Here is a 72,089-nt window from a genome sequence, read left to right on the forward strand (position 1 = left end):
ACTATTAATTGATTATTTCAATTATAGTCATTTAATGGATAATTTACAGAATAAATCACAATTAAATACTTAATTAATTATGGTAAACTCTAATAAATTGGTTAAACAAAAATTGAGGGGTTAAATGATTAATTTATTTAATTAACCAGATTCCTTTCATTGAACAGAGTAAAATACTTGCAAATTGACATTTTAGCAATTTAGACAATTAAGTAAATAATTGTGGTGAATTTATGAAATGTGTAAATCAATTTATAAATTATTTAGAATATTTATAGAAATTATCTTACCAATTAAGAATGGTAAAATATTGTCTGAACAATTTTATAAAATTATTTTGGCTTCTAAAAATACATATTTCACTCTGTTTGATATCCAAGGACTCTAAGTGACTAAAATAAATTACGGGAGGTCAAAAATTAGGTGTCAACAGCTGTGCTAGTCCAAAGGACGATTAGCCTCCATGGGAAAATAACCCTGGTGTATCTATTACTGTGCTAGTCCAGAGAACGATTAGCCTCCGAGGGATGGTAACCCTGGTGCATCGATTGATTGTTCGCCCGTGAGTTGGCATGTGTTGATTATTTGGTTGACCATAAGTTGACTTGTTGATAATTCTGGATTCATAAGTGAACACTTAATATAGTAAAGGGTAAATGAGCTAAGCTTGTTGTATTCTTTTTTATTGGTTTCTTCCTAGATGACTTTCACTAAGTTCTTGGCTTACTCTATCTTTGAATTTCAAACTATTTTTGAAAGAACTTAAGGTAATGAGAACGACTTAAGGATTTAAAGTGATTACTTCTTCATCATTGACTTATATTGTATATTCATGAGATATTGTTATTTGTTTTGAACTGTTTTTCAGTATTGTTTTCAATTACACTTACGACTTATATATTTTGCTATTAAATATTGCCCCTTAGACACTCACTGAGTACTCAGTACTCAGGCATACCATTGTTATTTTTTATGGTATGTTAGGTAACGAAGAAGAACAGGTTCGTGATATACGTACGGAGTAGGAGAACTTGCTGCTTTCCGGACTTATTGGCGAGCCCAAATATTTGTTCGTGGGACACCCTCTATTTAAATTTATTGCTTTTAGTTTCCGAACAACGTCCGAAGTTAGTTCATTCATTTATTTATCTTAGAAGCTCCATAGATAGTTGTCAGATTGTGGGTAGTTGTTAAAGTCTCGTTCGACTTATGGAGGCATTTGCCACATTTCATAATTGATTATTCATATTAGATTTCCGGTGATTTTTATAAGTATGAGTATGCTTTCAGTTAGCCGTAAATGACTATTTTGAATAAATATTAAAAGACTACTAAAACAGAATAGATATTTATTAATTTTATAAGGTGTTTCCGGTGTTGTTCATAGTATCGGATGCCTGTTGCGCCTAGAGTGGGTTTTGAGGCATGACACCTTTTTGGATGTGAGCTTTGTCCCACATAGGTGGTGGGAAGGAAAATAAGTGTGCTTAAATAGAGAAGCACTTCTTCTAGCTCTTAAAGAGTTGAGAAGAGAGATTCCCCTCGCGCCATCATCGTCGCTCGACTCGAATTTGGATTTGATTTGTCAAATGATCTGATTGATAATCTTTTTAGACCAAATTTATTTTGTTCATTTTTTCGCGCTAAAATTAATTTAGAAATTCGCGGAATATTTTCATTTTCCCAACTGACATTTCTGTTTTCTGAAAAGGCCTGGCCTTTTCCGAACAGACACCCTACCTGTTCTGAACAGGTATTTTGCTCAAAACAGTGGCTATATTACAGAGGCAATGCCTCATTTTCTGCATTCCGAATTATCGAAAAATCTCTGCTTACCATCTGCATTCTGCATACTTTTACAAAATAAAAACTGAGTTAGCGTCTTGTGTGATTCGTTGCCATCTTTGAGTTCGCGTGAAGTCATAGGCGTTTGAAGTACCACTACTCCTTTGACAGGTTTATCCGTTCTATTCTGAGAGGAAGTAATCCATAACCTCGGGTACTTGAGGGGATTAAATTTCTTAAGGAAACACAGTGAATTTTGTGGTCTCGAATACTCTTTTTGTCGTTCTGTTTTCTCGGTTTATTAAAAATAGTTTCGTTGTTTGAACATTCTTTTATTAACGACGTTTATTGTTTTTTTTTTTGCACAGTTTGGATAACAGGAACGACCCTTATCGGCCTCACATAATCATTAACGAAACATAATTAAATGAGTCGTTCATAAATGTCATATGAGTATCCATACCCAAAAATACAGCTCGATATACTAGTATCCAATCCCAAATCCGCCAAAAAACAGGGTCTCAATACTATCCTTATGGAGCCTCTACAACACTAAGAAGAATAAATAACACACATATATGGTTCACCCTACTACGTCCACTTATTAAAGAAGAAATATTACAAGTGTTTACAACACTAAAAATGGAAGCTAGAATTTTACCACAAAATTCTCTCACAACATGCTCCTCTTTGGGATGTGTTGTCTTCAAATTGGGTGTTTAGCAAATGAGAAAGCTTCCTATTTATAGGTGTGAGATGAACCTATTGATGTCATTGGTGAGAAGCACTTGATTTGCCTAAGATGTTTTCTTCGTAAGGTGGTTTTCTTCCACTCCAAGGGAAGTGTTTTCTTCCTAAAATAAGGGATGGACCCAACAAATCTCCCACTTTTGTCTTCACACTTTGATCGATGAACAATACCTAAAATATGACAACACTATCCATCTTCCAAATGGAGTGAGTATTGAAATGAATGGCTTTGGCTATCATCATAGTGATATGCATTCCCTAGTCAAACCATCTTCCGAGCGCAAAACATCATGTATTAATGAAAATAAGTTGTTTTGTGTCAAAGATATCCACTATGTAAAGATATCGTCTGTCCGGCCTTGTACATATCATTGCATTAATACAAATATTTCTCAAATAAATCAACCGAAAGTGTCCGACCAACGGGGCGGAGTACTGATGGCTTGTAAATACTCCCGGAATAAATTCTTTTAATTGAGTTTGATTCCTTGCTAACCACAATCCCAGGGTGAATCAATCCTTCATTGCAACTCTCTTCCGAAAACAACTCATTCGCAGAAATGTATCTGCCTCGCACCTTGAAAAATCTTTCTTCATAAAGATTTAAATACCACTTGTCTTGGAGCCCGTTTTATCCGTACGGTCTTTTCGAAGTTTGCAGAATCCCTCCGCCGTCGCACCAGGGTCCAGATGACAATCGATCAATATGAGATAACTCTCCGTATAGTCGATGCCTGGAAATTAAACGCTCTTACTTATCATTCAATGCCTTCTATCCTTTGGCAGAATATGATTTGATTGAATCCATCTTCTTTCAATTTCGATTCATAGTTTATCCCCTCTATATCTTAGGGATTAAGTATCTTCTTTGGAGATCTCATCCTCTTAGTTCCTCTCCGCCTCGGTACCGTATATGATGGTATGCAAGTATAGTAAAAACGTGGTTTGAAAATCGATATTTCCGATTCCTTGTCCCGACATTCCGAATTTTTTTTGCAACTTGTCTTTGCATTGAAGACAACATTCCTCGTCGGATGATCTTCCGATTTTGTTCATCCCAAAATCGTAACCAAGTTTGAAAAGTAACACTGTTTTGGAATCCTTCTTTTAACACTTTCGTAAATGAAAGATTTACTTCTTACAAATATTTTTTAAGAAAACTTAAACCGTTAATTTCCGAGTCTTTTCTTTTACCATTTTGTTTGCGGCGTTCCGGAATTAAGAATAACCATCAATAAGAAACACTTCATCATCAATCTTTTGATATATTTTATTTTTCATATAAACCTTCCTGGTCAATCATCAATGAAGGTCACGTAGTAGTTCATCATCATCTTCTTTTCGCTTTTGTTTTCCGTGAAATGAAGGTACACCGTGTTCATTTGTAAAATAAATTGATGAATATGTAGCATGCAAAAGAGCGTTAATACCAAAATAATCAACAATCGACATATTGTCTCAACATGTCAATTTCTATGAGAAACTATTCCATCAAGGAGTAGAGTTACATCACAAGAAGAATAAAAATCAAGAAGACATTAGAACAACAACGCATTCTTCAATCCAAACTTTCGTTATTGAGCTAAAATTGCTCAAATTCCTCGACTTCGATCCGCCCCTATTTCGGTTGTAGTTCGATCTGTTGCGTTCTTCTTCTCAAAGCTTTCTAAAATTCGAAGGATACGATCCTCAACATCGTTGAACTTTAGTTTGTTCTTTTACTATCTAACCGCTCGCTCTCATTAGCTATTTGGTACAACAAAATTAGAGCTTGCACTTCATCATCAAAATCAATTTTTACCGGAGATTTAAGCAAACGAATTTCATTCTTTAGATGAAATGGATTAAAATTTCTCATCATATCGTCACAAAGCAATGTAATTAGTTATTCTCCTGCCATATAAATAATCTTCAATTTGCATTCTCGAATATTTTGGTAATTCACTACTCCATCAATTAATATTAAAAAAGGACCCGAATCATCAACTAATTCACTCCTTATCAACACGATTAATATTGAAGGTCACTATTAAAGAAGAAATCAACATCAATTCCCAATGACACTCAATATTAAAAATCTCCATACTTCTCTCTTTGGGATGTTGTCCGAATTATCAGAAAGCTTCCCTAATACATTGTCAATGTCATTGGTGGCTCAAGCAAGCACTCAACAAAATCACTGTTTTCTTCCTTAAAACAAGGCTTCCTCAAAACAAATTTTGTTTTCTTCCCTAAAATAAGGGATGGACCCAACAGTATCCATAGCCAAAAAAACATCTCAATACTATTTATGGAGCCTCTACAACACTGAAGAATGAATAAGAATAATGCTACAGACTTAGCTCAACATAAAAATGGAAGCTAGACAACATGCTCCATGCTTCAAATTGGGTTCACCAAAATGGCACTGGGCTCGTATGTGGACATCTGAACAATATTATGACAACATAGAAAATGGACTTTATGCATCATAGTCAAACCACTTCCGGAGCGCAAAATGTATTAATGAAAATAAGTTGTTTTGTGTCAAAGATAGTATGTAAAGATATCGTCTCCCTAAAAATTAATACAAATATTTCTCAAATAAATCTTGTAAATACTCCCGGAATAAATTCTTTTAATTGAGAGTTTACCAAATCAAGAAAATGTAGAAGCTTAAAGATATAAGGTTTTATCGATGAGAGGAACCAGGGAGATGACAATCGATCAATATGAGATAACTAATTGGAAATTAAACTCTTACTTATCATTCACTCTAAAGAATAATTGATTCTTTTGAATTTAATAGTTTATCGTCATATCTTAATTAAGTATCTTCTTTGGAGATCTCATCCTCTTAGATATGATGGTATGCAAGTATAGTAAAAACGTGGTTTGAAAAATGTTAATCCTTCTTTTAAGAAGAACTTCTTACAAATATTTTTTAAGAAAACTTAAACCGTTAATTTCCGAGTCTTTTTTGATTACCTTAAGAATAAAAATAAGAAACTCAAATATATTATATGAACTTATTCATCATCATCTTCTTTTGAATGAGTAAGTTCTTCTAAAATAAATTGATGAATATGTAGCATGCAAAAGAGCGTTAATACCTAATCAACAATCGACATATTGTCTCATGTCAATTTCTATGAGAAACTATTCCATCAAGGAGTAGAGTTACATCACAAGAAGAATAAAAATCAAGAAGACATTAGAACCAAATTCTCAATCCAAACTTTCGTTATTGAGCTAAAATTGATCAAATCCTCCGAGTGCTAGTGGTTCGATCTGTTGCGTTCTTCTTCTCAAAGCTTTTCTAAAATTCGAAGACACCTCACTTAGGAGGAGCCCAAGCCTTACATAGGTCAAGGAGTAAGCAAACGAATTTCATTGAGCATGGATTAAAATTCCCATCAGTCACAAAGCAATGTAATTAGTTATTCTCCAAGTAATATTTTGGTAATTCACTACTCCATCAATTAATATTAAAAAAGGACCCGAATTATCAACTAATATTCGATTTATCAAATATCTCCATACTTGAGATTTTGCACGTCCCGAGAAAACAAAACAAGCATAACAAAATCACTGGGCATTTAAGCAACGCATGAGACTTGTAGGCAAGTTTGAATTAACTAAGCTTACCATATAAGGTAAACACTCTTCAACTATTTGTTGGACTTTTCACTGTCCGTGGACTAACATTAACTTAATTATTGCGGTTTACAAAAAATGGGCTAAATAAATATAGTTGATGGACATGACTGGGCCGTCTATATATTGGATTCCTTATTGGGCTTAGATCGCTTCATATATTGGTGTGGATCGATAATTAGGTCAAGGCTTGATGCCTATAAATATATGGTCAGGTCCCCTGATCTCCTCAACCCAAAAGGCAACCGCCGCATTCGACCGCCTGTAGGAGAAGCAATGAGATGCATCTTATATCTCTGAGCGTGCTTCCGCATTGATAGACAAGATGACTAAGCAGGTATGCATCTTAATCTACATGGTGTTCGCGATCTATGCAATAATCCTAGGGCTATTATAAATTAAATTCCATTTGGCATCAGAGCCTAATTGCATAGATTTAGAACCCACTGTGTAAGATTCATGTAATTTCTTGAAAGTTTAAGTTGCATGACTTGCTTTGATTTAATCTTTTGACCGGAATATATGGGTTAGTCTTGTTTCTGTTCATACCGGACTTTCATGAAATAAAAAGAAAAGTATGTACGTATATTTATATTCTGGTTGCTAGGGTTGCAACTCAAGTGGTCTATATTGGTAAAGAATGATGTGCTCTATGTTGGAAATCTTACGGAAAATACTCCATCACGAACGTTGTCGGAAAATACTTGATCACGAATCTTTGTATAGAAAATCTTGAAAGCTTGAGGCATGTCAATTAAAACACTGTCCTTAAGGATATTTCACCCAAAAGATGCGTGTATCCCCCAGGATTCAACAAGCTCTTCTAGTTCAAAATTAGGAGTCAGAGTCTAACAAAGATTTCATAATATAAAACCCAGCAGAAGAAAATATGAGGAGAAGAAGAAGAATGTTTTTTTTTTTTTTTTTTCATCTCGTCCATACCAAATGAAAGGACTTTGATTATATAGATGAAGAAATGGACATGTAATAGTAAGTAACCTAACGTCCAGCTATAATGACATTGGTGAAAGTCATTCAATTGTATTGAAGGCTATTAAGAATTATTCAATCGATCAGTTATCATTTGCCAAAGATAATGATTTGAAACCATCAATATATTCTCATAATGAAGGTCATTAAGGCTAGAGGTGTACAAAGTAAACCGATAAACCGCACCAAACCGATAAACCGAGTCAAACCGAGAAAAAAACCCGACTAGTGATTTGGTTTGACTTGGTTTGGTGTTGAGAAAAAAAACCCGATCATAATTGGTTTGGTTTGGTTTTAACTAAAAAAAGTCAAACCGAACCAAACCAACCCGATATTACATGTATTCAATTTTTAAAATATTTTATACATAAAAATATTTATTTGTAATGGAATTTATAAATATTTCTTTTATTTTTTCGTAGTTTTTTTTATCTATTATCATATTATTCAAGCTTGAACTTAGAATTTTGAATGTCAATAAGTTTTATATCCTATGGATATTTGTAACGCAAATAAAGTTCAAACCAAAACCAGCTCAACACTAATGCTAACAAAAGAAATTCAATTTACCACTATGAATGACAATAATGTTGGATATCTATTCTTTAGTTTTACATAATTAGTTTAGAGAGTGAAAATACATAACTTAAGTTTTTTTTTTCTCTCGTCATGTAATTAATACTTATTAGCCGTGCTTATTTTAGCATGACTTAGTATTTTTAGATTATGGTCATTTTCTTTATGGCTTGTTAATTAGCAATATTTATTTTAATCGATTTTATTAGTTTTTGTTGAATATTTTAATACAATGTCATCACTCTTCTCACATGTTGTGTTATTTTCTTAAGAAACACCTTAATTATATAGTTGTATCTTACTAGGACAAATATTTGAAGTAAAAGTTATATGTATTGTATCAAGACTATTCCGAAAAAAAAAAACCCGAAAAACCCGAGAAAACCGAATAACCCGAGAAAACTCGAGGTTGAAAAACTCGAATTTTATTGGTTTGGTTTGGTATATAAATTTAAAAACCTGACGCGATTGGTTTGGTTTGGTATTTAAAAAATCCGAACCAACCCGGTCCATGTACACCCCTAATTAAAACTAATCAAAGGTTACATCAATTGTCTGTTACAATTGAGCATGAAAAGAAATACTTCTTTTTGAGGTATAACCATTATTTTTCCAACAATCCCCCACTTATCTCAAAAAGAATACTAACGAATAGACTGAACAAGAAGCTTTGGAATAGAATAAAATGAGAAGTTTTGATGGGTTTTCATATATCTTAAAAGGAAAGAAGGAGAAAGAACATTTTGCTGGATTTCCACATATGAGTACAATGCATCGAATCTGATGTCGCGTAGACTATGAACCAGACCTAAATAAAATAAGATTATACTTACACAACAATTGGTGAAGTTTAGAACTTCTATGAACCAAGAACTCTTTTGTAGGCCCATGATCTTATTCAATCACATTGTACTCGCACAATCTTTGTCGTTATCGCAGTTTTGCGCTAAGAGGCCATGCACGTGTCCTGGTATTCATGAGTGCTCTAGAAATCCGTCACAATTTCATAGGAGCGGCACCACTCCACACTCATATAGGTCCACCCATCAAGTGTACTCTGCAGAGCAATACACCACCTATAAAGGATATGATAATGGATTAAAAGTTTTAACTCAGTCTCACTTTGCCTTGAAGAACTGCACTATATATTCACACACCATAGGAAGGGATATAATTTTATAGTGCACACTTGATCAACTACTGACTCGTTATTACCCATATGAACCTAATTCATGGGATCTCCAATTATATAGGTTGGGTTACCATCATTGTTGATCTTCTCAAGTTGACTTAAAAATCCCATTCCCCTCGATGTTTCTTATAGTCCGTGAATTGATTAAGTTCACCTTCTGACTTCGCATAATTAATGAAAATAATTTCATCTTACAGCAGCTGCTTTATCACATCATGTCTCAGATGAATGTATTTTATTTCCATTCAAAAATTTAATTTTCTACTACAACTAATGTTGTTTGGTAACCACAATATATAGACACGTTGATTTTTATCTCAACCTCAATACTCACTAAGAAGTATCTTAGCCTCATTACTAGCCAGCTTCAAACAACAAACGTAAATTTCATTATGGTCTATTTGGCTGATTTTCATATTATTACATCCCACAAAGGGTAAACACATAATCACTAATGAATTTTGAGATTCACTTGGCATCATTGTACCCTTCTAGTACAATTACAAAATACTCTATGTAGTACCATATTTGTGGTACCTCTCAAGTATTATTACTTTTTCATAAAATCAAGTAGCATATATAACATTAGTTGGACACCCCCACACTTTCAAACATTTTAGCATATAAGTAAATAGAGATGAAAAACACAAATGATTGCACTTATAATATTTCCTTTCTCATTGCCAATAACAACAATAGATATAGCAATTGATTTCAATGATTTTAATGAATGAAGTGATTGAAACTCACTTAAGACAAGTAACAATTTTCAAAGTGATAGCAGACAATAAGCCAACGTTTTGTAACTATTATATGAAAGTCATTCGTTTGGTCAGATACAACCTTTTAAAAATCTAACATCAGTATAATCTCAAATTAATTAATTTTTCTCCTCAACATAAGAAAACCTTAAACATGCATATTTTTAATATAAGAAGAAACTAACATATCTAAATCTAACATGTCATAAATCATATGAATTAGTCAAGTAAACAAAAAATTAACATTTTCAACTTGAAAATTATCAAGTACAGATAAATCATGATTACAGTACTCATCAGCCACAAAACGTTATTTTTGTTAACACCTTATCAAACTCAAATAAAATTTGTACCCAACTCTTTCTAATAATCACATAAAACCAAATTGGATCACCTATTAGGAACATGTACCACCTCAGTTAACGCTAATGCTTTTAAGATGTAATTTTAAGTAGAAGATTTTTTCCATTCCAAGAACTTGAGTAGTTCTAGAATTACCAACATAAATAAATCATTTTTCTTCTTCAACTTGGGTGTAAAACACAAAATTATGTTAGCATAAATATGCTTAGTAGCACCAAAGTCTAATACCCAATTTCTCACTTCAGCCACAAGATTCGCTTGAGAAATGACCACAATATTTATATCATCCGCTTAGTCAATTTTTTTTTTTTTTACCGGGATTATCGTTTCTCTGAATCTTCTTCCACATTGATGTGTATCATTGTTTGCCACACTCAAAAGATCTTTTCAATAATCTTATCACAATAGCTATATATTTAAAACATATGCATCTACATTCATGCTTAACACCTCAAATATAAATTATTCACAAATACTCAAACGATGTGAAAATTATTAGGAGCTGCCTAAAAAAATATTACAATAACACAAATTCATACCAAAAGGAGGTCAAAATAAACACTTTTTGCAAGAATCAAATATATCCTCAAAAGGGTCTTTAAGAATTTTCTCACTCAAAAAGTTATTTTTTTTTTTTTTCAATTTTTTAGACTGCACTATTTTTTTTCCTCTTTCCAAACAAAGAAGGCAGTCATCTATTAGATGGTTCAAATTAACATTTTTGCACTAGTTACAATGTCACTGATAGTTATAAGACAAATTCAAATTCTTAATAGTTATCATATCTCCATGATTGTTACTTTTCCTACATTCTTAATATAGAAGTACTTTTGGAAAATCTTCACTCGACATTTAATTACTTAAACAATACTACAATATATATGAACAGGTAGAGTCTGAGCCAAATATATGCACGTATGTGTATCTCACCAGAAAATTTTAATTTTGAACCACTAGACATTATAATTATTCTGTCAATATATTCAATACATAGGTATGGAAATTGCGTACCCTTAATTTTCTTAGAGAAGAAAATTAACCTTCACTTACAAGTGATTATGGGATTGGTTAAAGCTTAGTGTTGACAACGTGTTGCAAAATCAACCAGCCATTCTGGCCTTCTTTGTAATTGGTATTTTCCATAAGAACATAGTATGAAATATGCTTAAGATTGTTGAAAATCTTACGGAAAATATTCCATCACGAATGTTGTCGGAAAATACTTGATCACGAATCCTTGTATAGAAAATCTTGAAAAGTTGAGGCATGTCAATTAAGACACTTTCCTTAAGGATATTTCACCCAGTGTGGGTGTATCCTCTAGGATTCAACAAGCTCTTCTAGTACAAAATTAGGAGCCAGAATCTAACAAAGATTTCATAATATAAAACCCATGAGAAGAAGAAGAAGAAGAAGAAGAATGTTTTTTTCATCTCGTCCATACCAAATGAAAGGACTTTGATTATATAGATGAAGAAATGGACATGTAATGATAAGTAACCTAACGTCCAGCTATAATGACATTGGTAAAAGTCATTCAATTGTATTGAAGGCTATTAAGAATTATTCAATTGATCAGTTATCATTTGCCAAAGATAATGATTTGAAACCATCAATATATTCTCATAATGAAGGTCATTAAGGCTAATCAAAGGCTACATCAATCGTCTGTTACAATTGTGCATGAGAAGAAATACTTCTTTTTGAGATATAACCATTATTTTTACAACACTCTATTTGGGTCTTCCGTCAAAATCATTGAAGGAAGATATAACAGTAATGGTAATTAATAAAATAAACTAGGGATGAAGGTTGAACTCATGTCAAAGAAAGACACCAGATTCTTGCAACGAATTTCTTTAAACTTCCACATTGTGAATAAAATTGCTACCTTATGGCTTAGTCTCCATATAATCATTATAGTGCACTCTTCCTACCAAGCATAATGACTTTATGCAAATCGTTGCTAAATCACAAGAATTTTAAATATGTGCTGTTGCTCACATTGATAGCTGACATCAATTTTTCCTACCTGGATTTGGGTTTCTAATAAGAGTTCTTATGAAATACAAATTGTTTAGATTTGATTGATCTCAAACACGTATTGAACGGATAAGACTAAATTCCAAAATATATGGTTTTATCAAATTCATTCTCAACGTGACATAGGCCAAATTCTATTATGATATCACGGGATCTTATTAAAATATATCACATAGAACCTTATTAAAATGTAATTTTTAGTTGGACTTGGAGACGAATTGGTACTGGATTCATCCATCTATAATTTATAAGTTGTCAATCCAAGACAAAGTTAGCCTTGACTAACTTAATGATTCAAAATTATTTGTACTTTTTATTTTATATAATGGAAAGTATCTGCTTTATTGAACCCTTTTATGAGTTTAATATGAAGGATTTTATTCAAGTACAAATTAGTTGGGATTGGTCAATGCAACCATTATTGTGTGTATTTGGTTGGCAATCGGTTTTCTGTTCGAAAATTCATATCTTAAGGCCATGAATTCCATTTGGATGAAAATTACCACAATTTTATTCTGATATCCCAAAATCATGTATTATATATGTCGTGTTCTCCCAAAACTGTGTTCGTTCGTAATTTTGGAGGTGCATGTTGCTTAATACCTCGTTTTGTATCAGTTGTGTGCATATCATTATGTCTTTTTCGTATCGCTACGACAAAATTTGTTTTTTCGGGCTGATTTCATTATTTAAAATTATTGTTTTGACAATGACTTGTAAATGAACTGTCAAGATACTCTGAAGCTCGTAACATTTTGAATTATTTACACAAGTTTATAACTTGTATTGTGGGTAAAATGTATTTTCCTCAATCAGTTACAGATTAGGGATTCACGTTGAGATTATGACACTCATTTGCCAAAGAGTACAAAATTCCTAATTATATTGAATTAATAAAATTCAATAAATATTTTGGAGGAATCAGATTTCATCTTTAGTAGTGGTCTATTAAAATCGATCCTGGTGGGCACTAGTCACGAGTTATTGTTATAATCATTACTAACTTATGTACATTCATAAGAAATGTGATAATTTCTTTGAACATGACTTTATTATAATTAGATCGATTTAATTGATTCACAAATTCTCGAGATATTTATTTGTCTTGGAAGCTAACTTAATTTGCAGTGATACTTTACATAACGAAGTGTCTTGGTTGGACATTCTCCATAATATGGTACACATGGATTTGCTCTAGCTTCCTAATTCCTTTTCGAAAATATATGTGACATATTTCAAATCTAGTTTTAGAATTGTGAGTTTGAGCATTAATCTCGAGTTATGCGCCTCTAATCTGATGCTTAAAATAAATAGAATTTCTAAATTCTAATATTTAAGAGACTGGTTATATGTGGTTATATTGTGAGCATGTGTTAGAGAGTTATATTATTAATAACTTGTAGTAGTCATTTTATGTGGCTTTATCCTATATATACTCTCGTGAAGCTAAAATCTTGGTAACAAGATAAGTTCCTATACATACTCTAGTGATGCTAAAATCTTGGTAACAAGATAAGTTGATTGTGGAATGTTTTATTGAAATATTATTAAGGATTGAGCAAATATAATTTGGGCTGAATATAGGAGGAATGTGATAATTTATTTGATCCTAGAGATGCATATTTCATGTTGTAAATTTATTAGCATACACGTTGTTTCATATGTCTGGGAAAATTTATGATTTTCCGAGGAGCGAATTAGTTTTGTGAATTAATGTGAACAGTGTGCACCAAAGTGATATTCGTTCCACTATTTGGGATTTTATTGAATTACTTCATACAATAGCCTGCCCAAAGGGGATTTATTGTGTGTTTTAATTTTTTGATGAAGTGTGAAGTTTGAAAAGAGAATATCTTAGTTTATCAAATCATCTATCCAAAGGTGATGAGTTTTATAAAACTGGAATATTTTCTCGTTACCTGCCCAAAGGGGGTAATATTGTGAAGGGCTCACATTAGTTGCCCATAATTTTCTTATATCGCATTCATCATATTTGCCCAACATTATTGTGAGGCCTTAAAAGAGAATATTTTACTTTAGTAAATCTGTCACTCCAAAGAGGATGGATTTTCCATTACTAGAATATTTTCTCATTACCTACCCGAATGGGGTAATACTGTTAAGGCTCATATTATTTTCGAGGAAAGTAGTTGCATTATACTCGTAGACTTTCTTAATCGTAGCATCTTGTTGTGTTGGCATAATTAAATTGTCTCTAATCGGATAATTGTCACCAATAAAGATTTTGACTATCCAGAGATGGAACTCAGTCTTGAATTAGCCTGAAACTTAGTGGTATAAACTGTGCAATGTTAGACAACTCTTTGAAAATCTACTTGTGTTGAAAGATTTATATTGATGGGAGAAATATATCATATTCTTAACTGTTTCTCATTAAGATAATATTTGTTGAACTTATGTGATATCTTTGGTCTTTGAACTTGTGTGATATCTTTGGTCTTCTCTTTAATTGTTAAAGATGATTTAATTTCGTAATCCTTAATTTTTGACCGCGTTGAAAAGGTCAATCATGGTAGGTAATAAAACATTAAACATCATATAGGTAATACGAATTACCATGATGTATGACATTCCTTTTTAGAATTATATGAAAAACTATTCTTCTACATAATTGTTGATTATACGTAAGTATTTCTTATAGCATGCTCTTAAGGGACGGATTAAATGTGATTTATAATCCTTATAATGAGAAATAGCGAGGTTGTCAAACAGAAAGAATGTGTATAACGCTTTGTATGAATTTTGACACTCAAGAATAAGATAATTTTGATATTAAGGAATCAGTAATAATGAAATCATTAGTTGATTTGTTTTTTGTGACTTCATTTATGCTTTTGTAAAGCTCTCAATCATGTTGAAGTTTGATGAACTCTGACCACAAGATGTCAATGTATACCTGATTTTGTAATGTTATATGTTGTCGAGTCTTGTTTTTATGCTCTCTCTCTCTCTCTCTCTCTCTTTTAAAAAAAAAAAAATTGGGGTGGAAGCATATATGAGCTCCATTATTTGGTTATAACATCCACTTTTCATTTAATTTGGAGAATCTCATTGACTTTGGAAATGAAGCTAATGACTTGTTAAAATAAGAAAATGAAGCAAGCAGTTTCGTGGTTTGTAAAGTTGTAAATTCTAGTATATTGTTGATGACTGAATGGCCTTTTTACACGAGTCAACTAATTGAATTGGTTGATGTGTTTATATAAAATAAGATCCTATATATACTACTTGTGTATCTATGTGATATTGGTCTTGAAATTACTTGTGCAGTACTTCAAAAGTTTATAAGAAGTCGTGCTTAAACTATAAATAAATCTGTTGATTAGTGGGAGTGAATTTTGTGCCAGTTACTCCATTATTTAGGTTATAATGTTGTAGCATAATATTTATAAAGCATGACATTATATTCATATTTTTGTGGTTGAGATCTAAGAGAAATTAGCATTTACTAATGGTTGATTCACTATGAACTCTTTTTAGAGATCAACAAAAGTATATAGACTCATTTTGAAAGATGATGAGAATGTGCATGATGTTGTTTAGATAATCCACTACAAAAAAATGGGTAACTTGTGGAGGTTGAAAGTTGCAATTCGTGGGGGTTTTAACCTCCGCTATTTGCTAAAGGAGACTAAAACCTCCGCGAATTACAACTTTCAACCTCCGCAAATTACCCATTTTTTTGTAGTGATCAAATCTTCGTATAATATCTTGTTTCCTTTTGGGGAACTTACTTGAGTCCGTGAACATATATTAGAATTAATGTTGTCGAGAGTATTGACATATATTGGTTGAATCACATTTCTTGTTGTCTCTTTGATTTGATTTGATCATCTCGTGATATTTATTAAATAACAAAATGATCAATTTGTTTGATTCGTAATAGAGACTATTTTTTATATGTCTATGTATGAAAACTTCCTTAATGTTGTTGATAAGTTTTGCGTTTAGTAAATGGCAAGTTGGCAATCATTAATAAGGTTTCATTTAAAGGGCATATGACTAATATTTGCATCTATTGTCATTGAGTATATGATAACACTTAATTGAATACGCTTACATGTCCTAATTCTCCTATGTGACATGACAAAATCAATCAGAAATCTGAGAATTGCCGGAGAGTTAGTGAAACATCGTGTTTTATGATTTTATTTGTTTGATGAAGTATTTGGACTCATGTCAGAAACTTCATTATGACTAGTGATGTTAGGGTCTTATGCATACACTTGATTAGTGAAAGTCTCTTACTCGATATATTTGATTTCATCAAATGATTTGTTCAACCTATTTAATAAATGGCATCATCGATTTTTCTTATTGGTACATAATAATCATCGATTATACATATTTATGTGACTATACTTGCAGTGACAGACTGAATGTCTATAAAATCTTAAGCCTTCTTGTCTTTTGTGTGGGTATGTCTCATGTTGAAAAGATCATGTTGTTGCCTTTATTGGATCTTTATAGAGACATACAAGTATATTTTATGCCTTGAGGATTTTCTTAGCTGTTGCACATTATGACCCGTTGCACTTGTTGGGCTTAGAAAATCATGATTTTCGAGTGGTGCATCCGTTGCTCACATTTTGTTATAGAAAATCGTAGTGATGATTTTTTGGTAGTGCGCATGTTGATTAGAAGTGCATATGTTGTTATGAAAAATCATTGAGGACCGACAATGCAATAACCTTGATATGGAATTCATGTTGGTTATTTCTTGCTACACTACCACATCATTAGATCTATGTTGACAAGACTTCAGCGGTTGTGATTGTGGATTAGTCTTGTATCGTTGATTAATGCAAGTGTTGCTGCAATTTGACATTGATAGTCTTGTTTGACAGGATCGTGTTCAAAGTGACGTTCTACTACTATATGTACTTGTGGCCACTGTTCGTTTAGCCCGAGAGTCATTTATAAAATAACATTTCCTTTAAACTTTAGAAAAAAATTCAAGATTAAATTAATGATTGTCCAGGTGGGACAATGTTGGAATTTTCAGTGTATGTGGACTAACATTAACTTAATTATTGCGGTTTATAAAATAGGCTAAATAAATATAGTTGGTGGACATGACTGGGCCGTCTATTTACTGGATTCCTTATTGGGCCTGGATCGCTTCATGTATTGGTGTGGACTGACAGCAGTATAGGTCCTATTGAAGACCTAATAGGCCTATTATGGGGAGACCTATTAGGTCAAGGCTTGATGCCTATAGGTATATGGCTAGGTCCCCTCTCATCTTCTCAACCCAAAAGGCAACCGCCCCATTCGACTGCCAGTTGTAGGAGGAGCAATAAGAGGAAGACCTAGTCAATCGTTCCATACATCTGGAACGCGCTTCCGCATTGATAAGCAAGATGACTAAACAAGTACGCGTTTTAATCTCGCTTTCCTTATGGTGTTCTTGATCTATGCAATAATCCTAGGGCTATTATAAATTAAATTACACTATAATCATATCCACCTATTGAATGCCGAAATCACTACACTAACCAATCTAATGTGTTCCTCCAAACGAACAAATGTTCAACTATCAGACAAAGCGTTATATGAAATAGAGAGCGCATATACATCACACGTCCATAGAAATACATCAAGCTCCCAAAAAATGCCATTGGCTTGCCTTTCGTGTCATTCTCCACTAATATAGGTGTTCTCGAGATCTAATCTTGTAGGACTTTTTATTTGATTGTAATGTAGGCTTAGGGATGATTGGTGAAATTCTTTGGTAAAGAGTGATACATTTCCCTTCCTTGGCACTACAATACATGAACAACTAACCCACAAATTACCCAAATTTTCCACAAATTCTGAACTTTCCATTCCCTTCAATCTACCCTTTCTTTTTTCTTCTGCCTTCAGCTGTCTCGCAAAAGAGCATGTTGCTCTTTTTTATTCTTTCACAAGCAACAAACTTGAGTTCAAAACTGCAAGACAAACTCAATACATTTTACATTTTCAGCACACGATACCGTTTTTTTTTTTTTTTCTCACACATAAATTTTCCACGCTTGATTTCACATTATAGCTCAAGTGCTGAAAGGGAAACAGGGTGAACAAATGGCCAAGATAGCATTCAAAAAGGCTAAGGGTTCACATTTGGCTTACCAAGAGAATAGGCATGGATCAACCAAGCTCAAAAATGGTTAATTTTGGATATTCAAACATCAAGGTAGGTGAATCTAGGCTCTAAGGTTCACAAGAAAACGTACGATTCTTTCCGGCTCAAGAACATCCTAAAATTTTGCCTCAACTCTCATTTTAGACAAGTGCTCGATGTTTAATAAGGAATGAAAATTATTTCTGAAAGACAACTTGTCCACACAAGTTTTCCTGCATTTTCTTGGGAATCACAACAAAAGATCATAGAGAGACTACAACTACTTGTTGAACTCATACGTGCTTCAACGTGCACCTTTCTAATCGGAAAAGGATCAGATTTGTCCTTGTACTCCCAGGAATAAACTATATTTATCCGTTATTATACTTTTTTGATACACTTGTCCTTTTCATTCAATTTTCGGAATATATTTGCCCTTATATTCTAAAAAAAGGGTCATATTTACCCCTGCTTCGTTACATCCCCATTTCCACCTTAGTTTCCCTATGTCTATGTAGCAATTTTTTTAAGAAAATCTGGAAATACTGATTTTTTTTTCCTTTCAAAAAAGTGGTTTTTAAAAAAATCTGAAAAACTGCTTTTTTTTAAAAAATATGCGGAAAACCCATTTTTTAAATCAGTCTAGATTTTTTAATTAAAAAATTCGGAAAACTGATAATATTTTTCTAGATTTTAAAAAAAAATCTAATTTTGCCAAATTATTTTTTTTAAAATGGGTTTTCCACATTTAAAAAAAAAAAACAGTTTTTCCATATTTTTATAAAACTCCAGTTTATTTTGAAAAAACAAATCCACTTTTTTCCATTTTTTTAAAAAGTATCCTAAAAGAATCATGAAAATCTGGAGATTTTAGGACACTTTTTTAAAAAATATCCAGTTTTCAATTTTTTGAAAAAAAATCCATTTTTTCCAGATATTTTAATTAAAAAAATCTAGTTTTCCATTTTTTTTAAATCAAATTTTCCAGATTTTTTTTTGATAAAAAAATCAGTTTTGCTATTGTTTAAAAACAATTGCCATGTAGCATAGGAATACTAAGGTAGAAATGATGATTTAACAAAATAGCGGTAAATATGACCTTTTTTTCGAGTATAAGGGCAAATATGGCCCGAAAGTTGGATGAAAAGGCAAATATATCAAAAAGGTATAACAAAGAGTAATATACCTTATTTGTGAGAGTGAATGGGCAAATCTGACCCTTTTCCGTCTTCTAATTTATATTTGATTAAAATTAGTGAATAATATTGTCTATTTTATATGCAAGTATGATCATGTAATACTTCCATTGCATATAATTTTAATGGATATTCCGTCATTTGAAAAGGAGATGATCCGGCTTTTCGCTTCAATTCGCTATTAATTAAGCATGGCAATGGTTCCATTTAGTAAACGTATTGGGTATAGCATGTAAAGTCTACGCGAAATAACCTTCCACTTAGTGAACTCCATGAGAACCCAAATGTCTTTGTCCCACGTAGTTAAAATTGTTTCCCCCCTTCATAGTTGTTGTTTAGCTTCAAATTTGATTAGTAGTCAATCAGTTGATATAAATGTCTTAGTGTCATTTGGCGTCTTCAAAGTCCGAGTCCAAATCAACATAAAAAAAATTTGTAGATAAGTTTTTTTTTAAATTCTGCTCTTACTCCTTTGTTTACGGGTCCGATCACATAAAATGGAGAATTGATGTGCGAATACCTTTTATTCATCTCATATGAATATGGTAAAAAAGTATATCTTAGAATGTTGGTTAAAGCTTTTATAGTTTGATTCTTGAGAAGTGAAAAATGACATGTATTTTGAGACAGAGGGAGTAAATGCTTAAACCTCTTATATTGAAATTTCATCTTATCCTAATGAGGTGGTCAAGTTAATAAAACATGAATTTTTCCGTTATGACTTATGCGCTTCCGACTAAAAGAGTTTTTCTATACTTTCTTCCCAAAATATCTATCATGTTATACTTTTTGAGAGTCAAATTATATAAAATTTGACCAACATTGTAGGATATATTCTTTCACCATATTAATGTGAAGAGAATTGCAACTTACGTAACTAAATTTTACTTTCAAATATTAAACTAATCTATTCTAATTTAATTCAAACAATAAGTTAAATTAAAATGCTAGAAAATAAAACGTGACAACTCTTTTGAAACAAAGAGAGTAAAAAGCTTCTGCATGACCCTTATAAGTTTAAGATTTTCTTGTTTTGTTGACAGGTTAAAAAGAAAAATCAGCACACGTTGATTTATCCACGTGGCAAACCGATGACTAACCATCAATACATGAATGGCGCAAGAGGGACTGGAGACTAAATTTGGGCCTTGAAAAATTTCTCAAACGTTGCCATTATTCACCAAATTACATGGTGGCAACTGAAGTAAAAAAAAACTAACTCAAGGGTAATATATAAAAGACGGACAACTCAAAATGTAAAAGTTAGACAACACATGTCACTGTAAAGGGGATTTTGAAAATACCAAATCTAGCCCCGTGAGGACGACAAAAGCACAACATCCACTCTTATATATGGTTATAGTTATAATTTAAGAAGTGTTAAAAAAAAAAAGGCTAAATAGGTCGATAACCTCTTAAATTTATTAATAAACTTCATTTAGACATTTGAACTATTACATATTCAATTGAGCACCTGAATATATGATAAAAAAATTGATTAGATCCGTCCAAATTTTGGGAGAATGTTTGTTCGTGTTTTAAAACGCTCGTTACATAGTCACATAAATATGTCACCTCCTTTAATTAAATATTAACATCAATTAGGACATGCCTAAGGTTTTACGACTTATTTAAGCTAATCCGTATAAGTAAAGGATATGACATTTCAAATTGTTAACATATCTACGTAATAGGCATTTGGAAATACGCGCAAAAACTTTTTCAAAATTTTAATTGAAAGTGTCTAATAGTAGAATGCTTTATCTTGTGTTTAGGTACTTAATCGATACGATCATAATTTAAATGTCTAAAATTTAAAGGACAATTTGCACGATTGGCCTTATTCGGGGATGGTCTTTAATTTTTGTCCGTCGCCTAAAAGTCCATGGGTTCCGGATTCAAACTCCCACTCAGTCAAAAATTTAAAAAAATCGCAAAGCAAATTTTGAATTCACAAGAAAGAGTTAAGTCTTAACTCTACCTTAAGATAGAGTTTGAACTTTAAGGTAGAGTTTGAATTCAAAATTCTGCCTTACAAATTTAAAACTCTGCCTAGCAAATTTGTTTTTTAATTTTTGACTAAACAAAAATTTAAATCCAAACTCATAAAGTTTTAGATGAAAGACAAAAATTAAAGTCCGATAATTTGAGGAGCAAAAAGTAAAGACCAGTGCCTTTGAAGGACAATCCGCGCGCCTAAAATAAGTTTAGAAAAAGATTTTGTGGAATAATGTAGAAGCTCTTCTGTCTCTAACGAACATACTAGATTACACTCGAATTGTACAATTTTCTCGATTCACCACCTTCCTTTTCAATACGCCCCACTATAAATATCACCGCACCTTCTCTCTCGTTCATCATCACCATCAAATCAAACGCTGTAATCAAGTACATCCTCTGTTTTTTCCAACCAAATTGAGCAAACATGTCTCTGATTCCAAGTTTTTTGGGTGGTCGCAGGAGTAACATTTTCGATCCATTTTCACTCGACGTATGGGATCCATTCGAAGGCTTCCAAATCTCTAATATCCCATCCTCTGCACGTGAAACCTCAGCTTTTGCAAATGCAAGAATTGATTGGAAAGAGACCCCACAAGCCCATGTTTTCAAAGTGGACGTTCCAGGGATCAAGAAGGAGGAAGTGAAAGTTGAAGTTGAAGAAGGACGAGTTTTGCAGATTAGCGGTGAGAGGAACAAAGAGCAAGAGGAGAAGAACGATCAATGGCACCGTATGGAGAGGAGCAGTGGTAAGTTTTTAAGGAGATTTAGGTTGCCTGATAATGTTAAAATGGGGGAAATTAAGGCTGCGATGGAGAATGGAGTGTTAACTGTGACTGTTCCTAAAGAAGAAGTGAAGAAACCTGAGGTGAAGGCTATTGATATTTCTGGTTAAAGAAGAGCAGATCAACTGTGTTTGATGGAAGTACTTGTTAATAATGTTTGTTTCTTCTAGTCTTTTTGGTTTGTTGGAGTTCAAGGTTTTAATCTTGAATTATGTGTCTTGTGTAATTTCTGTGGTTGTGGTCTTCTACTTGCAGTTGTGATCAAGGAAATATTGTGTGAGTTTGATTACTGGATTATTTCCTTGATATGTATTTAATGGTTGTTGTTTCTCCTTTTCATTTTGTGGTACTGTTTGTTAAAGAAATGATCCTCATGAAAATATGCTTTAGAAACTTACTAATCATTGGAAAAATGGCCGGTTCAGAAACTGCTGATCATAAATCCTCGCAAGGGGGGGACAAACTGTTCACTGTGAAATGATCTGAATCAACTGAATGGGCTGTGAGAATTATTCTCACCCAGCCAAAAACCACACTCCTATTTAGGGTTTTTCGAAGATCACCTTCCATTAGCATTTCTATTTAGGCATATAGCATTGAGATATGTTGAAGTACTTCTTGAAGGAGTATTTATACATATTGCAGAATTACATGTCTCTATGTAATAGGGTGAAGTGCTACGTATTCATTTTGGCCTTGATAAATTTATGCTATTATCACTCACGAAGCCGTAAATTTATGTAAGAGAATTTGAAAAATTATAAAATTGTGACACTTAGAATTTGAATATGACTTAAAACAAAATTTGTATCCTTTTACCTGTATAAGAATCTTCCTGTTAAGGAAATTCAATAAGTAGTTTATTTATGAATAAAAAAATTCGTTTTGTACTCTACTTATGCTATGTAATTTTCGACAAAGGTAAGTCAATTAAATCCCCTTAATTTTGTGTCATTTAGTCAAAGCACAAAAAAGCTGTGATCAAAGATTTAAAGCGATTACAGAGGAAAAACCCACTAACCCCACGACCTGATCCGCCCCATCAACTAAAACCCATTAATTACTCAAATTTTCCTCATCCATCGAATTGCAGCTATATGCTTTGACAGATGGGCTAAATGAAGTAATGTTCTAATCTATCTTTTTATTCGTACTATTACTTAGTTGAACCACATTGATAGCTATAAAGTCAGTATCTTGCACAAGCGGTTTCTTAACACCGAAAATTCATGATAAAAATAGTCAAACTAAATATACTTGCAAACATTGCGGCAGCAAAAGCCTCGGATTGACCAAGCAATCCCTTGTTGATATGAATGCCTGCAGCAGAATGCTCAAATGATGACTAATGCATATGCACATTTTATGTTTAATAGCAGATTATCCATTGATGTTCGGTCAAAAATGCATATAATTAGCCATTATTGCCTCACATTCTAGTACTTTTAATAGCCTTTTGAGTATTATTATATCAATTTATGCTTAGTATTATAATTTCATTTTGTAGGAATAAAGCACTGCGAGAATAAGAAGATTTGGAGAAAAATGAAGTAAAGTGTTCGAAATTAAGAAAGCAGAAAACAAATTGGACGACGTAAAGTTGAAGCTGCAACTGCCAAGGATATTGCTAGAGGAAAGTTCAAGTGAATATTGAAGACGACCTCAACAAGGAAAAGAGAAGTCTTGAATTATTGTATTATTTGGGGAGGGGATTAATTAACATATAAGGTGGCATTTGTTTATGGTATAAAGTATAAAAGGAAGGTTGTTGTAGGAAGGATTAAAATAGGGGAAAAAAAGGCTGCTGGACGACGTGAAAGTGGGACTCCTAGTCCTACACAGTAAAGGACGGCACAAAAGAAAATTTACTTACAGTTGGCGTGCCAAAGGGATGCGGAAAAAGAAAAAAAAAGGCCTATGTGTAACTATATAAATACACCTTCTGCACGATTTTGGGGGGGCAACTTTTGACATAGAGAGAGTTTAGAGCCGCCGTAGAGGTCGGAGTTACAGGGTTTTACCTTCTCTTCTCTGTAATACTTATTTTGGCGTTTTTATTCGGATGCTTTATTATTTTTCTTTCATGTTTATGTGGAGCTAAACTCTTTAGTTCTAGGGCTTTGACACAAACATGAAAGTTGAAGTTTGATTATCGTTTCTATCTATTGATTTTCCATCTTTGGGTTATTTATTTATTCTTGGTCTTAATTGTTTAGTTACTTGATCACTAATTAGATACTATCTGTGGCGTGTGAATTAAATTAGGGATAGGGAATTTGCATGTGTAATAAGAATAAATAGAGCTTGTTCGATTAATCGCTTCGCTAATGAGGATAGGAATATACCCTTTAGCCCTGCTTAGTTGAATACGGAGAAGTAAATACGTTCTCGTTACCTCTGGCGTCTATAGGAATATAGGCGTTATAGTAGCATCTACAGGCTTGTAAGCAACTCCGAAGATACTCATAAAGTTATAATTAACCCGTCAACTAGTAACCCGTAGGTAGAACGATTTGAAGGCTCAACTGGATTGTTAGTGGTCATAGCCCTAGATCTATCTCTTCTCCGATAAAAATCCGCTCTTTCTTGGTTAAAGTTCATCATTTGTTTTATTTCATTTAGTTAGTTTATAAATATAACTTTGGATTTTACTTCTTGTTTAGATAATTAGCAATAGTTTAATTTAGTAAACAGTTAATCATAAGTCTCTGTGGGATCGATATCTGGACTTAAAAATCCTATATTACTTGTACGACAACGTATACTTGCGTGTGCATTTGGGAGCAACATCTTTCTAGTTAGTAATGTCTAAACTCAAATGGTAGTGTTACAAAATAGATACATAGTACAGTCATATTTCCAAATATATAATTGACATTACCCTCTCATAAACGCATTTCATCAGCTCTTGTTCGATTAAATGGGTTTTAATTGATGGGGACGGGTCAGGTTGTGGGGTTGGTGGGTTAATCCGGTTAACATACTTAAAAATTACTGTAATTAGATTAGTTAGGATTATAGGTAATCAGTTAAAAGCTGCAACGTGTTTAATGAAAAGGGGCAGTTAGCAATAAGGGTATATTAGACCCCATAGGTAGATGGTAGGGGTATTTGGGGACTCAAAGGTGGATAGAGGGTATTTTTGCACCAATTTCAATAGTTCGAGGGTATTTTAGGCCCTTTTCCGAAATACTAGATGAGAAATTCATTTATGATGTTCTGCCCTTTCTAAACAATTTAAGGAAATTAGAGAAATTTTGATAAACTTTATAATGTTTCCCTTTGCAATTAATTATCGGAAAATATTGAAAATGTTATGGTCGCAATAGGCCTCAAATTTACACAACACATTTTTTATATATTACAAGTTCTTTGTTCACTATTTATGGGACCTTCTTATTCAAATAAGTGAAGAAAAAGGAAACAAAGTTATAGATGACGGTTTTGTACTAGAAGTAAGGTGAAATACTTTCAGAACATAAAAAAGAGAGACAAATGCCCTGGGATGGAGAGAGTGATGAGGTAGAGGGGTTTGGCCAGTTTCTAAAGTTATGATGCCATTGTAATATGGAATTGTAATATTCGAATTAATAACTTCAAGATTATTAAGTTGACAAACATTTGGTTCATTGCACTAGAAATGATATACGGTGTAAAAAAAAATGTGTTTAGTTTAAGCTGAATAAATTTCTGTTTTACAATTTTGCCTTTATTTGATATGTAAATAAGAGAAAAGAAAAATGAAATCAAAGGTATTTCGGGTTTTTAGGTGTTCCAAAGATTGTTAATTTTTGGTATTAGAATCCATGTTCTATCAAGTATTAAATAATAGTAACAGAGTTATGATATAAAATAATTCTGATACTACTTATACCGAAAACAAAATTAGTTTATATGGAGACTATTTTCAAAAGGAGAATGTTTAAATTTTATCCTTATTAGTTAAAATTGAGTAAATTTGTCCTTCCATTAAACTTTTGGTCTATCCACGTCGTATTTTCCATTATTTCAAAAATCAAAGATTTAACGTTGTCCCTGAACTTTTTATTATCAGGGGCGGAGCTACTCTTGCCTGAGAGGTGTCAAGCGACACCCTTCGCCGGAAAATTATATTGTATAGATAGATGAAATTTTGATTTTTATAGGTATGTATATCAGTATCGACACCACTTGACACAAGATGAAGGTTAGTATAGTGGCTAAGGGGTTACACAAAGTTTTTAAGGTCGTGTGTTCCAACCTCGGTAGCTACATATCTATATTTTTTGACACCCCTTAATATGAATTTTGACTCCGCCACTTTTTATTATGGTTTAATGTTATCCTCATATTAAGACTTCATTAAAGGTCAATGGCAAATTGAAATTATTTCTAAACAAAGTTAATAATAGATCAAAAGTTTACTGTAACGCAAAATTGTTAAATATAGCAGACTTAACTGTTTTCCTTTTTTTTTTTTTTTTTTTTTTTTAAATATCGTGATAACCAAACTACGACTTAGGGATCGTTTGATAGCTAGTTAGGAGCTAAGTTATTGATGTATTAAATTTTGTATAAGTAATATCACGGTTGATAACATTCTATTGTTAAGTATAAAATTCAACACACCTAATACGATGTTTGATTTGCAATTAAGAAACTCGCGTAACTAATATAAATATATGCTATGAGGGATTATATGTATTATTTTAGGCAAGATAGAATATGGAAAAATTAAAACACGAATAATTAAATTCTACATAACTAATTCATCCATAAGATAGTAGTACATAAATTTTATCATACCTAATCCGAGTAGGGTGGCAAACGGGGGGGTCGAGTCGGATATGGGTCGGATAGAAAATGGGTTAACCAAAAACGGATCAATTATCTGACCCTCTCATATTTAATACGGATAAAAAATGAGTTATCCGACTGATAATATGGATATCCATATTATCCAAAACTACTTAAAAGATGTTGGCTTCGTCTAGCTAATATGGAGAAGATTAATTTACCTTCTTGTCCACAAATCCAATTCCTAGTACATAGTTGCAACTCGTGGGAATAGTAGAACTTCAAAACTTTCCAATGACACGACCTCCAAGAAAACCTTTTTCGGAAAACACCTACCAAAACCCCGTCATTCCCACCCCAACCCCGCCACCCACCACCCACTCCCTAACAAAAATCCCACCCCCACCCTCGAACGCAATTCATCTTCACCTACCCAACCACCCCAACCCTACCGCTCTACCCAACTCTCACCAAGTCATTCCAAATTTTCCATTTCATATATTTTATTTTACTTTTATAAAAAAAATTATAAAAATGAAAAAAGAATTCTTACCCTCCCCACCCCCCCCCCCCCCCCCCCCCCAATCCAGACTAAATTTAACTACGCAAATTCTCAATTTTTATAAAAGCAAATAAAATATATGAAAGTAGACAATTCGGGAGGGGTAGGGGTGGTATAGAAAACCAAAATAAATACTTTTTACAGAAATTTAACTTTTTAGAGGTGGGGGGGGGGGGTCGCAGGGGGGTGGGAGGTGTAAAAAACCCAAAAAAAAAAAAAACCTTTAAATTTTTTTAGGGCGGGGGAATTAAAACTTTAATTTTTTTTTGGATGGGGTGTGGTTGGGTGGTTAGTGAAATGTCAAATGTGAGACTTATTTTTTTTAATTTCATTAGAAAAGTCATTTTCCTGATTTTTTAGGAATTTATTTCCTAAAAAAAATATTTTGCATATTTTTTACCAAAGGAACATAAGAAAATTAGCATACTGAACACACCCTATATATTGCGAGTTTTATCTATTAAATTTCCCATATTTTAAATGGATAATATGGGTTGACTCATATTGGACCCATTTTAAATAGGTTGAGTCGGACGGATAACCATATTTTTAACCCATTTTGCCACCCCTAAATTCGAGTATTACTAATACCTGCATAATTCTAACCTGTAACCAGCTACCAAACGACAGTGTCTATGGAAGTAATATTCCCTACGGTTCAAAAAGTGTGTCTAATTAGCCTTTATTTTTTGGGTTAAAAAAGAGTGTACAATGAGCCTTTCTTTTTTTGTTCCAAAAGAGTGTCTACTTACAAAATCAAGAAAGAATTAATCTTACTTTTTCAAATTTGCTCTTATTAAGTGTTAGATGACCAAATTTCAATACCTATTTAATTAGGAGTATTTTAATCAAATTACTTATTTTACATAAGAATTAATACTTCTTTTAAATGTGTGTAAATAGCTAAATGGACATTCTTTTTCGACCAGAACAATTTAATATTTACTCCATAATTAAAAGAAGGCAAAGAAAAGATAGGGTCTTATTAAGTGTTAGATACACTTTTGAAATTTCAATACCTATTTAATTAGAAGTATTTTAATCAAATTACTTATTTTACATAAGAAAAATTAATACTTTTTTTTTCAAAGAAAAATAATACGGAATTATTTTTATATTTTTTTGGAAAAATTATATTATTTTTCATTGAAAAAAAATGGACATTCTTTATTTGAGGGTAAAATAATTTAATATTAACTCCATAACGAAAAGAACAACTAAAAGAAGGCAAAGAAAAGATAGGGTGAGGGGAGCAAGAAGAACCTTTTGAATTTGCTAGATAATTTGTCCACTCTTGGCCTCCAAGTCAGCCAACACATACAGATAAAGCTAACTATAGTTAACTTAAACTCACCAAGGTTAGGTCAATCACACTAAAGAGCCATTTCACCGGTTAGCGAGAAAGGTCCATGATTAAAATATTGACAATTAAAATTATTAAACTGACGCCCATAAAAGATTCCGTTTATCAACTTAACGCCGTCAAGGAAAATACAATGTATAAGGCACAGTACCGTCGTAACGGAACGATATAGACGGTTCAAACGATAAGCTCTTTGCACCGTTGGATCATTAATTAACGGTGGGAGATTAAACGGCGTGTTGAAGTTGAAACGGGGGTGTTTATATTAAATATGGGTTCAAAGGCAAGGGAGGCTATTTTTTGTTGTATTTTAGAGTGGGAGAGAAAGAAGAAGAAGAAGAAGAAGAAGAAAAAAGATAGTGAGCACTTTCTTTCTCTCTGTTTTTTTTTTTCTCTGATACTTTTCTTTCAATTTTCTCTGGAAAATTTCCTTGGAATTTTGGTGAGTGCAAAATGTCTTGGATTGTTAATTGCGTAAAGATCTAAATCTCTGTAATTCCATCATTTCTTCGAAATAAATCGTTAAACGAGATGAACAACTTTGTATATTTGAATGTGGAGCATATTATCTATGAGTTTAATCTGTAAAATTTTACATCTTTTTGAATTTTCTGGGAACTTGTTTTTGATCTGCAGATACATTTTAAGGAGGATTGAGACTTTCTTCTGAAGGATTTTGAGCTTTGAAGATTTAGGATTGTGCGATTATGTTTCTTTGAGGTATGTAATTTGAACTGTTACTCGATTTTCATTCGGTTTTTCTCGGTAAATTTCGGTAATTGAAATGATTTTTTGCTTTTTCAGTTCAGATATTGGAAGGAATCTGAAATAGAAAGATCAGTTTGTAGGATTAGAAGATCGGAATTGAACTCGAAATCTGCTGAATGAAGCGTTGAAATGTCGTCATTTTTACTGAAGAAACTCTTTGAATGATATAAGTTTTGAAGAGTATTAATAATCTCAATCTCTTCTCGAATCGGTTCAATTCGCCATTGACGAAGAAGATAGAAAAGATTTGCTGGATTGAAAGAAAAAAAAAATCAAAATAGTTAAGGTATGTTTATTAGTTTTGGGTGAAAATCGGTTTCAGTTATAGAGTTTGATTTGCGTATTTGAATAACAAAATTCCACGTTTTGTTGTTGTAGCACACTGTTTACGGATCCTGATTTTCATAGAGACGCTTATTCAAGTGCTGATAGACCGTCGATTTCCAATTTGGTTACGAAGAAAACGAGCAATTTTACAAAGGTAATGCAAAGTTTGTTCGAGAAGAGTAGCCTATTTTCTTCACCAAAACATCTGCTTTTTCATCTGGCAGTTTCTTTCCTTCATTCCATTTTCATCTCCAAAAAATCTGTTTTTTATCATTTCTTCATAAAGTTTTCTTGTAAACTCTGTTTTCTCTCATCACAGTCTTGGACTTTGAAAGCAATTCTGGGGCTAATTGTTCTCGATTCTGAAAAATTTCTAAGGATTTTTATGTACTACGGGTGAAATTGTTGATTCTCCAATGGGTTTTTTTGGCTGGTGTTTAGCCATAGATTTTGGATCAGATTTTGAAAAGTTGTCTTCCAAATATTTTCAATTTCCAATTTCCAAACTCAGACCAGCCTCTTTTCTCTGGAGAAATTTCAATTTCACTCACAGAACTTCAATTTTTTTCAAGTAAAATGCATATATTCAAACAAACCTTCAAGTTTCAAAAATCACAACTTTAAAAACTCATTTTTTTTAGTTTCAATTTCAATATCTACGGCCAAACGGGAGCCATTGGTTTCTCACCAACTCGGATTTGTTTCTTCGCATCTTTTACAGAAATTTTGGGGCTAATTCTTCCAGATTTCTGAAATTTCAAGGACTTCCATAGTACTGGTGAAATGTTGTTTCTCCAAACATTTTTTTTTTTTTTAATTTCTCCAAATATGGCTTTTTGTGCTTTCAAAGCTTTGTATGAGTTATGGCCTTCATATATTTTCAAATAAGAAAGCATCCATTTTCCTTCTTTCAGATGCTCAGTGGTAGAAAATCTACTTTCCCTGAGACTTTCTCAGCTACCATACAGATGGTGCAGTTGTTCACACATTGATTGAGTTTTCCCCTATAATCTTAGATAAAAATCTTGTTTTTCTATATGTACAGTTTTACCCGAACTGTATCGAATTTAAAAAATTTATCATTCTGGATTTGGACAGTTTTTCCCTTTAATCTTAGATAAAAATCTGAAATTTCTATGTACAGTTTTGCCAGAACTGTATCGGATTTCAAAATTTTCATCTTTCTGGATATGGACAATTTTCCCCTAAATTTAGATGTGATAACTCTCTATTTCTGATCATGAATTTATTTTCTGCCAATATCCAAAAATATAATCTTTTTTTATTGCTGCTATAATTAGTGGTAAAGTAACTGCAGTTAATAGTAATGGAGTAAAAGGTTAACCATAGTTAATTAATCAGTGTGTTTGACTGGGTAATACATACATACAGGTATTATATAAAAAGGCACAAATGGAGAAGAATTCAAGAGAGGGATTATTATTGAGATCAGGTCATCATCAAAAGGAAACAAAGTCAGGTGCAACGACGTCGTCTGATTTCGTGTTACAGTGGGGGAACCGGAAAAGACTTCGGTGCATGAAGGTACAGAATAAGAATAATAGTCACCACAACAACAATAATAATAACAATGACTCTGCCGATTCGGTGGCGGTGCAGAGAACGGGTCGGGTCGATCGTCGGGTTGTGAGATCCGATCTAAACAAGGACTCAAGCAATCAACAACCCGCTACCACTAACACTGCAGCCGGGGCTAGTAGTAACGGTTATTTGAATCTCCGGCAAAGAGCGGCGTCTCCTTCTCATCGAATTCTCAGGTAAAAACTTTTTTTTGCCGTTTTCCTTCTGAAAATGCTTGTTTGGCGCGTGATTATACACGCTCCGGCGTGCTGTGTGAAGTCAGTAAGGGTAGATTAATGGATCGTAATCTAACTTCTAATGTTCTTTCTCTCCTCCTTTTTCTAGTATCTAATTTTTAATTTTGGAAATTATTAATTCAAACGAGGGAGTATACATACAATTTTCAGAAAGAGCATTACCTCCGGTTCAAAAAGAGTAAAAAGAGGAAGGAATTAAGCTTATTTTTCATATTTGCTCGTAAGTGTTAAGTGTCCAATCTCAATACCTATTTAGCAGAGATTACCTACTTCAGTATTTTCTTACACGTTGTGAAATGGCTGAGTGTACAATCTTTTCTAATAGGAGGGAGCCAATTTTAATTTGATTTTTATAGAATGTCGGTATAAGTTTGGAAAAAGCATACAGCTACTAATACTAAAATCTCTTAAAAAGCTTTCTTATAGCAAGAAGCCAACTAACTGCAAAAGTTATTAAGCACACTTTCATTATGAACAGATCACTTAAATAAAAACTATGAATGAGAATGGACAGTGTATTGACAACAGAAGGTTCTTGAAATTCAAAGTTGGTAAGGTGCCTAAAACTTGATAGCCCAAGTTTAATGACCTTGACCGCTACTGTAGGAGCTGGTTTTATTGCACGCGTTGAGGGTGGGTTGTTATTATCTTTGATATTTTTATATTTTTATATTTTTATTTTTATTATTGTTATTATTATTGGTATTATTATTATTATCTTTAAAAATTTAATAACGCTGAGGGGTAAAGAAAAGGAGGAGCAGTAAAATTATTGTGCGGAAAACTTACCGATCCGTGATACAACTAGACTCAGAGCCTCGGTAATAATGGATGAACTTTTCTTCGCTGGAAATATTGGGAGAAGTCACGTGCTAATGTTATGAACTTTTACCCAAGCGTCTAGGCTGGATACCTATTTTCAGATACTCCAAAAGAGGAAGGGTTTTGAATGAAATGATTGAACACAAGTGGCCAAGTGTCACATTGATCGGTCACCATGGCTTGAATGAGGTGGATTACTATTAAATAATTGGTCCTCTCAATTTATATTTGGTAGATAAGCTGTATTTGAAGTTAAGCTCTTTTTTTGTTCCCCCTTTCCATTTGGATCTTTTTTCGCTGGGTCAATTATGTGGTTCTGTTTGGGTTGAATGATCAAATCAAATGACCTTGACATGGGCTCTCCCCGCCTTCCGCATGGGTGGTCTTGAATTGGATATAAGATAGACAGTTCTTAAAGCATTAATATCCTACCACCTCTGACTATTTTGTCCGCATGCTCTTGGCTATAACTATCCTCCGGATTAGATATATTGAATGGCAAGAACACAAAAAAAAAAAAAAAAAAAAGCGAGATAATCTGCTCTTATCCTCTTTTAGTTCTAGTGGTCATAATTAATCTTTCTTGTTGGGTAGGAGGTAGCACATAGTACTTACTAATAGTAATAAAATAATTGAGGTGCGTTATAGGAAAAATAGGAAATGCACAAAATTCTAGATTCAAGTTTTCAAGCCAATATACTGTGAATAATGAAAGAAGTAATTAAATATATTTTAAGAAAATTAATTGAGCATGTATAAACATATATATTGAGATTTTGGGTGGAGTGGGCACATGGTGGGTTGATTGTTAGTATATGTGAAGCAGAAGAAATTCCTACTTTTAAATCGTCATACTCAATAAGGCGGCTTAGGTATGTGGGTCCACGTTTTCCCCACAATTGATACCATCCCACAGCAATAACGACTCCTACTCTGCCATTGCACCCTACTTTTTCCCGTCACATTTTTTTTTATTTTTTAAATCTAGTCTAGGACTAATAATCACACTACCATACCCATTTGTATTGTTCATATTCTCTCTCTCTTTATGCGCATCGGATTCACTTTCACAGGTCCATCTTCTTTCTCCCCTTTATTAGTTACTCCATTATTGTTGTTCCATCAAACCCCAAAACACCCATTCGGCGAATCTCAGATCTAGACTAACGCAAAGGTTATTTTGGTAATTACACTCCTGGTCATACCTTTTTTGTTTATTTTATTATTTTTGACAATTAGAAAAAAAGGAACAAACACTTTTGTTGTTATTATATGGTTGTGTATGACGAATTGGGCGTGTTGTTGTTATTGACAGGAATTCGGAGAATTCAATTGGGATGAGAGAAAGGAGCAACGGGTTAAGAGGAATGGCATCACCAGACAAAGTGGGTGGTGCTCACGATAAGCGAGGGAGTGCGCACGTTAACCACCACCACCACCAAAACGGTAAGACCAATAATGATGATGCTAGCAACCACCAACAGGGTGGGTCTGCATCATCGGAAACTGCGCATGATAGCAAGAAAGGATGTGGTGGGTCGTCATCAGGAAGTGAGGCGGTTCCGATGGTGTGGCCACCGAAGTTTGTGATAGGGTTAACAAACAAGGAGAAAGAAGAGGATTTCATGGCTATCAAAGGCTCTAAGCTACCTCAACGACCCAAGAAAAGAGCCAAGTTCATTCAACGTACCCTCAATGTAAGCTTTCCCTTTTTCTCCATTATTTTGTTTTTATTTTATTTGCTTTCTTACTATTTTTCTCTCAACTTTACTTGATAAATAAATATTTTGACTCAAATGATTGGTCTGAGCTCAATCTTAACCAGTTAAAGCTTTACTAATATTTGATAAAAGAAACTTGCGCTCTTAATTAGTTAACAAATTTGGGTTTTGCTCTCAAATTAGTAAAATTCTTATGCGACTAAATTAGAGTTGAATTAAGTAGTACGCATTGAATGGGTCTGTTGAATAATCAAATGGACTGTACATTGTGTTGTATTAATAAAAATAAATAGAAGGGTATTTGGTGGGGCTACGATTGATATTTATGGATCTGGAACTTTGGCTTTTTTCTCACGGGCACAAAGGGCTAGGAGAATAAAGTGTAACAGTGCTATAAGGAAGGCAAGTGGGGGTTTTGAGTGGACGCGTGTTTGCTTTTTAGCGGACTCTTCTGCGTATGTTGGGGCACCACTAAAATTTTGGAGAATGTCCGGTAAAAACTTTCAGTAACATTATTTTTCTCATGTGTGGATTAGGTTAAATTTAAACCATAGTCAGAAGGTACAAAGAAATATCTTTGGACATAATATTTTATAAATGGTCTTAGCATAATATTAATGGCTGTATTTTGGTATTTATGGCGGATAAGGTGGATGTGTCATTTATGTTAGGCCGTGAGTATCGTGTGTGGCTGACCCAGGAATTCCACTTGTCGTCTTAGAAGATAAAAGGCCAATAAAGCACGATAGAAATGTCTTGCAAGACACGTCAACAAAATTGTTTCAATTTTTTCTTTCTTTTTGTCCTCTTTGCTTCTTTTTGATATCTATATTTAATTGAGTCATATTTTCTAGGAACCATTTTGTAATTTCTACAAAAAAAAATTGTTTGAAAATATGGAATATTATACAATCAATTGACTAATAATCTTCATTATCCAATTATGCAGCTGATAAGTCCAGGGGCATGGCTATGTGATTTGTCCTTGGAGCGATATGAAGTTAGAGAGAAGAAAGTATCCAAGAAGGTAGCATTTATGATTTGGCTGTCTAAATCACTTCCCATTTCTATCACAACCATTTCGTATTTTTAAATGGTGAAATTTATATGTTGTTTTGCAGAGACCAAGAGGGCTCAAAGCAATGGGAAACATGGAATCTGACTCGGAGTAGACTAGACTACTGTCTTCTGTTTTGAAACCGTTTCATCGAGTGGGAAAAAGGAAAAAAGGCAAAAACAACGACTTGAGTGAGAATATGAGCTTTTGGTGTTCCTTAAGATCAAATGTACTTTTTCTTGATGTTTTTCTCGCCTTTGCATCAATTAAAAGATAAAAAATGTTTAGCCCCATATGCATTTCTTGCCTTTACTTTGTTTCCTAACAGTCTTGCTTCTGAAAAAAGAAAAGATAAAAAGACGAGAAATAATGAATAAATCCGATAACCAAAGCTTCATCTTCCTTTTTTCTTCCCCTCAACTTTCCAAACTTTTCTAATATATATAAGTGCGGTTGGGGTACGAATACAGCTAATCCTGCTTGTACCAAAAGCTTTAAAAAATGTATCCACAATGAATGCTTATATCATGAGCTATATAAATTGTACAGTTTAATCAGTAATTTTTTTTATTCACGTGAACATTGAATTTCTAATATATAGAAGTGCGGTGGGGTTACGAACATAGTTACCCTCGCTTGTATCAAAAGCTTTAAAAAATATACTCGCAATGAATGTTTATACTATATAAGTTATATAAATTGTACAGTTTAATCAATAATTTTTTTATCCTATGTGGACATATGTTATTGTATTGAATATTTATTATCCTTATATACGTATGTGCCTTTAAATTTAAGTGCGGTGAATATTTGTACCAAAGGCTTTAAAAAATGTACTCGTAGTGAATGCGTACCATAAGTTATATAAATTGTACACCAATTCTTTTTTATCCCATGTGAATATATGTCGTTATCTTGAATATTTATTACATCGTATGCGCACCTTAAATTTAAGTGCGGTGGGCGTACGAAAACAGCTACCCCGCTTGTACCAAAGGCTTTAAAAAATGTACTCGTAGTGAATGCTTGTACCATAAGTTATATAAATTGTACAGTTTAACCAATTACTTTTTTATCCCATGTGAATATATGTCATTATACTGAATATTTATTCTATCCTCATGTATACACGTATACACCTCAAATTTAAGTGCGGTGGGGGTACGAACACAGCTACCCCCGCTTGTACCAAAAGCTTTAAAAAATGTATTCACAATGAATGCTTGTACTATAAGCTATATAAATTGTACAGTTTAACCAATTACTTTTTTTTATCTCACGAGGACATATGTCATTGTACTGAATATTTATTCTATCTTCATGTATACATGTATGCACCTCAAATTTAATTATCCGACACATTTATTTTCTTCGTGCACTTTTATTTGTTCGTAAATGAAGTACTCAACATTACTTTTTGAATATTTATTCTCTCCTCATGTATATACATATGCACTTCAATTTTAATTCTCTGATACATATTTATTTCCTCCGTGCACTTTATTTATTTCCTCCGTGCACTTTTACTTGTTCATAAATGAAGTACTTAACATTAAAATTATGCACGCAATGAATGCTTGTATCAAAAGTTATATAAATTGTACACTTTAACCAACTACTTCTTTATCCACATGGACATATGTCATAGTACTGAATATTTATTCTATCCTCATATATACACGTATGCACTTCAAATTTAATTCTTCGACACATTTATTCCATAAATGAAGTACTCAACATTACTTTTTGAATATTTATTCTCTCATCATGTATACACATATGTACTTCAATTTTAATTCTCTGATACATGTTTATTTCCTCTGTGCACTTTTACTTATTCATAAATGAAGTACTTAACATTCGCTTGTACCAAAAGCTTTAAAAATTGTACCCACAATGAATGCTTGTACTATAAGCTATATAAATTATACTTTTATCCCACGTGGACATATGTCATTCTACTAAATATTTATTCTATCCTCATGTATACGCGTATGCACCCCAAATTTAATTCGCTTGTACCAAAAGCTTTAAAAATTGTACCGGCAATGAATGCTTGTACCATAAGCTATATAAACTGTACTTTTATTCCACGTGGACATATGTCATTATACTGAATATTTATTCTATCCTCATGTATACACGTATGCACCCCAAATTTAACTCTTTGGCACATATTTATTTCCTCCGTGCACTTTTATTTGTTTTTAACCAACTACTTTTTTATTCACGTGGACATATGTCATAGTACTGAATATTTATTCTCTCCTCATGTATACACATATTTATTTCCTCCGTGCACTTTCACTTGTTCACAAATGAAGTACTTAATATTACTAAAATATATATATGTCCAAATTACTTGTTCATTTACAAAATCAAGATAAAATTAATTAAATCTTTTCCATTTTACCCTTAGTAATAAATGTTCTTGAAAATAGTCAATTTTGATTAGAATGTATTTATTGGAGAGAGATAGGGGTAAGATAGTAAAATACATCTTTTATTTATGATTTCTTAAGAGGCGTGCAAAAGGAAAAGTGACAAGTAATATGGGACGGAGGGAGTATATATTTTACCATAATATTTATTGGTATAAGTCTCAATAACCTTCTTAAATGATTTGAAAATGAGTAATTAATGTGAAGGGTAAAATTAATAATAAGAACAAAAATTTCTTTTCCCATATTACTTGGCTACATTACTAAAAATATATGTCCAAATTACTTGTTCATTTAAAAAATCAAGATAAAATTAATTACATCTTTCCCATCTTACCCGTAATAATAAATGTTCTTGAAAATAACCAATTTTGATTATAATGTATTTATTGGAGAGAGTACGAACAATAGCAATGAAAATTTGTACCAAAAGTTATATAAATTGTACAGTTTAACCAACTACTTTTTTATCCCACTTGGACATATGTCATAGTACTGAATATTTATTTTTTCTCAGGTATACATGTATGTACTTCAATTTTAATTCTCCTACACATATTTATTCCCTCCATGCACTTTCACTTGTCCACTTTTGACTTTTCACGTTCTTTAAGAATTAATAAATGAAATATATATTTTATCATAATATCCATATTTATTAGTGTATAGTTTCAATAGCCTCAGAAAATGATTTGAAAAAAAGTAATTAATGTGAAGGATAAAATAAAAAGAACAAAAATTTCTTTTTTTAACGTCGACAAGTAAAAGTGAAGGGAGGGAGTGACTTTTATCCCCGTTTTCCTTCTTTGTCAATACTTTACTTATTTTACTCTCCTTTGCATTTTCTGATTATTACATTTTTCTAATTTTGATTTCTTTGTAATAATTCTTTTTATCTATAATTGTTAATATAAAAAATTATAATATATTTTTAATTAATTTAATAAAAATATTTTATTAGTTTTGATTTTAAATAATTCAATATATACAACAATGGTTCTTATGTTTGGATCTGAACAGTTAATTAATTGAAATGGATATCAATCTGTCGGTATACATATAAGATATTAAAGAATTTAAAAAAAAATATATAGAATCAAAATATTAATTTTCGCTTATATTCTTACTAATTTTCTTTTTGACATCGATGAACAACTTTCATTGTCATGACAATGAGAAAAAAGTCCGACTCTTTCCATCTCAAAGACTTAATTCCATCATATGTTTTTAAATTTTAAACTCCATTTTTTAATTATAACTAAAGTGATGGTATATAAAAGACATTTTATATATCTTACTATATATAATAACAATTAGAATGTTTTTAAAATTTATTTTCAAAATACAAACTTTAAAGACTGGCTAATTAAAACGAATAGATATGCTCGGCCCGTGCATCGCACGGGCATGTATTGCTAGTAGAAAAATAAAGAAGGAAATAAAAGTTGGTACTCCGGTTTCAATTTATGTCACCCTCTCTTTTGGTTCTTCTCTAAAGAGAAAGGAAATGGGTCTTATTTACCCCTCTACTATTGAAAAAGGTTCAATATTATCCTCTATTATACTATCAATTCATACCATTCTAAAAAAGGAGAAATTAGCGTTACTTGGTGAAATAGGTTCTTTTAGAATAAATTTCTGACCATATGTTAAGAGGTTGTAACGATCGAAACGATCCCGCTACATCAAGATCCTTTCGATGTTGCACAAAAGAAAGCCATTACTTTACGTTCAGCTAGCACTAAAAAAGCTTCTCCTAATAGAAGTGGTAGAATTATTTCAAGTATTTCGGCGGGAACAACTATGTACATTTTTTTACCAATCATGGTATTGCAGGGGACTTTTTCTCAATTTTTTTTTAATGTTACTATCGGTCTATATACGTTCTTAACGTTATATAAGTGGTTCAGATTTCCTTCGTAACTCATCCATTTTAGTCGAAATCGCATGTCAACTCATCACACCAATCCTTCTCCTTATTTTCTTGCATTACAATAAAACCTCTTTTCTAAAAAAATTAGGATGGTAAAATAGGAAAAATACAAATAAGAAAAATAAAAGAAATGACATAAGATTTAAAAAAGAGGTCAAAAATGGAAAAAAGAGCTCAGTTTGATAGCACACTTAAAAGATTGTACGTGCAAACAGCTGAAACCAACAATGATGAAATAAAAGAGAAAAAAGAAGTGCAAAATGACACAGCAACCGCCAACCGGAACTTCCAAGGGCGAACAAGAGACTATTGCTAAGATTAGATTAGTCGGTTTTCTTTCTTGAGATCTTCTTTAAATTTTATGCCATTTCTTTTGCTTTTTTATTTGTATATTTCCTATTTTACCCTCCTAGAACTTTTATAAAAAATGATTTTATTGTTTTGCAAGAAAATAAGGATGTTGGTGGTGTAAATCATTAAAATAAATATGATAGGGTGTAAATCACTTGCTACTAGGGGTATTCAAGGTTTAGTTAAAAACCTATGCAAACCCAAAAATCGAACCAAACTGATCAAATAAAGCGATAGTTGTTTGAGTTTGGTTTGAATCAAAACAAATCGAAAAGAAAAAAAAATCAAATCAAACCGACAAATTATATACACAATTTTTATAATTATACATATATAATATATTAATTTTTATAAATAATTTTAAATACTTTATTTACTTTTTCATCAAAAAGTTCTATATATCTAATAGGATAATGAATTTTACATCTTAAGCCCATTTCTTTAAAGGAATACATGAATCCAAACTCATTTGTTCAAAGAAACAACTAAGAGATTTACGTAAAAAACTTTATATTTCATATAAAGGAAATTCACTTGATTAAAGCTTATAGATCCTATGTTATGGCCCACATAATTAAAGAGTAATAACGGATTATAAGTTGAAAAAGTCTTTCCTAATCATAGGGAAAAATAAGTTCACGAGAAATATCATTAAATTTTTAAAAACCAAAAAATCATAATAAAACCGACAACAACCAATCCGATGGATATGTATTATAGTTGATTTGATTTTAATAATTAAAAAACCGACTAAATTAATTGATTTTGATTTTAACCAAAAATCAACCCATACCGACACATGAACACCCCTACTTGCTACTTTCTCAATGTAAGAATTCTCAATTCATTTAGTCATCAACCATTACTTATCTGTTTCAAGTTTCAACTTTCCGAGCAAATGACAAGTGAAGAGAAATTCAATTTATGTGTTTGTGTATACGTGTATGTCTCTTTGTTAAGCTCATTGACAAGATACCTTAAAATTGCTATCTACGGCCACCAATCAAGTTAACATAAAACTAGAGTTATCATTTTCTTTGAGAAATGTTGTTACAGAAATAAAAGAATAAGTTTGATGATTGTACCTACCATCATGATAGTTGATAGAAAATCCAAGAACTTAAGGGAAATAATAGAATTCTAGTCAGCTGGTAACAATCTTTTCATCTTCGTGTTTAAAAATACTTACTAATGGGAGATAACTGCTTTCTTGCATAGTTTATGATCAGTGACCAAAATTACAAGGCATCCTTGAACAATTTACTAATCAAGGCCCGAATGCAAAAAGCATTAAATGCAAACAAACTGAATTCGTCCATTCAACCCAAAGTACACACATTGCGCAAATCTTTAGAGGGCAAAACAAAGAATTTAAAATTCTAATGGTACCCTCGTGTTTGGTAAACATGTTTTGGCTGTTCCTTATTTACTATAAAATAGTTGAAATAGAAATATATGAATATAGTAATGGATAGATTTGTCTAAATTTGTCTCTTTCCATTTTCCGCCCTCTTATCATATGAAGATGGTAAGTATGTCAAGGAAAAGGTTACTGGAAACCATTTCAGCTTCATGTGCCATCACTTTGAGCCCAGTATGACTTCACTATTACCTCAACCCGTTTCAAAGTACTAACCACTTTAACTTTTTCCCACTTCCAAATCTCTTTTCTTCTGAGCATAAACATTATTGCCACCATCATTTGGCTTTTTTGCAGAACTCCACCAAGCACCTAAAGCCAAAAGCACAAGAAAACATTGAGAGTTCAGTAAACATATCAATATATCAGAGATGATTTATCGGGAAAAGAGGTTACATACTCCATCTGTTGTTCATCATAAACAGTATCATCAATAGCATTTGTAATTGCAACAGCGATACCCATGCTTCTCTTGAACCGACTTGTGCAGAGGTTTTATGAAACCAACATCAAATACAGCCTGAGAAATTCAAACACCAACCACAAGGACACATGATTTTAGTTCTAAATTCATCCGCAGTTCCAGATTGAGGTTAAACTTTCAAATTAGTTTTCTGAAAACTCATCACCACATCATATCACTTCAGATGAAGTTCATCAATTAGAGGGGTTACTCTTATGTTTTTCACTTTAAGGATTAAGTCAATATTACAAAGAAAAGAAAAATCATATATGCCACAGGAATCAATTAGGTATTCGAAGAAGTATACTTTTCATTAGTGAAATTTGCTACAAGAGATTTGCATTTTTATCAGTAATGCAGAAATCCAAGTCTGAGAGAAGAGGGGGCAGGGGAGGTGTGATTACATCAATTCTGGTGGCAGTTATTTAACACTTATTTTGTACAAACAAAAAAAACCTCGCAACTATCAGTAGTCGTCAAACTGTTATGTATTTGATGCACTACCTTTGTGCATTGTTAAACTTCAGTATCTTAGAGTTTGACATCAACTACGTGCAAAGTTTATTTCCCCTAAAAAAGAAATTGCTACATGGAAAACACTTTCCAAAACAAGCAATCGCTATCTAATACGCGTTCTGTAATCCTTCTAGATGTTAAGTCTTACGCTACAAGTCACAATATGAAGTAAGCAAGAATCAGATAATAGAAGAATCAGTACAAAAATTTCCTCCCAAGAAGCCTACAGTTTTACAGCAGGAGCACTGATAACAAATCAGTTACTGACTACATCATTCCTCTGGACTTCTTTCTTTCTATTTTTTTATTATATAGTGTTTTGGACAAAATATAGTTCCTTTTTGCCTCCCTAGTAAAATGAACTCTTTCACGATTTTGCAAAGAAATGAATATTTATTAAGGAGGGGTAAATCATTAAAAGACAAAAGGATAAGATGTGAATCAAAAAGTAATGCATAGGTTAAGGGTACAAAAATGCAAAGAATTCCCTATTTGACCACCCAAGATTTGCGAACTCCTTAGAGAAGACATGCAGAAAGTTGTCCTTTTTAAATCTTGAAGACATACCTTCCTCAAAAGACTGCTCTCACCAGTAATAATTGCTATAATCACGCAAATCATCTCTTCCTCTAGTTCTCTATGTAGCAAGCTCAACAGGCAATCAATGACATTTTTTCCTGACCCTGGATTGCGGATATTAGTTAAAAATAAAATAATATACATGTCTGAAGCAATTACACTTCACCAGAACATTGAAATAAATAACAAAATAAAAAATCCATTTTCAAGTGTGGAACTATTTTAGCACATTGAAGGAACAATGATGTTATAGTAGTTTAACTAACAACAAAGAAAGAAAGAAAGAAGGAAGGAAAGAAAGAAAAAGAAATGACCATCTAAGCAAATCAATCTAAGGCAGTGGCTATTTTACAAACGCTCTTTCCAATATCGCACTTTAGGTATGCAAATCTCATTTTTGTCATCATCTCTACTAATACTGTACAGATGACATGTGAGATATTATGGGATCAATTAATCGCGTCAAACAAATTTGTTGGCCCAACGCCGTCATTACAGAGCTAAAAAAAATATTCTTTTGTGTATTCATAAAGATATAGAACACACAACCTAGCTATGATACCAATGTAAGATTAATACGCGGGGCAAGAACAACAAATTGTGTACCTTTCGATTGCAGTGAAAATCATTGAACACACCACCCAAACAATTGCCCCAAAGTCGACTTCGTCTCTCTAGGAAACGTAGTTATGTTCACGAACTAGATATCCGTTTTGTCTATGTCTTCTTTTTGGGAGTTTTTTTCAAAGAAGAGAATCTTCTATTTTTGTATCCGGAGAAAAAGCGTTCTTTTGCTTTTAAAAAAGAAAAAGTTACGAAAGTTTTGTTCTATTCTGAACCATTACTCTACGTACACGTACAGGTAGTGTAGGAGTTATATTGTGGGGTAACTTCTTAGTAACTCCTAGTAACTTCCTGTAAGTTTATCTCTCCTAAACGGGTTGAGTCGGGTCATTCCACATGGGTGACCCGCAATCCAAACTCAAAATCCAACAAGCACTCTTAAGTTTGTTTAGTTCTTTTAATTGCCATTTGAGTATTTCTAATTTTCAATTATTTAGACGTGATTTGAGACTAAAATTTAATATTCTAAATGCAAAGTTCATGTCAGAATATGTAATTGGAAAAGCAGTTGATGGGTACAGAAATAATGAACTGTGTACTTTCCATTTTGAGAGATACTGATCTCCAACTCTCAATAAAATCAACTTCAGAGAAATGAATCACAAAATTATAAGTGTAATATATCCTCTGCGGAATGCACTCATATATCAAAATTTAAAGTAGGAAAAAGTAATCCCTTCCATTAATCAGATATGTGAGGAAGAGATAAAAATCTGGATGCGTGTCCTAAGTAAAACTTAACAAGTTGAAAGAGTTCCACATCCTTGTTATTTTTCCTGCGTTCATTGTTATTTTAATTCTGCTAAGTTTTCCCAGTCTGGAAGTTCCAATTTTTCACTTAACTGTTATTCTTTTATTTTATCACCAGTGAAAAATCTTTTGCTTCTTATTTTTTGAAATACAATTGAAGCCTGTTTTTGCGACCTCCTCGAGGACATGGGTGAAACTACTTTTGCCACTCACTTGTTAGATGCGGTGCTAATATTTTTGGGAAAGAGAAATTACTTTGGTTGCTACCTTATGGTGCTCTTTGTTTCTTGAACATCACTGCAACCACTTCCGGACGTTCTAATATCAGGTTAGTTGTTCAATTCATTATTTTGCTATAAACTACATACCAAACTCTCAATATTTTTAAGAGAAAAGACATCATTTTCCCCTAAACTTGGCCGCAAAACTCACTTTAGCAACTAAACTTAACTGACAATTATTTACCTCTCTATTCTTGTCGATAGTGTATTAAATATCCCCTAAGTAGAGAGAGTGTACTCACCTTCCTGGAAGCAAGTGAGAAGGAATTTTTTTTAAAAAAACTGATAAAATAATACACATGTCATCTTTTTAATGGTCAATACATAATTAATACTCTTAATATTTTTTTCTTGATATAATAGTATTTTTTTTTAATTATATGAATTTTTTATTTTAAGACAAATAAAATATGTGGGTCCCACTTTTCCTTTTAAGTTTTTTATTTCTCTTCTCTTTATTTATTGTCTTCTCCATTGCAGGAGATCTTGAATTAATTACACTTAATTCTTAATGGGATTTTTTTTTTTAATTTCTTTTCTGATTTTTTTTCTTTTCCATTCTCTTTCTTTCTGTTCTTTCTTTTCCCCAAACCTGCAAACCTCCGCATACAATTAATTATAGCACAATTTCACAATCTCTTCCTCTTTTTTTTTTTTTTTTTTTTCAAGATTCCTCAAATCCAGTTGTTTATTAACTCAAATATAGTGACCCATCTACGCATTTGTTCTCTTCTGTGAAAAAGACGATCTGGGTTGTGCATTTTTATTCTCAAGGATGAAGAAAGAGGTGGCAATGGTGTGGTAGAAATGGAGAATTTTGATGATGAATATTGCAATGGAGATGATGATGAAGTGAACGGAATTTGCAATTTTGGGGCAATTTGCAAAAGTGTAATCAATTTCTTGGACCGGTCTCGACTGGAATTTGAGGCCCTAACCCACTTCTCCACTAAACCCACTTCTGAGCTTCTTTCTATCTCCTTCAGCCTCGTCATTTTCATCTTCACCATTTTTTGATTTTTGTTTTCTTTCGGGAAAAAAAATGGCGAGTTCTAGTGGTACTATAGGGAGACCATCATCTTCACACGGGTCTGAAAGGCTACCTCCTCATTCTTCTAGTACTACTAATAATTGTTATGGAAGAAATGGGGTTGCTAATAACAGTAATAATGAGTGAAAAACGATGACGTTTTGGAGAGAAGTATATGATGTTGGGTATAGTTTGATTTTGTTGATTTATGGATTGTGGAGTGAAGGAGAAGTGATGGTGATGAAGCTCACGGTGCATCTTTAATGGAGGAAACTTGAATTTGTCATTAAAATGAAGGTCTGCCATGGATGGATGTGGAAAAGAAAAGAAAATAGGGAAAGAAGGAAGAAGAAGGGAGAAACTAAAGAAATAATAAAATAAATTTTGAGGAATTAAAAAAAAATAATAATGACGTGGACCTATCAGACGGCGAGTGGTGAACAACACCCATCTCTCAACTGGTATGGGCCACGTAAGGTTCAAAATAATTTACGTATAAGTTGTTTAAGGGGGTAAATAATTGTCAGTTAAGTTTAGTTGCTAAAGTGGATTTTGCGGCCAAATTTAAGGGGGAAATGATGTCTTTTCTCTATTTTTAACTTCTAATCTGGCACTTTGATAACTTCTGATGTACACACTTACATTTAATTATGCCTATACATGTTAGAAAATTTTAATAACTAATTTTGGTACTTTTAACAACCAATAAATCAAGCTAAAAAACAAATATTCAACTAAGATGTGCACTTCCACTACATATCCATGTATCTGTATAGTTACTCTAGTATGTCATGTCTCCTTGCCTGCTCATACATTTGTATTCCCTTTTGGTCATTTACTTACAAGTTACTCAGTATAACTATTTATTTTGAGAGCTATGTATGTAAATTGAGGGATTCTACTAAATCGATGGTTGAGTACGAATAGATCTGAAAATAATTCAGATTTTTAAAAGAAGTGCTGTTTGTATTTCTCCTATTTGAAGTTCTAAATTTTAACTATATGGGTATATGCAAATTAATGTGAATGCTCGTGAAATTTCTACTTTGTCTGACTTTATAACAAAATTTTGTTATGTTGTGCAAGCTTCACAATCATTGTTCTTCCCACTTTTTTGATAAGTAGGAAATAACAGGTGGTTCCCTCTTAATCAATTGGAAAGCAGTAAATATGATTGTTTGTACATTCTTTTTCTTTGTGACATCTACTGTTCATGATAGAACAATTTTATTTATAGGCTTTCCGTATAACTTTGATATTGGGAGTAAAATGTCCCTTTGTTATTACATGCAAAAGCGATATGAACTTTCCTCCAGTTGTTTATTATTTGCCATTAACATAGTTCAACTACTGGCGTGCAACTTTCCTTGTTCCATATTAGTACTAAAGTACTAGTCTTATTTAGTACAAGAACTTACTCTTATGCCTTTATTTAGTCGATTGATTAGCCACCTAAACAAAATGAACCAGAATATTCAAGTTTACAATCTGGTCTACAATTTGTTTCTGTTAATTCTCAGAAAATATTACAGCTTTTCCTGGGCCAAAATATTCTTCTAATTGTTCAATCACATCTAATTTCTTTCCCAATGTTGGCTACTTATTTAGAGGAGAAGAGCTCCACTGTAATGTCTCTGTTGCTGAAACTCTGGATACCAAAACATAAACAAAACAGTAGACAGTTCGTAACTAAATACCTTCACTCCTCTGGATACCAAAATTTAATTTTAAAAAATGAATTTAGCTAAACTATTAAACAACTGAGATGAAAAGTGTAAAATTCAATTAGCATAATTAGTTTTTAAATTTGTACAGAGTAAAAATCGCTTTTGCTTGCTCTTGCTTTGAAATTTATCAAAATAAAATCTCTAATACTCCATTTTTCACCCCAAAATAATGCAAAAAAATTCACAAAAAATTAGTAAAAAAGACACATTAAACGAAGAACATATATCCGAAGTAGATCTGTGAAACAAAGGAATTGAATATACTCCATACATATAGCCGTTGAAAATATCAGAATCACATCTCAAAAAGCTAGTACTCTGAAAACGTAGAAATCCATAGACTATACATAATAAACGAAGCACTTCCTAACATTTCATAGATACACGATACAGAACCACAAAAAAAAAAAAAAAAAAAAGAACTGAAATGCAAACGATGAAACCATCAAATAATAATGATCGTAAATTCCCAAGATTTGTAGCGGGTTTGAACAAGCAGATTTCTTCTCCTATGAGGTTGCATAGATACTTGGAGTTAGAAGAAGCTTTTCAAGCGGCCTTGAGAGTTGAGGAAGGGATCAAAGAAGATAAAATCTACACTCCGAGGGTTCCTACTACTTCATGAAACAAAAGAAAAGATTCTTGGAAGCCTTCAAGTTTATGGGATAAGTCTAAGGAACAAAAGCAAGATTTCAAGAATCAAGTTGACAAGCACAAGCCTAAGTTGGAGAGCAAAGAAGGCGGTACTAAATCTAAATTTAATTCCCCTTCTTCTATTAAATGTTTTAAATGTCAAGGCTACGGTCACAAGATGAATGAGTGTCCCAATAGAAGAACCATCCTTGCTATGGATGATGGAGGGTACTTGACCAAGGGTAGTGACAATGAAGAAGACCATGAACCTTGTGATGATGACTTTGTAGGAGATTCGGATATCCACCAAGGAGAATATGATACGGCCTTATAATTAGTAGTGAGAAGTATTATGCAAGTTCAAGTAAAGGATGACTTGGACCAAAGAGAGAATTTGTTTCATGCCAAGTGCAAGATCATGGATTCCACTTGTTTTTTAATCATTGATGGTGGGAGCTCTACAAATGTAGCAAGTGTGTACTTGGTTGAACACTTGAAATTGCCAACTAGAAAGCATCAAACACCATATTGGCTTCAATGGTTAAATAATTGTAGAGAATTGAAGGTCACCAAGCAAGTTCCAATCAAATTTAGTATTGGCAAGTACCATGATGAAATCATTTTTGATGTGGCGCCTATGCAAGCTTGTCATCTACTACTTGGTTGACCTTGGCAATTTGATAGAGGAGCTAAGCATGATGGAAGGTCCAATAAATATTCCTTTGTCATGAATGGGGTCAAAACACATTCTTAATCCCTTAACACCATTGCAAGTAAATGAGGGATACAAAAAGATGAGGGAACTAAGAGAGAGGATTACAAGAAAGGATGGGAGAGAAAATAATGAGGGGAGTAAGGGAGAGAAAAATGGCAATTTAAGAGAGGAAAAAAAAAGTTAATGAGAGGAAAAATGAGAGAGAATTCACAAAACAAAAGAGAAAAAGAGAAAAAGAGAAAGTGAGTTTGTTAGCATCTTATCATGAGATCTCTAAAGAAATAGAAGATGATTATCCTATAGTACTTTTGGTACATAGAGATAATTTTTTGCTACTAATGAACAAACTAACTCTTTTCCTAGTGTTGTTTCTTCTCTTTTGCAAGGTTATGAAGATGTCTTTCCCGAGGAGCTACCTAGAGATTTGCCACCATTGAGAGGAATTGAACATCACATTGATTTCATTCCGGGCTCACAACTTCCAAATCAAGCGGCTTATAGAAACAACCCTGAGGCTACTAAAGAGTTGCAAAAGCAAGTTGATGGACTACTTGATAAAGGCTTGGTTAGAGAGAGTCTTAGCCCTTGTGCGGTGCCCGTGATCTTGGTACCGAAAAACGATGGTACATGGAGGATGTGCATTGATTGTAGAGCTATCAATCGAATCATGGTAAAGTATTATTGTCACCCTATACGTAGGCTTGATGACTTGATGAATTGAGTGGCTCTAATTTCTTTTCTAAAATTGACTTAAGAAGTGGATTCCATCAAATTAGTATGCAACTGGGAGATGAGTGGAAAACCGCTTTTAAAACTAAGTTTGGGTTGTATGAATGGTTGGTTATGCCATTTAGGCTTACCAATGCACCTAGCACCTTTATGCGGCTTATGAATCATGTAATGAAACCATTTATTCGAAAGTTTATTGTTGTTTATTTCGATGATATTTTGGTGTATAGTAAATCACAAGAAGAGCATGTTGACCATCTAAAGTGCATTTTTGATGTTCTAAGGCATGAAAAGTTATATGATAATTTGACAAAGTGTACTTTTTGTGTTGAGAAAGTTGTTTTTCTTGGATTTGCGGTTAGTTCTAAAGGTGTTGAGGTAGATGATTTCAAAGTTGAAGCCATTAGGAGTTGGCCCACACCTAAGACCATAGGGGATGTTAGGAGTTTCCATGGGTTGGCTAGTTTCTATAGAAGGTTTGTTAGAAATTTTAGCACTATTGCCGCATCTCTAACCAAAGTGATCAAGAAGGATGTAGCATTTATTTGGGGCGAAGAGCAAGAAAAGGCCTTTGGAGAGTTGAAAGAGAAACTTAGCAATGCACTACTTCTTCAAGTACCTAACTTTGACAAGACTTTTGAGATTGAGTGATGTTAGTGGGGTAGGCATAGGAGCGGTTTTGATGCAAGATCAACAACCTATAGCTTACTTTAGTGAAAAGCTTAGAGGGGCGAGTGAGCATTATTCTACCTATGACAAGGAGTTGTATGTGTTGACACTTAATTTTTTACCTCCCATAATTTGTTTTGATTACCCAGAGTCCTTGAATATCAAACGGAGTGAAATCTATATTTTCATAAGCGAAAATAATTTTATAAAATTATTTAGCCAATTTTGCTTAATAAAGTAATTTCTATAATAGTTTAAATTAATCTAAGTATTTTATAATTACAATATTTTGCTAAATTAACCAAGAAAAAATAGTTTACAACAATTATTTACTTAATAGTTTAAATTGTCAAATTATCAATTATTAGGCATTTCACTCTATTTTCAAGGAGGTTGATTAATTAAAATAAATCATCTTTTGCCCCTCAAATTTTTAATTTCTGCATAATCAAGTCATATTGATAATTTTTAAAATTAATCATAATTGTTTTGGGTAACTAATTATGGTTATATTTGTAAATTTTCTTATGATATGTTAATTACGGCTACAATTGAACTATTAATTAGCCAAAATAGGGCCGCAATTGGAAATATCAAATTCATGCTTCAATTTAATTAAGGCCATCCCTTAAATTCATTATTTTTAGTCGTGTTTTTGGTTGATTAATTTCAATTTAATAGAAACCAATCTCTTAAATTGTCCTTTTTTATTTTTTATTTTTATTTACCCATTAATTCTTTTGCTTTTTCTTTTGTTGTATTAGTGTATATGTATGTGTGTATATGTATATATAATATGTAGAATTTTTATATATATATATAATATGTAGAATTTTAAATAGAAGAAGACCTGAAGAAAACAATCAACAGTTAAGTAAGGTGATAGATGTAGATAGAGATATACAGATTTTCCAATAAAATCAATTAAAACTACTAAATCCAAAGACTTTATACAATATAGGACAGTTCTCAAGTACAACACAATTATATAGACATTATAGAGAAGAGCAATTGTGGAACTAAAGTTACCACTATAAATTTAATAAACCCAGAGGCTGTAAGACAAATAAAAAATACTGGAAGAAGTTTAATGCATATGGGATTAATTGTAATAGGACTAAAGGGATTAACTAGAAAGAATCTCGGAACTAAAGTCCTAATAGTAATTTATGATGATAGATGGTTAGACCTGAAAAAGTCAATAATAGGAATAACAGAAGTAGATATGACGAATAATGGAGGAATATTTTATATTAGCCCAGACTTTATAATGAATTTGGCAGAATTTGGAAACATATTAAAATAGGAATACAGACCAAAGGATACGAAGAAATGTGTAATGGTGATAATTTATTAATGTGTGTAGGATTTATAGGAAAAATGGCCAATAATAGTAACACAAAATTTAAAATTAAAGTAGAAGATGTAGTAGAAGTAATGGGAAACAAAGGAATAAAACTAATAAAACCCATAAAAATAAATCCTGAAGAATATATCGGGTTAGAATGGAATTTAGAAAATTTTAATAGAAAAAAAGAACTGATAATTGGGGATATAGAGTAGAAAATATGTCTCAAAAGAAATCCGACGAATTTTATAAAATATTAGAAGATATACAAGACAGCGATGAAGAAATGGAGTTAGACTCAATAATAAGTCAAAAAGAAAATATAGAACCAAAAGAAATTATAAAAATAAACTGGAATGTTTTACTTGTGGAAGTGTAGAACAAGTAGCAAATACATGTCCAAAAAGAATAAATAATAAGACAAGAAATTCACAGCTGATTGAAGATTTTCAAGAAGCTTTAATAAATGTAGATGAGTACATGTCAGACACAGAAAGTATATATTCCATAGATATATAGAATATATACATATATATATATATATATATATATATATATATATATATATATATATATATATATATATATATATATATATATATATATATACATGTGGGCTGCCCTTTTCAGAGGGGCCGAGTCCAGCCCAACAAAGGCTTGACCTGGCCCAAGTGCAAGTAAATGAAAGGGGGATTAAACCCCATTCACAAAATCTGACGCCAAACGAGCCTTTACTCGTCTCTTCCCCTTTCCCTTTGCCAACTCTAGCCTTCAGAAATAGGGAGGCAACCTAGAATCGAAAAAATTTCTTTAGTTTGCATAAATACTGAGAATATTAGTGGTTTTTTGAGCTTCTGCTTGAAACCCTTTTAAAATTCTCGGTAAGTTTAAAGTTTTTTTCTGTAAAATCTTCTCTTGAGTGTTCTTGTTGGCTTGAAGTGTTTGGAGTAGATTTCCAGGTTCGATCTCTTCGAGGTTGTGCCTTAGAAAGGTAATTTTTTTTTCTGGTTCTTTTTATACATTATGTGCTAAGTTGTTCTTCATAGTAGTTTACTGTTGTATAGGCTGTATGAATTATTAGGATGTTCTATCTTGTTTATGTGGTTTTACTTTGGTCTGCTGGATGATTGTGTTTTAGTATTTTGTTTATCAGTCCTTGTATGTTGTTGGTTTCATAAGCAATCTAAAAAAAAAAAAAATACGAATCATGCTAGTCTAGTCTTTTGTTGGTTTGGTTGATATATAATGGACATATCATGTTGTTATTGACTTATTTTTTGAGGCATGATATTAAAGAGGTTATCTGTATCACTCTTGGTCTGTTTAGATTCAATACTAACATTTTTTTTCCCTTCCTTGCTCCTCTTGAATAAACATGCGTAGTCTGTGTTTGACTAGAGAGGCTTGAACTTGCTTTTCCTATGGGATGTTTATCAAAGACAAGTCAGGCATTTAACTTGAGTACAGAAAGAGTGTTTGATTATCTATTTGTTGTTTGGTTTCAGTAATCTTAAGTTTGGCTGTAACCTGTCTTGTTATATGTTAACCTTAAACCATAGTGTGTCCTGTTATATGTTAATTTGAGTCATGACCTGTCCTGTTATATGTTAACCTTAAACCATGGTCTGTCCTGTTATATGTTAACTTTGAACCATAGTCTGTCCTGTTATGTGTTAATCTTGAACTACAAATGACATAGGGACTTAATGAGAACTTATCTCAGGTGTCAATAGGAAAACTACCTTAAAACTAGTTTGTTATGTGTTGAATCTGCTACCTAGATGTCATTTATTTTGAGTATGGTGAGTTGGTCATTGTGTGCTATTATTCAAATTTCTTTTTTAAAAAGGAACAACATAAAAATGAATGCCCGAGTTAGGTCCTATTTGCAACTAAGCTTGATTAATGCAAGGCTTGGATCTAGTTAAATCCTGCAAATGGTGTTGATCTGCGTTAAGTTGAAACTTGACTTAGTCTTTAAAAATATAGATTTTGGTATAAGAGGTTTCATCATTTGTTTAAACTTCATGCTAGTTGTTTGAGTTTTGTCTTCCTCTTTGATTAAGACCATGTCTACATTTAAGCAACATAACCTTAATTCCCTTACTACACTATTTTGTAGCAACTCATTTTAAAGTCATGCCTGACTGTTTAAGTTTTTTGTGAAATAATGATATATCATGATTTTAATATGTACGTGTGTTGATCATATGCGTTGTTTGACCCGTTTAGCATTATCGGTTCTAAGTGTCCCTTTCTTTTTCTAGAAGTAACCAAGATATATATACATGATTTTAATCTAATACATTGATAGAGAGCTTTGATCATTATATGCAGGGTTCAAAGAAACCCCTTGGATTTTGTGACATCGGGAATAAACGGGGTAAGAGCTTTTTAATTGACCATTCAAGAATTTCTATGGATGTGTGTGATCATGTATACTATGGGTGTATATAGATATATTCCATCTCTATTTTGGTCTAAAGATTGAATGTTTTAACCAAGTTCTTTTTTGTTTGAATTCGATGGTTTGTTCAAATGTTGGGATAATAGTCAAAATACCCCCCAATGTTTGACCAAAATCCATCACAGTATTGGTCTTATTACCCTTGACAAATTTTCTAATACATTTTCTTAGAATAGAGTGATGCCTTTGAGTGTTTTGGACTCATTAAGGATGCCAATAGATATATTTAAATTCCCTCCACCCAACTTCTCATTTTTGTTCTCATTTTTTTTTCTCAATCGCAAACAAGCCCTAAACACAAAACCCATTCAACCACCACCGAAACCACAATAATCCTTGTGCGACATCGGGAATTAAAGATCGTCTATGAGTTTGAAGTGTAAGTTGCCAAAGATTTGGATGTTTTGGTATCCATCTCCATTTTTTGTCAAAATAATATCCATTATAATTTGAAGAAAATCCATTCCCAACAACTTGTTATTTTTCCACCATGGATGTGTGTGAAAAAAAAAAAAAAATGAAAAATCTAATGTTGTTAAAGAAAATGCTGATTGGAAGTTGCTTGTTTGGAGTTGCTACTTGTTGCTTGGTTGTATAATTCTTTGAGTTGATATATTAAACCATCTCTATGGGTTTATTTAAATTCTTCATTGTCTCAAATTAATGGATGAACTTTGTTCTATTAGGTGTTACTTCCTTTCAATTTGTTTGGATTAGATTTGAGGAAGTTGGTGTGATTTTTTTTTTCAACTTCTAATGAAGATGATCTGATTGTTGATTTGAAGATTGGTTATGGTTTTGGATCCTTACTAAAAATAGAGTATGGAAAATTGAGAGATTTTTTTTTGAGTTGATTTGGTGTGATTTTTTTTTTCCAACTCCTAATGAAGACGATGATGTACGTGGCACGTGGGCCGGGCGCGTGATATTGAGTTCCTTATCATTTGGACTTTCATTTTGATACAAGAAAAAATTTGTTCAGGGGGGTAATAGGACCCCCGCAAAGGTTACGTTTGTAGTTGGGATTTTGGTCAAACGTTGGGGGGTATTTTGACTATTATCCCTCAAATGTTGGCATAAGTGTGTATACATGATATTGATTCCTTATCTTTTTTTTTTTTTTTGGAAATCCCCTCTTTGCATTTCTGGGTCATTTCTCTACAAATACAAGGATTGGACTTCTGCCAGAGTTGAAATCCGTTGTTTGCAAGGGAAGCTATGTTTTTTTTTTTTTGCGAAGGCCCAACATGGGTAAAAACTGGGAAGGCCCTACTATGGGTGTTAGTGGGTGCGGGTAGCCCATTAACTAAGTTTCTTTGCTCTCTCTTGCTTGATCATGTTGATGTCATTTTTTTTGTTGTAAAATTAAACCTCTACTATTAGTGAAACCCTCATGAATATAAACCAGGATTAACACTTAGCTAAGTAGGTCATTATTTTAAATGGGCGCAAATCTTTTTTCTAACAAAATCTCGGCTTTTATAAAAATTAAAAAAAAAATATTTTGCTTACTTGGCCTTTGAACAATTTTGGGATATAAAAACGGTGAAGATATGTTAAAACAGTCTTGAAACTGGGTTAAATGGATTATTTCAGCAATGGAAAGGCATTTTTTAAATTAATTTCGTGAAATAAAATTGGCTGATAGCTTTGAATTTAAATGGTCTCTCCAACCAAGTAATAGTCCTTTGATACAAAAAAAAAAATGCTTTTCAATGGATGATTCGTTTTGGACCTGGAAGTCTGCCTTAACTTGGACCAAAACCATTTGAAAAAAAGAATGTTTGGGCTGCTCTTCTTTGAGAAAATAAGGCACGTTTTAGATCTAATGAACTTGAGGAATTTGGGCTAAAAACGGGACTCTATCTTTGGACTGAAATTGAAAATAGGCTTTGCGTGAGGAATGACTTTTGAAAACTAATCCCTTGGGATGAATATGTTTGACACGTGATGGGCCAAATTCGAATGGATTGAAAAAAAAAAATGGATCTTGGGCCTGGTTCAAGGTTGGGCGGGATCTGGTTATGTGGAATATAGTATGGACATATTGGGCTTCACTTATATATATATATATATATATCAAAACGAGAATATATCCCATATTTTCATAAGTACAAAAACCGTAATTACTAAATACATTTCGTTAGGACTAGAATAGTAGCGACTCTACTCGGGAGCGATCCCGGGTGTGTCCTAGTCCGGAAACGAAGTAGGTTGAACACTTACACGGATTTTTAAACCAAACCCCCTTATTTATTTGGAGAATTTTTGCAAAATTTTTTGGAGATGATGATATAAATGCTATATTTTTGCAGAAAAACTTTAACACATAAACAAATGAATAAACCTTACAGTGAAGCTCGTAGGTCAACCGTATTCTACGGATCCTTAATACTAGGGTGCTTAAAACCTTCCCTAGGGGATCACCAGAACCCTTACCTCGAACTCTGGTCTAAAAGACTTTTTTCTCGGTTTGAAAAAACTCTTTAAATCCGATTTTTCCTAATTTTCCTTTTGAATAAATTAGGTGGCGACTCTAAAAATATAAAATCCAAATAGAGTACCAACAACCTTGTAGTAACTTTTATGCCTTAACCCGCGTAAAAGCGAACCGTAACAAAGATGCTTTAGTTCAGGCTTTGGATAATTGGCAACATTACCTTTGGCCTAGGGAATTTGTGATCCACACCGATCATGAATCTTTAAAGCATCTTAAAACTCAACATAAGTTGAACAAGTGACATGCTAAGTGGGTAGAGTTTGTGGAACAATTTCCTTATGTAATCCGTTACAAGAAAGGGAAAGAAAATGTGGTAGCGGATGCCCTTCTAGGAGATATGCCTTTGTAAACTCTTTGTCATCTAGGTTGATGGGTTTTGAGAGTTTAAAGGAGCTTTATGACCATGACTTTAAGGAGATCTGCGCTAAGTGTGATCACATTGAGGCATATAGAAGACCATTTAAGCTTGATGATGCATATCTTGATGAACATGAGAAGCAAAAAAAGGCTAAGGAATTAGCCAAAGTGGAGAAGCAAAAAAAGTTTCATAAGCATGAAGGTTTCTTGTATAAAGTTGGACGATTGTGTGTGCCTAGCTCTTCTTGGAGGGAGTTACTTGTTAGAGAGGTTCATAGTCGAGGTATGATGGGACATTTTGGAGTACCCAAGACTTTTGAGATTTTAAGAGAACACGTTTATTGGCCTAAGATGAAACTTGATGTAGAAAAAGTATGCGAGCTATGCATTGAGTGTAAGCAAGCTAAGTCTTGAGCTATGCATTGAGTGTAAGCAAGCTAAGTCTCGGGTATATCCTTTTGGTTTGTACACTCCATTTCCTATTCCTAGTGCCCCTTGGTTACATATTTCCATGGATTTTGTACTTTGCTTACCCAGGACTAGGAAAGGTAGAGATAGCATTTTTGTGGTAGTTGATAGATTTTCAAAGATGGCTCATTTTATACCTTGTCATAAAAGTGATGATGCTTCACATGTTGCTACATTATATGTTGACTGTGTGCTTAAATTGCATGGAGTTCCTAAGACTATCATTAGTGATAGGGACTCAAAGTTTCTTAGTCATTTTTAGAGAAGTTTGTGGGGTATGCTTGGCACTAAATTATTATTTTCTACTTCTTGTCACCCTCAAACCGATGGCCAAACCGAGGTTGTCAATAGGAGTTTAGGAAATATGCTATGGCCATGGTTAAGGGAAAGCTTACTTCTTGGGAGGATCATTTAACATTGATTGAGTTTGCATATAATAGATCTATTCATTCTTCTATTGGTATGTCTCCTTTTGAATGTGTTTATGGTTTTAACCCACTAACTCCTTTGGATCTAACCCCTTTATCTCAAGAAGTTGTTGTGAGTTTAGATGCTAAAGCAAGAGTCGAGGCTATAAAGAAAGTGCACGAAAAAGCTAGGAGACAACTCAAGAAGATGAGCCAAAAAGCTGCTCGTACGGCCAACAAAGGAAGAAAAAAGATGATCTTTGAACCCGGTGATTGGGTTTGGGTACACTTTAGAAAGGAAATATTCCCTCACAAAAGGACGAACAAGTTGTTACCAAGAGGAGATGGACCCTTCCAAGTTCTTGAACGAATTAATGACAATGCTTATAAAATTGATCTTCCTAGTGATTTTCAAGTTCACAATGTTTTCAATATTAGTGACTTGATCTGGTTTGATGTGGGTGAACATTCAAATTCGAGGCCGAATTTTTCTCAAGAAGGGGAGGATGGTAACGACAACACCGTCATTACTTCAAGACCCTTCATGAGGAGTCAAGCAAAGGAATTTCAAGATATTGAAAAGACAACTGACGATGATGATAGATACCTTGAAGAATCCTTGCAGAATCTATAAATATTACAATATCATACAATGAAAGGTAGATCAAGATTTGAAAGATGGGACCACCTTGGAAGAGGGCATATTACATATTTAGGCCTACTTAAAGGGTATTTTGGACATTTGATGTATTATTTAGCCCTAGTATAAATACTTCACTACCTAGCTTATTTTACTAGATTATGTTGATAAATATTTGTGAACTTATTGTTGCCTTTGAACTTTGTCCTAGGATTTGCAAGAGATAACCTTCCTCTTGAGGATTCTACTATTTAGGTGCTTTTATTGAGTGTATTAGAGGTAACTAGGATTCTAATCCTAATTGTTGCTAATATTTCTTCAATATTTGTGTCTAGCTTTTATCTTTTCTTGCTTCCTATTTTCAATTCCTTGCACTTTTATAGTTTAGTTGCTATCAGCCTCGCCTGTCAATGCATCACATTTTGTTAATACGTAGATATAATGTACTATGTAAATATATGAAAACCTTATCTTTTGAATCTTAGTATGTGTGCATCTTCTGTGTGAGTCCATGTTGATTTTAATTGAAACATTTGCTCCCCACTTGTTTAGTGGCCGCCAGATAACATTGCTACTCAACTTTCTGCAAATAAAGCTGGTTGTATACCCGTTAAACCACCTCCACGTTAACATTTTGGTTTTGAGGAATCAGGAAGAAACTTACCTGTATCTCATAAAAAATGTACTCCCTCTGTTTCAATTTGTTTGAACCTATTTTTTTTTTAATCTATGCCAAAATGAATGATATCTTTCTTAATTTGAAAACAAATTCACTTTATGAATGATTTACAGCCACACAAATTTTCAAGACTTATTTTAAACCACAAATTTTAAAAATCTTTCCTCTTTCTTAAATATCGTGCCCAGTCAAATAGGTTACGGAGGGAGTATTCACGATTCGAAGCTTTTGTGTTCTCTTCTTTTCTGACACTCATGCTGTCTTCTGCTTGTGTCTCTTTCCATTAGGAAATTTGCACATCCCACAAAGCCTACGGCATTGTAAAGTTTGAAAATGTCGTAAACTGCTCCTTATCTATTAATGCACACTTTATAGAGGGTTATCTAATCAACTATTTAGTTTTTGTTTTCTATTTTATCAATCAATTAGGATTATTATATTCAAACATGCCCGAGAATTCTCTTGTGAGGGGAATTATTTTTCTCTCCGTGCCAGAGTAGGAGCAAAGGGATTCTGAGTCCATGGAAGGTATTAAAAATAATTTTTTTTAAAAATAGGCTAAAGTACAAATCGATATGCTACAATGACAACATGTAAAAACAAAAGAATTAAGAAGAGCCAATTAGCTTTTTCAGATACAAAAACGAATCATAATATAAATAGAAAATCAGTGGATAGCCACTGATTGAGATTAATTTTTGGGCGTCGTTTGGGGGCCAGGCACAAAGTTGTTACTGGCTTATTGAAATTCAAAGTAAATTATAAACATAAACAAAACAGTAGACTGTTCGTAACTAAATACCTTGCACACTTCTGGATACCAAAATTTAATTTAAGAAAAATGAATTTAGCTAAACTATTAAACAACTAAGACGAAAAGAGTAAAATTCAATTAGCATAATTAGCTTTTAAATTTGTACAGAATACAAATCGCTTTTGCTTACTCTTGCTTTGAAATTTATCACAAAATCTCTAATACTCCATTTTTCACCCCAAAATAATATAAAAAAATTAGTAAAAAAGACACATTAAACGAAGAACATATATCCGAAGTAGATCTGTGAAACAAAGGAATGAAATATACTCCATACATATAGCCGTCGAAAATATCAGAATCACATATCAAAAAGCTACTCTCAGACACCTAGAAATCCATAACAGAGAGAATATTCATAGACTATACATAAACGAAGAACTTCCTAACATATCATAATATTCATATACACGATTCAGAACCACAAAAAACGCCAAGGAAACAATATCTGTCTCCAATCGTCAAAACTTCAGTTCCTGAGAGCAGATCCGAAGAGGAAAGCGACAAAAGTGACAGCACAACCGGCGGCGAATGACGGAGAGATAGCTCCGGCTGATGAAGCCGGAGACGGTGCCGGCGCGTCGGCGGCTACAGCAGCTCCGATGAGAGAACAAACAGTGAAAATCACAGCGAGTGCTGAGGATGTTGACTTCGTAAACGCCATTTTTGCTTTACTGTGAGATGTGAGATCTGAAGAATATGTGAAAATGGCAGTACGAAGCAACAAGGGTGTAGTGGTTGGAGTGGAGAGCTGTATATATAGCAGGGAGTGAGAATTTGGGCAGGTTCATAGCTGCCCGGGATTTACAGGCTGGCTCGAGTAGTTGAATGACAGCTGGTTATGTGGGGTCCACGGAACGGTTACAAATGATTTTCTTCTACGGGAAGTTTTGAGTGGAATCCGATGCTTGGAATCACACACTTTGAGCTTCACGCGCCCACCAAGGTGTTGGATTGCATGTCTGAGACTTGTTGACGCCTTGAAAATCTGTAATTCCTCTACTTATTTTACGTTACATTCGTTTTTTAGTTTGACTCCTCATTCTTTCCCTTCATTTTTACCCTTTTTTTTCTTTTGTGCTCTAATTTAATTTCCTAAATTCAAAAATTTTAGTATGTTTGGCCAAGCTTATTTTTGTCCAAAAGTACTTATTTTAAAAAGTGAAGTGTTTGGCCAAATTTTTGAGAGAAAATAAGTGTTTTTGGAGAGTAGTAGAAGCAGTTTTTCATAAGCTAAAAAAAAAAATTACCCAAAAGCACTTTTTTGAAAAAAAAACTTTTGAGAAAAATACACTAAGAAACACTTTTAAAAAGCTTGATCAAACACTAATTGTTGCTCCAAAGTATTTTTTAAATTAATTGGTTAAACACAAATTATTTTTCGCCAAAAATATTTTTTTGAAAAACGTTTTTAAAAAAAGTACTTTTCAAAATAAGTTGATTTTAGAAGTTTGGTCAAACGGGTTATAAAGAAAAAAGTAATCTTAATCCTCTTTCCTTTCCTCTTACAATTTACAAAGTTTATTCTCTCCTCTCACTTTGTCGCAAATGATAAGTCTCATGTTAATTTATTTAGAGTGTATTTATGCAACTCAGTTATGAAGTAGACTAATATAATGGATTCAAGAACAACTGATCAGATTCAATATCAACAAAAAGTCCGCAGGAGCGCAAAGGGAAAGACATAACAAGCCCAAATCTTTAAGATGCTATATGGTTCCTCGAATTTTTTGGAAGAAAAACAGAGAATGGGAAAGTTAGTTAGAGAAATTGTCAGTATTTATTTTTTCGAGCATCTTTTAGAATCAGAAATATAGTGTACCAGCTTAAATTCAAGTTGTTCTAGCTATGTAGTACATAGTTTTGTTGAGCTTTCTCGTAGTTGCAATTTTGAATAGCAGAGTGAGTTATTTCAATTATGAATTTGTAAATGATTCTCACTTGGTAATTAATACAGAAGTTCAGTTACCAAAAAGAATGGCTTAATAAGCTAATACTATTAAAGATTGCACAATGTAGTCGTAGTATTACAAGTTCGAAACTGTCCGTTCTCCTAATATTGATGCACTATTGATCTTCTAAATTGCTTGTGTTGTTTATATGTTTTCCTCCTCACAATCAGAGATTGAAAAATATTTTATTCATCAAACAGCATTTGTAAAATATTTAAAAATATATACAATACACCCTCAAATATATATTTTTATAACTACATAAATTTAATAGATTATTTAAGATGATGCATTTAAAAATATTAAATTTCGTGTTGGATAAAATGAAGTGAATTTTTGAAATTTAAAATTTGAAAGAACGTTACAAAAACCCTTTTTCCTACACGTGAAAGGCAAGCGTTAGGTAGGGGAAGTTGTAACTGTAAAGAATTTAGAGCAAAGCAACAATTATTTAACGCACGGTGTGCCAATGAGGCGACCCCTACCCCATAACATATGCTTTTGGTGAGTTGAATTACAGTTTGGCTAGGACCCACCATATGCATATGGCCAACTCAGTGCTAATATTGCGTGAAATAGCCAATAACAGGAAGACACGCTTAATGCGTGGAAGAACAAGCGTCAACCTTATCAGTCAAGGAATAACATGTGGTGGTCGTTTATTTTGTTCCATTTTTACCCGTATAAAAATACTCCCTCCGTCCTTTATATGTATCTGTTATATTAAAAATAATTATCCATTTTTACTTATTCAGTTTAAAAAATTAAGAGATAATTTATTATTTTATATCTATTTTATTCTTATTATTAATTATTAAATGGAAAAGGGCCAAAATTACCCTTGAACTTTGAAAAATAGTTCGTTAAATACATGAAAAAATCTTTAAGAGATATCTTGTAAATTATTATATACAATACAACGCGTAATCATCCAACGCCTTCAAAATTATTTTACCCTCAAATAATTTTTATAATAAAATAACTCAATCATTTTTTTTTTTAAAAAAAAATAATACGGATAATTTTTCAAAAAAAATATAAAAATAATTAGTATTATTTTTTCTTGAAAAAAAAAATTGAATTGGATTATTTTATTAAAAAAATTATTTAATTAAAATAATTTTGAAAAGCCCATGATCATTAATCATTAGATTACTAAGATAATATATATTAATTAGCATAAGCGAAGAGATTTTTAATTTTATTTTCCGATTATTAAATTAAAAAGTATAATAAATTTATAGTGGCTGCACAACTTTTAAAGTATATTTTATTGACATCAATCATTAAATTACTTAGCAATAATTAGAAATAATTTAGTAAAATTATCATTTTAATTTTGACTACTTAATAAGTATGTCAAATCAATACGTAACAAATAAAAGAGAGGGAGTAAATTGCAATGCAACAAAAAGTATGACATGCTCACTTCGAGAACCTTCGGATATGGGTGTACGTGTCATCTATTTTGCTCCCAAAATTTTATTGCCTTTGGCTCTTTCCACTAAGGTGAAGGCTCTAAGTTAAAATGAAACAAGACAAAAAGTTCAAGCAAATTCCGTTTTGGCCATAACTTTTTTGCTATTTTTTTTCTTCCAGATTTCTTTTCGAAATTTGTTTGGTTATATATTATGTCAAATATTTCACTTCCAACTTTAAAATAAAAAAAATAAAAAAATAGATGCATCAATTTTTGAAGTAAAAAAAGGTTTACCACTCACAAAATGTTTAACTTTTTTTCAAATAAAATGTATGTTCAAACATAACATCCATTTCCTATACCATTTTTCAATTTAATTTCAAACAGTGTTTTTTTCTCTTTCAAAAATCAGTCAATTCAGTCCGAACACCTACTTAGTTTTGTGTGATGAGAGTCGCAACATGAAAATGTAAAATTCTACCTGTCATCTTTGAAAATCAGCTGGATATCTTGGAAAGGGTTTGATTTAGAGTGCAATTTATGGGTTAACGGGAACTCATTTAGAAGGTTAACTTTTATATAAATCTAATTATTATTGTATATTAATTTAAATTCGCTATAAAAACTCATATACTTCAATTCGTGATTTCACAAGAGTACTTTGACAATCTATTTACTTTAAGTTTTATTAGTCACTTATATATTGTTAAATAATATTTCCTCCGTCCCGATTTATGTGATATAGTTTGATTTATGTGATATAGTTTGATTTAGGCACAGAGTTTAAGAAATAAAGAAAGACTTTTGAGTCTTGCGGTCTAAAATAAGCAAAGGATATTTGTGTGGTTATAGATTACCTCGTTAAGCGTAAAAAGTAAAGTTTAAAGTTAAGTTATTATCAAATAAAAAAAAATATATCATTCTTTTTGAGATAAACTAAAAAGAAAAGTGTATTACATAAACTGGGACAGAGGAAAGGCGCTGTTTTGCTTAAGTTGTGACTTGTTATTAATCTTGTCTTTTGAGTAGGGCTAGTAAGTTGGCCTACATTTTAGTTCTAAGATATAATTAGAGAATCTAGTCATCCAATTATCATCTCCTTTATGGTTTGTGATGACATACACCTCATATGTCTCTATTCCTAGCTGGGTTCACTTTTTAGAGTTTAGAGTAGCTGACTTTAATTCCTTAGTGGTCGTTTGGTATGCGGATAAAGTTATGCGGGGATTATAGTTCTGCAATAATCCCTGGATTATTTAGTATTAGTTCTTTATTTGATTCATTGGATTAAAGGTGGGATATATCATGTATAATCCAAAGCATATGTTTGGTTTGAAATTGGATAAAGCAAGATAAACTTTGCATTTCCAATTTTAACCTTGATATTCCAATGGCTTATTGTGCATAAGTGCAGAAACATGCAAGAGATCCAACCTGGTGCATAGGTTATAAATTACCCATTATAATGAACTCATAAAAAAATGCATAAAAGTGTGCAGAAAGCCAGAAACTATGCAGAAACTGTAACGAGAAAAATGCAAAAACAACTGCAGAAAATACAAAAACTGAAGCCAAAAAATGCAAAAATTATGCAGAAAAATGCAAAAACGAATGCAAAAAATACAAAAACTGAAGCCAAAAAATGCAAAAATTGTGCAAAAATGAGTGTAGAAACTATGCGAAAGCGTAATGGGAATTGTGGTTAAGGGTTAAGATGGTCATTTAGAAAAGTTATCCCAAGATTATTAATACCGGTATTAGTTATACCAGCTAGGAAATGGGATAATATTATCCAAGATTGTGGTATAATTTTATACCGGGACTAATTGATAACTCAAATCAAACATGGTACAAATTTAACCCAAAAATTTAATACCAATATATCCTACCTTATACCCTCTACCAAACGACCCCTTAGAGCATGGTGCTCAATAATTTCCTTCTACTATACCTGAACATATATATCATGAGCGCCTATTCCCTTAGCTCTTACAATGGTTATAATTATTGTTGATATGTTACTTTAAATTGTTGAAGAGTCTATTCTTCCTATTAGAGCCCCCAGAGGTAGAAAAAAAAGTTATCAAAACTAAGCTCACCTTCAATGGTGATGCACAATTGAGTTCAATCTGAGCTCACCTTCAATGGTGATGTACAATTGAGTTCAATCTGAGCTCACCTTCAATGGTGATGCACAGTTGAACTCGAGAAGGAAGAAGAAAGAAAGAGAGAAATCAGAAACTGCACAACTCATAAATTTGAAAATGAAAACTGTTGACACCCAATTTTGTCCCGCCTTCCCTAAATACTTATTTACATTTCTAGTATTTTCAGCAATTTAAGAAATAATTATTTATATTTTACTACAATTATTAACTTTAATTAATACGGTGTTAGTTATTCTATTACGGTCACTAGGCATTTATTATTACTTATTATTACATCAGTCTTTATCAATTATTATCATTATTATTATTATTATTATTATTATTATTATTATTATTATTATTATTATTATTATTATTATTATTATTATTATTATTATTATCACTACTAATATTATTATAATTTGCATTATAATTATTTGACATTTTTACCACCATATGCGTACGCATTGCATTTTTTCACGCACCATTAAATAATATCTATCATTTATTGTTGAACTTTTAAAAATATTTTGCACGACTATCACAATGTCATTGTCTAAACATTAATAATTACGTATTTTATATTAGGTAATATTTTAGTCCGTGTTAATTCAGTCCACAATTAAATCCTAAAACTATACGGGCTAAGGCCTAATTCGGAAACCGACCCCACATTTTAATTCACTACTCAGCCTACATTTTATTCATCAGCCCCATTTTAATACCCAGCCCAACTTTTAATACCCAGCCCACACATTAGTTGAGCCGGCCGGTCCGGCCAGTGAACGAACCGGGTCGGCAAAAGAACCACTAGGGTTCTTTCCTCTTCACTTTTCGCACACCACTCCTGTCCCTTCCTTTCTCCTCCTTTTTCTCACCTCCATTTCCGGTTGAATCTTCCTTCTTCTCTTTAGCCATGAGCATTACCCCTCCCCATTTTCGTGCAAACCTCGTTTGCTTCCTCTTCAGCCGCTCATCTCTCGTCCCTTTCGTCTCTTTCTCTCCTCTGCATTTCTCGACTAAAATGGCAAAATCACAGGCTTATTTCGCCTTCCTCAAGCCTTGCATGGCCATTTCGGGGAAGGCAATTAATGTTCGATTCAGAGGTCAACGGTTGAAAGTTTGGATCTGTGTCATCTTTTCCTGCTCCTGCTTTCAAATCTGAGAGCACCTTAATGGATTTCGTCTGTTTGTAAAGGAAAATCGCTTTCTTCGTCGGGTCCCTTTTGTCATTTTTCGGGTATGAATTTAATAGCTTTGTTTTCTTCTTCGTTTGATTCTGATCGATGCCAGAGGGACTCCCAACGTTTCGATTTGAAAATTGAAACCTGGAATCCCTCCTAATTTTTGAACCTCAAAAAGAAACCCGAGAAGTTTCTTATAAATATTGGCTTCTTGAGTCACTTAGGGGAGAGGGCCGAAAATTGAAAGAGTTGAGCTGCAGAAAATCCATAAAAAATACAAGCTTTAGCCTTCTAGAACATCCAAAAAAAAAAAAAAAGGAAACACAAGTTTGAGTCGCATAAAAGCCCCTCTCAAAAACTAAAAAAAAAAGTTATTTTCCTCAGTCACCAAAAAATCCCTAAGCAATTTATTTATCAGTCTTGTACTTAGCGGGTATCGGGTTAAAATATTAAATCATTTTTTTGTTTTCCTTGGCTTCTGGGATTGCTTTAAATCTGAGCGCGTACGGGTTTGGGGAATCGCCGTGTTTGAGCGGATATCAAAACCCCGCACCCACTTCGCTGCACCCGAAGAAGGTAATTTCTCTCCTTTTTAATTTTTGTAGCTTTTTCCGTTAGCTAAATGTTAATTGTATGTCTAGTTCGAGTAATCAGCATGTTTTAGATTTTAGTTAAATATGGGGTTTAGTTGTATCTTTGTTTTTGGCATCATGTGTTTTAGCTAATACCGCTAGTTTTAGAGCTCTGTTGTTGGTCCTTGTATGATTAGCACGCAATCGGTTGTATTCTGCTTTAAATGAATGATTTATAGTCTGTTGATTAGTTGTCCCTTTAGATCTCGGCCATGTAACCGATTGGTATAATGAAGAGGCTATTAATCTAATCAAATGTGTTTATGTGTTCATACCTATTTGTGATCCCGACTGGTTTATTTTCAGTTTAACTTAGCTTACTAGCATTGTGCATATTCCCTCGCTTTAATTAGTTTAGTCTCGGCTCAGAAGTTAAAATATTTCGCTGTTCACGTTTAGTTTGGTTTAACTTCCGGTTTAGTAGTTGGTTATGTGGGTATGACAAACCCACTTTTAAGTTTGGATGTGGAGTTTTGTTAACCTGACAATTTGGTGTATATGTATGAGCTATACTAATATGGTATCATTAATGTCTCTATGTTAGTCCATAAACTGTTCCTGAAAAGTCTTGGTATTGGTATGAGTCTATCTGGTTCACTTAGTGTCCAGCATAAATAAAGTAAGAGTCAAATAGTATTTAATAAGCCTAAATAGGATCAACAGGAATCTGAATTCTACCTCAATCTTAAGCTTGGTAAATAAACCTGTTTCTATATCGGTTAGCCTAGTTTCAGTAGCCTTGTGGACCATCTTAATTTGGTCTTCTGTGTTTTTGATATTGAAATTTATCATGTCAAGTGTGGGTTGGTTGTTAGTTAACCTGTTTATTTGAATATGCCTTTAAAGTGTTATTCATACCGTGTTAATTGTGTGTGCTATGTTACCGACCATGTCTATATCTTTGTCATGATAAGATTGGTTCATCTTCCATTCTGCAAAGTCTCTCGGGTCCTTATAGTGTCGCGTTAATTGCAATGTTGTTTGAGTAAAGTGTTCAAGTATGGCTTGGGCGGAGTATCACTGTTTAATTGGGATAAGAATGTTTCAACTCTGGGGTTTTGAAAGCAATATTCAGAAATGTATATATGGTTAAATAACTGGTTTAATAATAGGAAACTGAGTGTATCTGCTGTAGTCTCGTGTTGGCCTTCTCTGTGATTGGTTTAGTCCAAGTCTGACTAGTTTTACTTGAAATTGTGATGTTAGTATTATGAGCTTGTGAGATTGATTGCTTAAATGTCTAACAAATGAAATAATTATTAACTTGTCCCTTGCCCCACTAGCGTGCTCCATGTCTCATACTCATCGATGATTTTAGGGAATGAGAGTTACATCACGCATATGTTTGCCTAAGTTACTTTGCACTTACTAAGGCAACGTCTAAATCAACTTGACACATGAAATATTTTCGTATGAGAAAATAGTTGTATGTGCCCTTTGTACTTTCATTTTTCCATGTTAAATCTGTACTGGCATGCATGTACATCTGATTTGAGCCCTGTCTATCTCTAACAACATGTGGCTGTTTGGTCTGATCCTTTGTTTTGAGATCTTAAAATAGAATGAATTGTTTTTAAAAAATAGGCACAAGATATTTTAGCTCATTGTCCCGCTCTGCGTGAACCGTCCCTACTTCATTTTTAGTATACATGATGCATACACAACCCATCGATCTACTTGAGTCTATATTTTGTATTGTTTGACCTTATTCCTTGATTATATATTAATTCTTTTCCTTTTGTTTTATGCATGACCACCGCATACGAGTCCGAGGGACTCGCTCTTCTCCCGAATTCGGTGTTGGGCTAAAAGCCCAACGCAATCTGTCCTCTCTGTCCAGCCCCTATCCGCAGCAAAGAAATGGAAATAAAATTAAGAGGCCCAGCAGGCCAAACTTGATCTCTGCCTAGTAAAAGAGGATTATTGGGCTAAGCCCAATAGCATGCATGGTCATAGCAGCCTAAAATGGGCTGAGCCCATTTAACTATATTTACTCCTCCATTTTATCTTGTGCATTTAATCTTATGTTGTTGACTAACACTTTGTTTTATTGTTGTTTTATTTTAGCTTAGATGAATTATAGGGGGATTAGTATGGAATTAGCTTTAACAACGGTAGTTAATTTAAAGAAAACCCGTAGTTAATTTCATAAGATTCATTTCCTTCTTTTTATGTTAAAATTATCTGTAGCATCTGTATTAGAACAATTGATTTACAAAATAGCATAGTTATATATTTAAGCTAAAAGGGAATCATGATTTATACTTTAAAACATCATTAATAGGTAAATAATAACTTAAATATATTTTATAAAATATTGTTTCCAAGATTCATCCCACTATATCTTTTTTCGGTAAATTTAGCGTAGTTAATAAAAGATAATAAAGGGATAAAGAAAACTCGTTAGCTATTTTGTATTTCATTTATACTTCTAAAACGCAAAATCAATTAATACTTCACCGTTTAGTTCGTTTCAAATATTTATCAAAATATTGCACAAATTCGCATTTTTTTCTACTTATATGCAAGTTATCATATTTTGCCAACTTTATTATTATACTTTCATCAGCAGCACTTATAAGCTTTATTTTTAAAATAATACTTTAAAATTTCCTCTATACAAATTATTAGTCTTATTTATGGCACTACTATATTTTCATTTAAACCCTTCTTTTATAAGTCTTGTTTTAAATAACATTCTTATTTGAAGCCTAGGCATATTTTTACGACGTTGTTATATTTTTCTTTAAAATCTTAGCAACATTATAAGTTCGTTTCTTAAAATTTAAGCACCTTATTTAGCTTTAATTAATTAACTTAAGTTTGGCCGGTAAACCGTAGTTAACGGATCCTAAAGGATGCCTAATCCCTTCCCTTTAGGATAATTAGAACCCTTACCTAGAATTGAAATTAAGCGGATCATTAACGGAGGTATAGTTAGGTTTTACCTTAGTTAATAAAAGTAGGTGTCCTAATTCACCATTAAATTAATTAGGTGGCGACTCCTTAAAACAAAGCAATTTAGGAATCTCCAATATGTTGTACTCATTTTTAGCCCGTCTAAATGGGGTATAACGACTTATGACTACTGGGGACACTTAGGTTCTTAACCATAACAACTTAGGTTAATTAATATTTTGTTGGATGTTTTGTTTGTTTCTCTTTATGTTGCCTTATATGCTTTAAATGTTTTAGTATTGTTTTATGCTTTATTTGCCTTTGCCATGTAATATGTGTATTTTTGCTTTATTAAATTGGCATTCCGCTCATACTTCTTCAACTCCTGGAAAATTCACACATATTCACACACTTAAAGAGGTTTCGCGGTTCGCGGCCGTGCACTACTAAAACACCCTTTTTAGTCGGATTGATCTTGTGGATTTAGTCGATCGGCGGTGCAGTCGACAGCCACGGACTTTCCACTCCCAAGTTGTCCGCTTGGGGGAGCCTTGCGTCATAGGAAACCCGCTCCTAGTCAGCCTAAGATAGAGCTAAACCAAAACCCTCTTTAAGAGCATGCACGAACCTAGGAGGCTTAATACCCAAGGTGTATTAAGTTCATTAGTCAACCTCGTCAAATGTCCGAGTGGGTCTATGACCCCAAGCGACGATTATCATGTTATATGCATTGATTTGAAGGATAAACATGCGTGTTATGTGGACCATGTGCTATTTAGGTAGAACTAATCGCTTGTATACGCAGGCAGCCACGAGTCAAGATAATACTACGAGCGAGCATTTAATTACGAGCAAAGCATGCAAGAATTAGATACACTACTAGCGAGCAAGGAGACACTTACGTCAAGAAGGCATCAAACGGGAGGAGTTACCGCTGGCCATATCATGCATCGCCGAAAGATCGGGCATTCAATCCAAGCAAATAAGGGGCTCAAGAGTAACGAAGGGCTTTCCTCATTTTAGTTAGCTTATGAGAGTCAAGTAGTAATTGTAATAATTACTTTTGTATTGGGTTTTTTTAAATTTCTAAACATTGTATGTTTTGGGGCTTTCAATTAATAGCACATTGGGATGACATCTAATTGCATATTTTATCCTTCAAATCCGCGTTAGGCCTACCTCTGGCACAAAGGAGGTCCCGTGCATAATAGGTCGCGTTGTGTTTGCTATATCTCCCTTTTACTATTTGATTTGTTGCCATGCAATTTGTGTTTTGTTTGCTATGCAATATGTGTTTCTTTCGACATTGTTTGCTCAATGTTCGCATTATTTTCAGCAGCAGTCATTCGCACTATACTAACGCAATTTTCTTCATTTTTAAGGTTTTCTTTTATTTTGATTATTTTCCAAACGGTTGATTAAGTGTTGATCGCGAATCGGCGGACCACCAGTACTTTACAAGATCAAAAATACGAGCATCCAGCGGTATGAATGATTCAGGGGCATCCGAGCAGACCGACTTGGGATTTGCTCATCGCCCAACTGGTGCAGTAAATAGCCAATATGCAAATTGAGATCGAGCGACTGCGAAATCTTACCAATCTATCCATCACCCTTAATACCCTCACCACGAACAAAGAACAAATGCGACAATTCCACCATCTTTTTCACCTGTTGACTCGCCCGCTCCTCAGCCCTCTCCCTCAAACCCTCCGCTTTACGCAGTCGATCCAAACACTACCAATTCACAACAAACTAGCCAGAAATGTTCCATCTCACAACAATCAAATCCACAACAAGCCATTCCACCACCAATCCACCCGCAACAAACCATCCCGCCATAAACCAAACAAACCACATACAACAAACCAACCCACAA

The 72,089-nt window shown here is 32.9% G+C and overlaps 2 protein-coding genes and 1 long non-coding RNA gene across 6 annotated transcripts; 2 read left to right on the top strand and 1 right to left on the bottom strand.

Annotated features, from left to right (window-relative positions):
- Nucleotides 1–21,764: 21,764 nt before the first annotated feature.
- On the top strand, nucleotides 21,765–22,491 carry LOC132029659 (18.2 kDa class I heat shock protein-like). Its single transcript, XM_059418964.1, has one exon. It carries the CDS (start codon nucleotides 21,845–21,847, stop codon nucleotides 22,310–22,312), a length of 468 nt encoding a protein of 155 aa, XP_059274947.1. The 5' UTR covers nucleotides 21,765–21,844; the 3' UTR covers nucleotides 22,313–22,491.
- A 6,718-nt stretch (nucleotides 22,492–29,209) lies between these two features.
- Nucleotides 29,210–35,729, top strand: LOC132029660 (uncharacterized). Of its 4 annotated transcripts, XM_059418968.1 has the most exons (9): nucleotides 29,210–29,262; nucleotides 29,540–29,623; nucleotides 29,708–29,957; nucleotides 30,050–30,152; nucleotides 31,391–31,543; nucleotides 31,619–31,776; nucleotides 33,974–34,355; nucleotides 35,329–35,406; nucleotides 35,501–35,729. In XM_059418968.1, the coding sequence occupies exons 5-9, from the start codon at nucleotides 31,412–31,414 to the stop codon at nucleotides 35,549–35,551; spliced, it is 801 nt and encodes a 266-aa protein (XP_059274951.1). In that variant the 5' UTR covers nucleotides 29,210–29,262; nucleotides 29,540–29,623; nucleotides 29,708–29,957; nucleotides 30,050–30,152; nucleotides 31,391–31,411; the 3' UTR covers nucleotides 35,552–35,729. The 4 variants fall into 4 exon arrangements, with proteins under 4 accessions (XP_059274951.1, XP_059274948.1, XP_059274949.1 ...); XM_059418965.1 differs by having other exon boundaries at nucleotides 31,391–31,776; XM_059418966.1 differs by having other exon boundaries at nucleotides 29,222–29,345; nucleotides 31,391–31,776.
- A 5,832-nt stretch (nucleotides 35,730–41,561) lies between these two features.
- Nucleotides 41,562–43,629, bottom strand: LOC132069228 (uncharacterized). The gene is made up of 3 exons (XR_009417708.1): nucleotides 43,128–43,629; nucleotides 41,982–42,101; nucleotides 41,562–41,893 (listed from the first exon to the last, which is right to left on the bottom strand). It is a non-coding gene; the product is annotated as an uncharacterized LOC132069228 (long non-coding RNA).
- Between the last annotated feature and the right edge of the window lie 28,460 nt (nucleotides 43,630–72,089).

This window comes from Lycium ferocissimum, chromosome 9 (genome assembly GCF_029784015.1).
Source record: "Lycium ferocissimum isolate CSIRO_LF1 chromosome 9, AGI_CSIRO_Lferr_CH_V1, whole genome shotgun sequence".
Taxonomy (NCBI): Eukaryota; Viridiplantae; Streptophyta; class Magnoliopsida; order Solanales; family Solanaceae; genus Lycium; species Lycium ferocissimum.

Bases quoted from the DNA above. Each gene is read 5' to 3' on its own strand.
- LOC132029659 (XM_059418964.1), top strand. From the start codon at position 21,845: ATGTCTCTGATTCCAAGTTTTTTGGGTGGTCGCAGGAGTAACATTTTC.
- LOC132029660 (XM_059418965.1), top strand. From the start codon at position 31,412: ATGGAGAAGAATTCAAGAGAGGGATTATTATTGAGATCAGGTCATCAT. The intron at 31,777-33,973 runs GTAAAAACTTTT...TGTTATTGACAG, and splicing joins CCTTCTCATCGAATTCTCAG to GAATTCGGAGAATTCAATTG. The intron at 34,356-35,328 runs GTAAGCTTTCCC...CCAATTATGCAG, and splicing joins TCATTCAACGTACCCTCAAT to CTGATAAGTCCAGGGGCATG.